This window comes from Papaver somniferum, chromosome 8 (genome assembly GCF_003573695.1).
Source record: "Papaver somniferum cultivar HN1 chromosome 8, ASM357369v1, whole genome shotgun sequence".
In the NCBI taxonomy this organism is placed as follows: Eukaryota; Viridiplantae; Streptophyta; class Magnoliopsida; order Ranunculales; family Papaveraceae; genus Papaver; species Papaver somniferum.
In genome coordinates this window covers 37,868,866-37,940,786 of record NC_039365.1, presented here as the reverse complement: position 1 = coordinate 37,940,786, position 71,921 = coordinate 37,868,866, and the positions used below count along the sequence as shown (strand labels likewise).

The following is a 71,921-nucleotide window of genomic DNA, read 5'->3' as shown; positions in this document are numbered from 1 at the left end:
AGATTGTGATGTTAAGACACCACAGTGAGCAGTGAAGGTAAAACAAGTGTAAGAAAACAAGAAAACAAAGCTAAACAGTTGAAGATGGAATTGTGGATGACAGGGAAGGTTGATGGCAAACTAGGGCATTGATTCCACCTCTTAACCTAGACTAAGTCGGATATTCCAATTGCAACCAAATTATCCTCCCAAGGTACTAGCTATCTGATTAGAGCATAACTAGTCTGAGGTTTGGACCATAATCAATTAACATGGGCTGCTGCACTTTCAATCACAGGGGTATCCTAACTACAATGTATGCCTGACATACAATGTGAGAGCAAAGTGATGAGAGGCCAAAATTGTAGTCTCCTACACAGTGGCATTAAGGTTTCATCTTCACCCTAGTGGTGAATTAGAACATGCTAACACCTAGAACTAAACAGGAACAATTACAAATGAACAGGAGCATTAAACTAACAACACATCAACAATTACACAACATCAAACACAACACAGTGAACAAGAAGAAAAATATGCAAATGATGAAAATTGACAATGAAATTAAAATCAAACCTAACCCAATTAGGGGGAAACTTGGCTAGTCCAAGAACAAGTTTTAACAGTGATACCCAACCCTCAATTTATACCCAGACAATAAAATTAGGGTTTCCCCCAAATTACAAATTAGGGTTTTCTTAAATTAAACAAAATTTAACTTACAAACTCCCAAAATCTGCTCGACCCATGCCTCCTCTAGTCCTTGATGCTCTTCCTCTGCTCCTATTGTCCCCTAATTTCGAGTTATTTTACTCACCCCAAAACCTAGGGTTTCAGAGGTTGTGAGATGAAGAAAATAACTAGGCTAGGGATATGGGGGTGTTGTCGGTGAAGAGATAGTAGTGGCAGTGATGGAACTGGTGGTGGTGACGGAAGTGACAGCGGCAGAGAGGGGAGGTGGTGGAGTTGCAGAGCTCTGCAACTGTCGGGTGAAGGAGATGAAGTTTTGGGGCGAGGGGTTGTTTGGGTGGATAATAGGATTCGGTGCTAGGGTGTGAAGCGGGAGCATCTGGTTCGATGTTTGGCGAGCTGAGCCGCTGGATATGGAGATGGTAGGTAGATCGGACGGCTAAGAGAGAAGCAGTTTGTAGCGACCGTTGGATGTGGAACACAACGAAGTCAACGGTGCTAGATTAGGTTAGGTGCTGTAGTGTTGGGCGGAATCATCGGGATTTGATGCACAGGCATAGGAGCGACCGTTGGATGACAAAATGGATCCAATCTGACGGCTCTCATGGAAATGGGTATGGATAAAGGAAATGGATTTGGGTAAGGGTTTTGGGCCTTGGGTATGCCAAGCCCATATCTTCTTTAAGAACAATTCTTCCTTCTTGAGCCCATTCCTAGCTTTTTGGTCTTGTGCGCAACATTCTTCGCGGCTTCCTTGCGTAATTCCTCCCGGCTTTTCACTACTTTTCTGCTCTTTTTGCTCCGCAATTCATCCAGACTTTATTTATTACCTAAAAATGCAAAAATAATTAATAAAAATATTTATTCTTGAAAACAATGAAAATACAGAATATGGGATAAAATGTAGAATTAATGCGCAAAAGATGAGTTAAATGCCAACAAAAAGGGATAAATATATACAATATTTGGCACTCATCAAATACCCCCAAACCTGAATTTTACTTGTCCTCAAGTAAAACAAAACTAAGGAAATCCTAACTATACCACTGTCGCTGGTCTCTCGAATGCATTTAGCGTATGCACTAAGCCTTTTAAACCACTAAGTGTCCCTAGTGGACGATTTAAGTCTCGTGAAGGTTTGCTTAGAACGTACCTACAAAGTTCTAGGTCAAAATATAAGCTCAGATTCCATCAAATGTGACATGTGCAAGTCAGTTTAAGCTCACAGCAAAATGGAGATGTCAATCTAGCTATCAAAGGCACAATCCTAGCACTGATAACAAAAAAAGACATGTGATAAGAGTGTAAAGTGTATCTACACATGTGTAAAGAAAGATCTGAAGTTATGACTACTAATCACCAAGAGATAGTTTCTCAGGCTAAGAACCAAGGTCGAAATCTAGCTAGCTGTCCGGACTTTACGAGAATTGTGAATGAGTTGGAGGTATTTCACAATTACTCGCGTTGTACATCAATGGCATACACCCTTCCTTGCTTATTACAATGAAACAACAAAATGACTATTTACATGACTCTTATTTACATTGACTACTCTCTTTTATTTTTGGAACAAGAGAGAATGGAATTGATAAATACTTGATTTTTTTTGTATTTTTCTGATATATATATTTTTTTATTTTTTATTTTTTTTTGAGAACTGAAATTGATTTTTACATATGGTAGCTCTTTTGATACATAACAAAAAGAAACAAAAAATTACATGACACTTTGCAAGAGGTAGCCCTTTTTGATGCACCCAGTTAAATTCGATGGTTGTCTTTCTTAATGTAACCTCCACCTTCTATCCCAACCAACCAAAGAACAAGCTAGTCAAGTTTCGTTCAGTATTCTAAAGTGATTGGCAATCGTAACTTCCTATCAAACACCTTGAAGATCGAGGCCATACATGTATTGGTAGATCGTGCGCGTGCAAATTTCTTATCACTATGTGAATTGTGCTAGAATCAGGGTGCCTAAATATCTAGACTAAGACTCCTAATAAAAATACATATTTGCACAAGAGTCAACATTTCAAGGTAAATGAGCTCCATTTTTATGATTTTTTAATTTTTAATTTTTTTGAATTTTGATTTTTTAATTAATTTTTTTTTTTTTTTTGGAATTTTTCAATTTTTTCAAAAAGAAGAAGGAGTTCGTTTTCAATTATGGCAAATTATCATGGTATCTACTCTATACCCCCAAACCTAAACTAAACATTGTCCTCAATGTTTCAAAACATGGAAAGAATTATAAAACAATATATGAAGAGGAACATGCTGAGTAGAGTAAAAGGAGAGAGAATACCCGATTTCGGCGAAAGCAGAATTAAAACTCCATTATTCAAGGCAAAAGTCCAACATATTTCAGCCGAGATCATATTGGATTAGCAAAATATATACAAAAGGAACAAAAGGGTTTTTAAGAAATTTTAGCTACTGGGTTATATACAAAAAATTCACCATACACCAAAAGTCTAAAGAGTTGAGGATCAACCCAAAAGAAAAAGTGTAGAGACAAAGAAAGTTTCAAAACACTAAAATTGGACTTAAATGGGAGTGAGAGTGAAAAACCGAATGAATCACCCCTAAACCTAAATTTTTCAACAGGTTCACTTTTAAGCACAAAATCTAACAATTTTAGGGGTTCAGGATTCAAAAGGTCTAACTGAAAATGGACTTTGTTCGGGATGGGCAAAGAAATGCATTCCAACTGTGGCTCTTTAAAAGTGTCATATTTTGAAGCAAAATAGTCCAAGAGGACTTGGGAAGCACACAGTTCCAATCCTAGATTGGGAATCTTCAGAAAAGTTGGTTTGACAATATGGGTACAAACCAAATCTAGGTTGGGTGGAAGGCCATCAGATTGTGACTTAGGTAGAATAATATGCATATTATTATCAATCAAATCAAAATCTTCTAACTCATCTACACATGTCACATCATGCTCACAATCATCAATCAAATTGGCAAGATTACAATCAGAATTATCAACATCATCAACAGATTGATTTTCATGCATCGGCAAATCAGGGGAAACATCACATGGAATACTAGAAGAAATATCATGCATTAAGGTCGGGGCAGAGAAGCCTAATGTATTTGAACCCAAAGGTTCCATAACATTTTCAGTATAGACATGTTCTTCTAACATAACATCATAATCATCATCATCATCATGATAGGAATTTTGCAATCTAGGATAATTTTCAATCCTAAGGTCGGAGTTATTACAAGAATAAAACTCTAATTCATGGGGGTGACTCATATCGTGTGGTGTTGTTCCTGTTTCCCTAACGGATTCCCATTGATGGGTTTTCTCTGCAATCTCGGCTAAAAAATTCCATGCATCATCCACAGATTTATCAATAAACTCACCATTACACATAGACTCAACCATGGTTCGAGATTTAAAGTCTAGTCCCTCATAGAGGATGACGACAAGTCTCCACTTCTCAATTCCATGGTGCGGACATTCACTCAACAAATCATTAAAACGTTCAAAATAGTGAAAAACAGTTTCCTCATCCAATTGGACAAAACAATTGATACTTTGACGAATAGCGATGGTCCTATGATGTGGAAAAAATCTTTGGAAAAATTGATTAGTGAGTTGTTCCCAAGTGGTGATTGATTGTGGTCTCAAACCGTAAAACCATGTTTTGGCCCTTTCCTTTAAAGAAAATGTAAACAAACGCAATTTCAGAGAGTCTTCGGACATATGATCAGGTTGCATAGTCCGACAAATTTGTTCAAACTCCCTCACATGAGTATAGGGGTTCTCAGAATCGAACCCTCGAAATATAGGAAGTATTTGTATCATGTTTGCATTTATTTTAAAAGGGTTATTGGTTTGAGGTAAGACAATACATGATAATGGAATTTGTATTGATGGATACATGTATTCATGGAGAGCACGAGGTTGGTCCATTTAGAAATGACACAAAGCCCACTATTTGGTTTTAATGGGTTTTTAAAAAAATTTGGTTTTTGATGGGTTTGGATTTTTGGGAAAAATTTGGTTTTGGTGGGATATAAAAGAAATTTGGTTTAAAATTGGGAACAAAAGAAAATTTTGGTTTTTTTGAATGGGAAAAAAAGATTTTTTTTTTTTTTTTTTTGTTTAAGAAAATAAAATTTGGTTTTTGAATGGGAGCAAGCCCACTGTGCAAGCCTCTAATGAAATGGAAGGAAGGCTGCGGCCCCCAATCGGTTACAAGCTCAGCTGGGTTTAAACCCAGAGTCCAAAATACAAGTCCAATGGAAAAATTTAAACAAGCCCACACAAAATAAATACAAGCCCACAAATTAAACAACAAGCCCAAAAATAAATTATTACAAACCCAAAATAGAAAAATAAAAAGCCCAAAAAATTGGGTTAATTATTACAAGCCCACAATAAAAAAATTGGAAGCCCACAGGTTGGGTTCTCTCAATTGAATGGGTTTAGGCTTACCTTTTTAGCACAGCCCAGCTGCTCTGATATTGTTGCAAAAACCCAGTTGGGTTTTGGTTCTTTTCCTTGGTGGCGTCCCAGCAGAGGAAAAACAGGTTCAGAATCAGCAGGTCCAACAGCAAATGAAATGAAGCAGATGCAGATGCAAATGCTATGAAATGAAATACATAATAGCTAAGAAAAAACACAGATAAAACACAGCACCAATCCCCGGCAGCGGCGCCAAAAACTTGGTGGGTCCGGAAAGTGTATAGAATTGAGCGTAATGAAAACCAAAAAGTGTATAGAATTGAGCGTAATTTAACAGGACAATTAACAGTGCAAGAACAATTGAAATTAAGCTAACCCAAATTGGGTGGAAACTTGGCTAGTCCAAGAACAAGTTTTACATCTCATACATCAGTTCTATTTATACCCAAATTAGCAAATTAGGGTTTACACCCATTTTCCCCAAAAACATTCAATACACAGTACAATTAGGGTTTAAATTATTACCCAAAATTTAGCTTCCAAACTCCAAAATTTGCTCGACCCATGCTTCTTGATGTCCCTCTGATGCTCTTCCTGCTCCTATTGTCCCCTAATTTCTAGCTATTTTACTCACCCCAAAACCTAGGGTTTCAGAGGTTGTGAGATGAAGAAAATAGCTAGGCTAGGGTGTAGGGGATGGTAGTGGCAGTGATGGAACTGGTGGTGGTGGCAGAACTGTGGAGGTGATGGTGGTGTAAGCGACAGCGGCATGGCAGAGAGGGGAGGTGGTGTTGCAGAGCTCTGCAATTTTTTTGGGAAGAAGGGGAAGAAGAGCTCGATGGGATTAGGATTAGGGGTTGTTTGGTTGGGAATAGGGTATGTGCTGCTATGGTGTGAGGCGGAGACCTCAAGTTTAGATGTTGGCGAATCTGAGATGTTGGATCATTGGTTCTGAGTGGAATCGAACGGATAGATGGAAGGATGTGTGAAGCGACCGTCGGATTCTGAGGTGCAACGAAGTTAACGGCACCAGATGGAGTTAGGTACTGTAGTGTAAGGCGGAATCATCGGGATTTGATGCACAGGCATAGGAGCGACCGTTGGATTCAACTACCATCTAATCTGAAGGCTTGGAATTTCAGCGCTGTGGTGCTCGGCGGAGACATCAGATTTTGATGCTTTATGAAGAAGCGACCGTCGGATGCTCCTGAGAACTGATCTGATGGCTGAGAACGGAGGCGCTTTTGTGTGTAGAAAATGAGGTTGTGCGCACCATTCTTCGCGGTTTCCTTGCGTAATTTCTCCCGGCTTTTCACTACTTTTCTGCTCTTTTCGCTCCACGACTCATCCGAACTTTATTTATTACCTAAAAATGCAAAATTAATTAATAAAAATATTTATTCTTGAAAACACTGAAAATACAGAATATGGGATAATATGTAGAATTAATGCACAAAAGATGAGTTAAAATGCCAACAAAAAGGGATAAATATATACAATATTTGGCACTCATCAAATACCCCCAAACCTGAATTTTACTTGTCCTCAAGTAAAACAAAACTAGGGAAATCCTAACTATACCACTGTCGCTGGTCTCTCGAATGCATTTAGCGTATGCACTAAGCCTTTTAAACCACTAAGTGTCCCTAGTGGACGAGTTGAAGTCTCGTGAAGGTTTACCAGAGGTGTGCCTACAAAACCTAAGGACAAAATATAAGCTCATATTCCATCAAACGTGACATGTGCAAAACAGTTAAGCTCACAGCAAAATGGAGATGTCAATCTAGCTATCAAAGGCACAATCCTAGCACTGATAACAAAAAAAGACATGTGATAAGAGTGTAAAGTGTATCTACACATGTGTAAAGAAAGATCTGAAGTTATGACTACTAATCACCAAGAGATAGTTTCTCAGGCTAAGAACCAAGGTCGAAATCTAGCTAGCTGTCCGGACTTTACGAGAATTGTGAATGAGTTGGAGGTATTTCACAATTACTCGCGTTGTACATCAATGGCATACACCCTCCTTGCTTATTACAATGAAACAACAAAAGACTATTTACATGACTCTTATTTACATTGACTATTCTCTTTTTATTTTTGGAACAAGAGATGATGGAATTGATAAATACTTGATTTTTTTGTATTTTTCTGATATATATATATATATATATTTTTTTTTTTTTTAAGGAGACACTTTTGATACATATACAAAAGGAAACAAAAGATTACATGACACTTTGCAAGAGGTAGCCCTTTTTGATGCACCCAGTTAAATTCGATGGTTGTCTTTCTTAATGTAACCTCCACCTTCTATCCCAACCAACCAAAGAACAAGCTAGTCAAGTTTCGTTCAGTATTCTAAAGTGATTGGCAATCGTAACTTCCTATCAAACACCTTGAAGATCGAGGCCATACATGTATTGGTAGATCGTGCGCGTGCAAATTTCTTATCACTATGTGAATTGTGCTAGAATCAGGGTGCCTAAATATCTAGACTAAGACTCCTAATAATTACATATTTGCACAAGAGTCAACATTTCAAGGTAAATGAGCTCCATTTTTATGTTTTTATCATTTTTCTAATTTTTTAATTTTTTTGAATTTTTTCGATTTTTTCAAAAGAAGAAGGAGTTCGTTTTCAATTATAGCATATTATCATGGTATCCATTCCATACCCCCAAACCTAAACTAAACATTGTCCTCAATGTTTCAAAAGATAACAAAATTATAATGCAACATATGAAGAGGAACATGCTAAGTAGAGTAAAAGGAGAGAATACCCGATTCGTCGAAAACACGAACCGAACTCCATTATTCACCGGCTAGAATCCAACATTTTCAACTTAGATTATATTGGATTAGCAAAAATATATACAAAAGAAACCAAAAAGTTTTAAAAATTATCTACTGGATTATATACAAAAATTCACTATATACATAAAGTCTAAAGAGTTGAGGATCAACCCAAAAGACAAAGTGTTGAAACATAGAAAGTTTCAAAACACTAAAATTGGACTGAAATGGGAGTGAGAGTGAAAAACCGAATGAATCACCCCTAAACCTAAATTGTTCAACAGGTTTACTTTTAAGCACAAAATCTTTTAATTTTAGGGGTTCAGGATTCAAAAGGTCTAACTCATAATGGACTGTTTTCGGGATGGGCAAAGAAATGCATTCCAACTGTGGCTCTTTAAAAGTGTTATATTTTGAAGCAAAATAGTCCAAGAGGACTTGGGAAGCACACAGTTCCAATCCTAGATTAGGAATTTTCAGAAAAATCGGTTTGACAATATGGGTACAAACCAAATCTAGGTTGGGTGAAAGGCCATCAGATTGTGACTTAGGTAGAAGAATAGGCATATCATTATCAATCAAATCAAAATCTTCTAACTCATCTACACATGTCACATCATGCTCACAATCATCAATCAAATTGGCAAGATCACAATCAGAATTATCAACATCATCAACAGATTGATTTTCATGCATCGGCAAATCAGGGGAAACATCACATGGAATACTAGAAGAAATATCATGCATTAAGGTCGGGGCAGAGAAGCCTAATGTATTTGAACCCAAAGGTTCCATAACATTTTCAGTATAGACATGTTCTTCTAACATAACATCATAATCATCATCATCATCATGATAGGGATTTTGCAATCTAGGATAATTTTCAATCCTAAGGTCGGAGCTATTACAAGAATAAAACTCTAATTCATGGGGGTGACTCATATCATGTGGTGTTGTTCCTGTTTCCCTAACGGATTCCCATTGATGGGTTTTCTCTGCAATCTCGGCTAAAAAATTCCATGCATCATCCACAGATTTATCAATAAATTCACCATTACACATAGATTCAACCATGGTTCGAGATTTAAAGTCTAGTCCCTCATAGAGGATGACGACAAGTCTCCACTTCTCAATTCCATGGTGCGTACATTCACTCAACAAATCATTAAAACGTTCAAAATAGTGAAAAACAGTTTCCTCATCCAATTGGACAAAACAATTGATACTTTGACGAATAGCGATGGTCCTATGATGTGGAAAAAATCTTTGGAAAAATTGATTAGTGAGTTGTTCCCAAGTGGTGATTGATTGTGGTCTCAAACCGTAAAACCATGTTTTGGCCCTTTCCTTTAAAGAAAATGTAAACAAACGCAATTTCAGAGAGTCTTCGGACAAATGATCAGGTTGCATAGTCCGACAAATTTGTTCAAACTCCCTCACATGAGTATAGGGGTTCTCAGAATCGAACCCTCGAAATATAGGAAGTATTTGTATCATGTTTGCATTTATTTTAAAAGGGTTATTGGTTTGAGGTAATACAATACATGATAATGGAATTTGTATTGATGGATACATGTATTCATGGAGAGCATGAGGTTGGTCCATTTTGAAATGACACAAAGCCCACTATTTGGTTTTTAATGGGTTTGGATTTTTGGGAAAAATTTGGTTTTGGTGGGAGACATTTGGTTTTGATGGGAAAAAGAAAAATTTTGGTTTTTAGGGAAAGATTTGGAAAACTTTTTGGTTTTTATGGGAGAATTTTGGTTTTGTCGGGATAAGGAGGAAGAAGAAAAATTTGTTAGTGTGGGAGCAAAATAAAATTTGGTTTTTGAATTTGGGAGCAAGTAATTTTTTTTTTTTTTTTATCCTATCATAAATTAGCACAACCCATAAAAGAAAATAAAAACAACAATAATAATTACAAACCCATAAAAGAAAGAAAAAGAAGAAAAAGAAAAATTATTACAAGCCCAAATAAAAAATATAAAGAAAAACAAAAATTATTACAAGCCCACAAATTAAAAATGGAAGCCCACAGGTTGGGTTCTCTTAATGGGTTTAGGCTTACTTGCTTAAGCACAGCCCAGCTGCTCAGTTAGGTTGCAAAAGCCCAGTTGGGCTTTGGATCATCCTAAGCTTTGGTTTTTCTGAGGCCCAGTTGGGCTTTGGATCATAGCAACAGCAGGACCAGCAGGGGGTAGCAGCAGCTTTGGCCTGGCACCAGCAGGAGCAGCACCATGCACAGCAACAGCAGCAGTTCAGTTCAGCAGCAGAGCAACAAGGAGAGTAACAGCCTCAGTTCCACCAGTTCACCAGCAACATCAGAGGCAGTGCAAATGGGCTAAGAAGTTCACAGGAGTGCACTAAAGCAACAGGCAAGAAGATGCTCTGATGTTGTGCAAGAACAACAAGCCAACAACTAGATGAAGATGTAAACAGCAAGAATGCCCTGTAAACAGCAAATGATGCAAGTGCAGCTGTAAGTTAAAAGCAGCAGCAAGCAAATGAGCAAGGAAAGAAAAACAACATATGCGCCGCAACCGAGTCCCCGGCAGCGACGCCAAAAACTTGGTAGGACTAGAAATGATCCTAAAAATTCTAACTGCAAGTGCACAGTGTCGGCAAGCAACACAGGGCAAGCACAGGTCAGTTCCACAGGGACAAGGGGGTGCAAGTGCTATTTTTCTTATTGTAACCAATTTCTAACTGATTACACTAACCAGGGCAGATTACTGATCATGAGGCTTTAAACAAGAACAACAAAAGTGACAGTTGAAGCAAGTTCAACACTGACAGTTGAAGCAACAGCAACTGACAGTGAGGCAAGATGAATAATGGACAGTGAGTGTGTGAACAAGTAAAGATTGTGATGTTAAGACACCACAGTGAGCAGTGAAGGTAAAACAAGTGTAAGAAAACAAGAAAACAAAGCTAAACAGTTGAAGATGGAATTGTGGATGACAGGGAAGGTTGATGGCAAACTAGGGCATTGATTCCACCTCTTAACCTAGACTAAGTCGGATATTCCAATTGCAACCAAATTATCCTCCCAAGGTACTAGCTATCTGATTAGAGCATAACTAGTCTGAGGTTTGGACCATAATCAATTAACATGGGCTGCTGCACTTTCAATCACAGGGGTATCCTAACTACAATGTATTCCTGACATATAATGTGAGAGCAAAGTGATGAGAGGCCAAAATTGTAGTCTCCTACACAGTGGCATTAAGGTTTCATCTTCACCCTAGTGGTGAATTAGAACATGCTAACACCTAGAACTAAACAGGAACAATTACAAATGAACAGGAGCATTAAACTAACAACACATCAACAATTACACAACATCAAACACAACACAGTGAACAAGAAGAAAAATATGCAAATGATGAAAATTGACAATGAAATTAAAATCAAACCTAACCCAATTAGGGGGAAACTTGGCTAGTCCAAGAACACCCTTTTACATCTCATACACATCCCCTTTTATAGTTTTACAAATCCCTAAAATTTCTACAAACCCTAATTTTGAAAACCCTAAATTGATTTTGGGGAAAATCAAATTTGACATACCAATTGGATGGTTTCGACCCAACCCATGCTTTGTACTGGCTTTACGCTGCTCGAAATCCCCTATTCTTCGTCTTCTTTGCACTGCAAACCCTATCTTGGAGCGAAACCCTAAGCCTGCCTCTCTTAATCTTAGCACCTATGTGAGAAGAAGCTATGAGGGAGAGAGATAGACTAGGGGGTTCGATAGGTGTCTTGGTCGGCTGGTTGTGGAGGTGGTGATGGAAGAGATGGTGGTGGCAGGACATGGTGTCTCTGCAAATGTCGGGGGAAGAAGAGAAATTTGGGGGAAATGAGTTTTGGGGAAGAAGAAGGTGGGTGTTTGTTTGGGTCGATGGGTTTGATGGCTAAGGTGTTGAGCGGGATCATCTGAAGTTGATGCGCAGCGAGGAGATCCGTCGGATGTGAAGATGGTAGGTGGATCTAACGGTGGTATGAGAGATGAATCACTTCGACCGTTGGATTGTGAAATACAACAAAGTTAACGGCGAAGATCGAGGTTAGGTGCTGTAGTGTTAAGCGGAAGTATCGAGATTTGATGCGCAGGAAAAGAAGCGACCGTAGGATCTAAATGTGATCTAATCTGAAGGCTTAGAATTTAGGTGCTATGGTATGTGATAGGAGCTTCAGATTTTGATGCGCGATGAAGGAGCGACCATCGGATGATGAGATGGATCCAATCCGACGGCTGAAGATGGAGGCGGTTTTGGTTACAGAAAATGGGTTTGGGTAAGGGTTTTGGGCCTTGGGTATGCCAAGCCCATATCTTCTTTAAGAACAATTCTTCCTTCTTGTGCCCATTTCTACCCTTTTGGTCTTGTGCACAACATTCTTCGCGGCTTCCTTGTGTAATTCCTCCCGGCTTTTCACTACTTTTCTGCTCTATTCCGCTCCGCAATTCATCCAGACTTTATTTATTACCTAAAAATGCGAAATTAAGTAAGAAAAAATATTTATTCTTGAAAACAATGAAAATACAGAATATGGGATTAAATGTAGAATTAATGCGCAAAAGATGAGTTAAATGCCAACAAAAAGGGATAAATATATACAATATTTGGCACTCATCAAATACCCCCAAACCTGAATTTTACTTGTCCTCAAGTAAAAACAAACTAAGGAAATCCTACCTATACCACTGTCGCTGGTCTCTCGAATGCATTTAGCATATGCACTAAGCCTTTTAAACCACTAAGTGTCCCTAGTGGACGAGTTGAAGTCTCGTGAAGGTTTACCAGAGGTGTGCCTACAAAACCTAAGGACAAAATATGAGCTCAGATTCCATCAAATGTGACATGTGCAAAACAGTTAAGCTCACAGCAAAATGGAGATGTCAATCTAGCTATCAAAGGCACAATCCTAGCACTGATAACAAAAAAAGACATGTGATAAGAGTGTAAAGTGTATCTACACATGTGTAAAGAAAGATCTGAAGTTATGACTACTAATCACCAAGAGATAGTTTCTCAGGCTAAGAACCAAGGTCGAAATCTAGCTAGCTGTCCGGACTTTACGAGAATTGTGAATGAGTTGGAGGTATTTCACAATTGCTCGCGTTGTACATCAATGGCATACACCCTCCTTGCTTATTACAATGAAACAACAAAAGATGACTATTTACATGACTCTTATTTACATTTACTACTCTCTTTTTATTTTTGGAACAAGAGAGGATGGAATTGATAAATACTTGATTTTTTTTTTTTTTTTTTTTTTTTTTTTTTTTTTTTTTTTTTTTTTTTTTTTTTTTTTTTTTTTTTTTTTTTTTTTTTTTTTTTTTTTTTTTTTTTTTTTTTTTTTTTTTTTTTTTTTTTTTTTTTTTGAACAAGGAAACACTTTTGATACATAACAAGAAGAAACAAAAAATTACATGACACTTTGCAAGAGGTAGCCCTTTTTGATGCACCCAGTTAAATTCGATGGTTGTCTTTCTTAATGTAACCTCCACCTTCTATCCCAACCAACCAAAGAACAAGCTAGTCAAGTTTCGTTCAGTATTCTAAATTGATTGGCAATCGTAACTTCCTATCAAACACCTTGAAGATCGAGGCCATACATGTATTGGTAGATCGTGCGCGTGCAAATTTCTTATCACTATGTGAATTGTGCTAGAATCAGGGTGCCTAAATATCTAGACTAAGACTCCTAAAAAAAATACATATTTGCACAAGAGTCAACATTTCAAGGTAAATGAGCTCCATTTTTATGTTTTTTTCAATTTTTTATTTTTTAATTTTTTTGAATTTTTTCGATTTTTTCAAAAGAAGAAGGAGTTCGTTTTCAATTATAGCATATTATCATGGTATCCATTCCATACCCCCAAACCTAAACTAAACATTGTCCTCAATGTTTCAAAAGATAACAAAATTATAATGCAACATATGAAGAGGAACATGCTAAGTAGAGTAAAAGGAGAGAGAATACCCGATTCGTCGAAAACACGAACCGAACTCCATTATTCACCGGCTAGAATCCAACATTTTCAACTTAGCTTATATTGGATTAGCAAAAATATATACAAAAGGAAATTTAACTAACACATTATCTACAAGAAAATTTGGTTTTAAAAATAGGGAGCAAAGTAGAAATTTGGTTTTTTTTTTTTTTTTTTTTTTTTTAAGAAAATAAAATTTGGTTTTTGAAATGGGAGCACGCCCACTGTGCAAGCCTCTAATGGAATGGAATGAAGGCTGCGGCCTACGAAAATCCAAGTTTTAATTTTGAAAGTTCAATTTGGCCCAGTTGGTTAAGGCCCGACGTTTGTTTTAAAACTTTGGTTTCGCGGTCCACTTTTCAAGTCCACAATCGGTTACAAGCTCAGCTGGGTTTAAACCCAGAGTCCAAAATACAAGTCCAATGAAAGAATTTAAACAAGCCCACACAAAATAAATACAAGCCCACAAATTAAACAAACAAGCCCACAAATAAATTATTACAAACCCAAAATAGAAAAATAAAAAGCCCAAAAAATTGGGTTAATTATTACAAGCCCACAATTAAAGAAATTTGGAAGCCCACAGGTTGGGTTCTCTCAATGAATGGGTTTAGGCTTACCTTTGTAGCACAGCCCAGCTGCTCTGATATTGTTGCAAAAACCCAGTTGGGTTTTGGTTCTTTTCCTTGGTGGCGTCCCAGCAGAGGAAAAACAGGTTCAGAATCAGCAGGTCCAACAGCAAATGAAATGAAGCAGATGCAGATGCAAATGCTATGAAATGAAATACAAAATAGCTAAAGAAAAACACAGATAAAACACAACACCAATCCCCGGCAACGGCGCCAAAAACTTGGCAGGTCCGGAAGAGTGTATAAAAATGATGCGATAAAAACGGGCCTACAGTAATACCGCAAGTGCACGGTCGTCGGTTGTAGCTCGTGCAAGTACGGGTCGATCCACAGAGATCGGGTGTGTTTTGGAGTGTTTAGCTAATTGGGTTCCTAGATTTGCTTTGGGCTTAGAAGCCTTTTGGCTTAAATTGGGCTTGAGTACTAATGGGTTTGAATGCCCTTTGAATGAATTGGGCTTAGTGGGTTTGTTAAAAATAAAATGAACTGAGCTTGGGCTCAGTTATCTTTGAAGTGCAAATGGGCTTTGGTTCTGGAAACTGGTTTGAGCGTTGGGCTTAACAATTCACTTGTGAGTTGGGCTTAGTAGTGAACTAGGCTTTGGCCTTAACTGGGCTTCAGAGGCTTTTGGGAGTGAACTGAGCTTTGGGCTCAGTTGGTTGGGCCTTTAGCCTTTGGTTTCACTGAATTGGACTTGGGCTCAGGAGTGAAGTGAGCCTTGGAGAGCAAAGCAAGCAGCAGGAGTGCAAGAGAGGCAGCAGCAGCTGAAGAAGCTACAGCAGCGACAGAAAATGCACAGCAGTGCAGTAGCAACAGAGCTGTAGCAGCAGTGCAGTAAATGCAAAGCAGAAATGCAACAGAGTTGCAGGTCAAACAAGTAGTAAAGAAAGTGCAAAACAGAAATGCAAGTAGTAATGCAGCAGTGCAGGTAAAGCAAATGAGAAGTGAAAGTAAAACAAATGAAAGAAAACAAGAAAGCAAAGTTAAACAGTAGAAGATGGAATTGTGGATGAGAATGAAGGTTGATGGCAAACTAGGGCATTGATTCCACCTCTTAACCTAGACTAAGTCGGATATTCCAATTGCAACCAAATTATCCTCCCAAGGTACTAGCTATCTGATTAGAGCATAACTAGTCTGAGGTTTGGACCATAATCAATTAACATGGGCTGCTGCACTTTCAATCACAGGGGTATCCTAACTACAATGTATGCCTGACATACAATGTGAGAGCAAAGTGATGAGAGGCCAGAATTGTAGTCTCCTACACAGTGGAATTAAGGTTTCATCTTCACCCTAGTGGTGAATTAGAACATGAACAGAAATTGAAATTGAACTTGAAATTGCTTTGAAATGGAAATTGAAATGAAATTAACCCAATTAGGGGGTATCTCGGATGACCCAAGAACCCCTTTTACATCTCATACACATCCCCTTTTATAGTTTTACAAATCCCTAAAATTTCTACAAACCCTAATTTTGAAAACCCTAAATTGATTTTGGGGAAAATCAAATTTGACATACCAATTGGATGATTTCGACCCAACCCATGCTTTGTACTGGCTTTACGCTGCTCGAAATCCCCTATTCTTCGTCTTCTTTGCACTGCAAACCCTATCTTGGAGCGAAACCCTAAGCCTGCCTCTCTTAATCTTAGCACCTATGTGAGAAGAAGTTATGAGGGAGAGAGATAGACTAGGGGGTTCGATAGGTCTCTTGGTCGGCTGGTTGTGGAGGTGGTGATGGAAGAGATGGTGGTGGCAGTGGAGTTGCAGGCGGTGGCAGGACATGGTGTCTCTGCAAATGTCGGGGGAAGAAGAGAAATTTGGGGGAAATGAGTTTTGGGGAAGAAGAAGGTGGGTGTTTGTTTGGGTCGATGGGTTTGATGGCTAAGGTGTTGAGCGGGATCATCTGAAGTTGATGCGCAGCGAGGAGATCCGTCGGATGTGAAGATGGTAGGTGGATCTAACGGTGGTATGAGAGATGAATCACTTCGACCGTTGGATTGTGAAATACAACAAAGTTAACGGCGAAGATCGAGGTTAGGTGCTGTAGTGTTAAGCGGAAGTATCGAGATTTGATGAGCAGGCAAAGAAGCGACCGTAGGATCTAAATGTGATCTAATCTGAAGGCTTAGAATTTAGGTGCTATGGTATGTGATAGGAGCTTCAGATTTTGATGCGCGATGAAGGAGCGACCATCGGATGATGAGATGGATCCAATCCGACGGCTGAAGATGGAGGCGGTTTTGGTTACAGAAAATGGGTTTGGGTAAGGGTTTTGGGCCTTGGGTATGCCAAGCCCATATCTTCTTTAAGAACAATTCTTCCTTCTTGTGCCCATTTCTACCCTTTTGGTCTTGTGCACAACATTCTTCGCGGCTTCCTTGTGTAATTCCTCCCGGCTTTTCACTACTTTTCTGCTCTATTCCGCTCCGCAATTCATCCAGACTTTATTTATTACCTAAAAATGCGAAATTAAGTAAGAAAAAATATTTATTCTTGAAAACAATGAAAATACAGAATATGGGATAAAATGTAGAATTAATGCGCAAAAGATGAGTTAAATGCCAACAAAAAGGGATAAATATATACAATATTTGGCACTCATCAATCATCGCACGCCTTCGTATTGGTAGCCGCATAGAGAAGGCCGGCATGGTATGACCCGGCAAGGTGGTTGGCATGCCATTGGCACATGTGGCACGGCATGCCTTCTCACGGTTTGGCGTGGCCAAAACTAGGGTTTTGGGCCAAAGGTTACCATGCGTTGTTTGGTGACCTTGGACGGATAACATTTGAGTCTAAGATGGAAGGGTGGTCGTTGATCATCGAACACCTTCGTTTTGGTAGCCGCATAGGGAAGGCTGGCATGGTATGGCACGGCAAGGTGGTTGGCATGTCATTGGCACATGTGGTGCGGCTGGCATGGCATGCCATTGGCGCAGTGGTGCGGCGGGCATGGTTGGCATGCCTTGGCGCGGTGGTGCGGCTGGAATTGCATGCCATTGGCGCGGTGGTGCGGCTAGCATGGTGGGCATGCCTTGGCGCGGAGATGTAGCTGGCATGGTATGCCATTCGCACAATGCTGCGGCTGGAATGGTTGGCATGCCTTGGCGCGAAGATGTGGATGGCATGGTATGCTATTGGCACATTGGTGCGGCTGGCATGGTTGGCATGCCTTGGCACGGTAGCATGAGAATTAGGGTTTGGCATAGATGATGTCAGTCAGTGTTAAGGGTTCTGCCGTCGAACATGACCCATGTAAAAAAAAGGGTACCCCGGTAATTCTTACGTAGGCATGCTGATTGATTCAATAAATGTGTTAATGGTCATAGTGACGTCATGTCAGATGTATAATTTTACGATTTTGTCCCTAAGCTAAAAACCACCATCAACATTAAGTCTCATGCTTAGCTTGGAACATGAGCATCGTTGCGAGGTAAGCATAAGATGGTGACAGGCGAGGACAAAAATCGAAACGACGGGTCATGAAAAGATGGTCAGGAAGGTCCGACTAACCTTTTTCGAGAGGTAAGGAGATTTCATGATCCTCGTGTTTGGCGGCCTTGCATAGATTCTATTTGTGGTGTAGACCGTGAAGTGGTGAGATGAAGATCGTCGGCTTAGTCGGTCATGCATCACCTTGGATGGGTTGGGAAACATCGAGACGCTGGCTTGGCGAGTTGTTGGTGTTGGTGTGGTTTGGAAGCGGCCGCAGGCATTGCGTTGGCTTGTGCTCGGTATGGCGCAAATGTGGGAATGGGCTTGGTTGATGACTTGGCGTGGCAAGCATGACGTGGATGGTGGTGCAAGGCGTGCGCAGACGGCTTGGCATGGTAGGGCCAAAGCATGGCACAGTTCTGGCAAAGCAAGCATGGTGCGGATGGCTTGGCACAGTGGTGGCTTGTATTTGTGGGCATGGTTGCCTCCTTTCCTTATTTGAATCACATAGGAAGTACTTTCCTTACTCAAAACCCCGCAAGTGTTATGCCCGTAGAAAGGGAGCGTTATTCCTTCTCTTCATGTCACCTTGTCGGTTTTGTTTTTTGAATTCTCGGTGCTGGCGACAGAGAAGTAACAACGTGGGCAAGCGTGTCTTAAACATTTACTTCCACGTTTTTCACCAAACCCTAATTCACCTCACGTCCAGGCATTTCCTCATGTTCGCTGGTAGAAAACGGTTTCATTAGAATCTGATGTCACGCCTCAATCCGCGGCTAGTAGGAGGCTTTCCTTTTTGGGACCTCATCGCTCTGCTGGATATAAGAGATGAGCTTGAATCCTTCATTCGCACAGGTTGTCCTGAAGTCGTGTCTATCCTCTATCCTTTCTCTGGTTTTGTAGCGCATAATGAGATCTTCCAGTGACAGACGTGCCTCAAACTCTTTGGGGATAAACTTTGGAATCGGCGAAAACCAGTCTTCTTCTCATGGGGAGGCGTTGAATAAAATTGAATCTCTGTTCCGTGAAGCTGGCGAAATTATTCGGGACATATCTTTGGAGGAAGAACGGTAAGGCAGCGAAGCATCCCAGTGTGTTGGGAGGCTTTGGTGCAACAAAAACCTCTTCACGACCCACTGTTAGGGCGAGGCAGTTTGCTTCTCAGTTGAAACGGCGAAAGAACGATTTTGTTAAATTTTTAGGGGAAAATCAACGTAGCTCCCCTGTCCAGGACGGTGTCATAACCCTTGGTTCTGATGTAAAATGAATCGGGAAATTCTTCTCGAAAGGTCGCTGATAAGACTTCCTAGGAAGATGATGATGCTACTGTCGATGAAACTGAAACAACTTTCGGAGTAGACAATGAAACTGTTATCTGTGACATTGGGGAAGTCGTGGTGGCATATGCTGGGTCGGTTTTCGAGGCGGATGTCGGTAAAGAGACGGATGTTGTTGCTGCTGAGACGACTTCCAGGTGGAATGTTGAGACTGCTATTATTGATGTGGCTTCCGGATGGAATCTTCGCTGCCCGAAAGACTGTTGGGGAAAGTGTTTGAAAGAACTCTGACCGAGGCATTAGTGATTCGCGCATTAACTTTCAATTACTAGCTTCTCCCTTTTTATTGTTTCTCTTCGTCGCTTAGTTGTCCTGATGTTTTGCAGACTTTTTTGTTTACCTTCCTTGTATTCGTGGAGAAGTTAGGGTTTCTTCAATTAGCATCCCGCTTGCGGTTCTATCTTTGAATAAAACTTCTCATTTTGAAAGACCCAAGTCTTCCATTAGAATGGGTTGATGTTTCTGGTTGTGATTGGATGGTTAATGGCTTCTCCATGATTTGGGATTTATTTGGTGTATTTTTTTTTTCTTCTGAGATTCGAAAAACTCATTCGGAAAGAAAGATATGCTTTTGAATAAAAAACGAAACCCTAATGAAGAAGACAAACGGTGCATTCATCTCAGGGAAATATAAATATCAAGTGAAAGGAGAAATTGCTGAAGAAAATACTAAAGGGAGAGTGCTGGAAGAGAGTAGTACATCGTTTTAGGGATTGAAGGGTTTGAGCCATCGTGAGTGAATTATCACACCTCCCAGCTTATTTGTGTTGATGAGCTTGCAGTAACCCCCCAGAAGGACGTCTGCCACCAGATATGGCCCGTCTTCTTTTTCCTTGGGTGAATCGGTCCGAACAGGTATCTTCACCGTCATCTTCCCGACTTGAAATGAGTTTGCTTTGACCACCATATCTCCGATTTGAAACGAGTTCGGGTGTTGTGTAACCGCTTGAATCCTGGCCTCGTTGGTTTCAATTGTAGATTCCAAATTCTTTGCAAAGCGTTTGAATGGCCCAGCACCCCACTCACATCTCTTGACAACGTCCGCGTCGGTAATCGCGCTGAGTCCCCATGACGGAATAGGAGAAGAAATGACTGGTTGTAGAGAAGATCGTTCGGCCAAACTTACTTGCGTTTGAAACCTATAAGTTAGCGCCAACGGGTCTTCTCTAGGTTATCGGGTTCCATCGGTAGCTCGTCGATGCGGCAGCAGGTGGGACGGTTTGTTGGAGATTCTTTCGGGCGTTGACATCAGTAGAGGGGATGTTCCCAATTTCGTCTTGTTGTCGAGTACCCACAAGTGCCCTAATATCATGTCGTAACCTAGTTCTTTGACAATGTGGAATTTGATATGTGTTATAGCGTCTCCCATCCTGATCTCGAGGTTAATGTAGCCGTATGCTTTCAAGGCTTCCCCTCCAGGGCTCTCAATCACGGATGGGGAATGGGTAGCCTCTTGTTTCATAAATACCGTAGCTTTCAGAGTCTTGAAGGTAACAATGTTGAAGTCAGAGGCCGCGTATATTAGCGTGTTGTCGAATTTAATACCTTTTAAATAGGACGTGGTCAGCAGTCCCCAGTTGTATTTTTCGATTCCGCTTCCTGAGAGAGATTGGGCTCTTGGCGTGGCTTCCGTAATGGGAAAAAAGTAGTTTGCCCGACACGACACGATTGAGAGTCGTGAAGATATCTTGTGTCTTTACCTTGGAAAGGTAGAGAATTTCGCATACGTGTTGCATCATGGATCGTACAGTCTCGTGCATGGAGTCCCCAGAGACTCCACAATTCTCAGCGGAAGTGGGTCTCGATGTACTCCCTCGTTTCCTAGTTGAAGTTCCCCTGCCTATCTTTTCTTTGAAAATATGTTTTAGTCTGTTGCAATCACTGGTTGGGTGATGAACAAATCTGTGGTAGTGGTAGTATTTGGGGTTTGCCATCTCGGTCTCAGTCGTTGGGCGTCTGGGAGATGGTAGTATGATAACATCATCTTGAATCCATGCTTATAAGAGATCGATCACCTCCTCAATGGGACACGGGAAATCCAGGGAATTTCCTTCAGCTTCGTGATGACGCATGGGAGCTTTAGCGGCGGCCTTCCGTGGTGGAGTTGCTCGTCGTGATGGTGCTTCGCGTTTAGGCTGCTGGTCTGCAACTGGGGCCTTCTTTTTCCCTCCCTCGTTTACTACACTCACATAGGAGGGACCAGTGTTGTACTGCTTGTTGATGAGACGTCTATTCCCGCGAGTTTCACACACGTCTTCGGCTCTGGTTGGTCTATCTCTTTCTAATAATGCTGGTGTTATCGTTGCTGATCGCCTGGCAGCTTCATGGAGCTCAAAGAATGTCTGGAAACGCAGGTTCTCTAGCAAGGCGCGGTAAATGGGAGCCATACCGTTGATGCATGAATTCACCAGCTTTTGTATGGTCACGTTTGGGTCATGACATTCTAGTGCTTGAACCCTGAATCTGTTGACAAAATCATTTGGATGTTCGTTGTCCCGTTGGTACATCCTTGCTAGGTCCGAGAAGGTAACTTGTTCAGACACAAAGAAGTACTTTTTGTAAAATGCGGTAACCATGCCACCCCAGTTGGGGATGTTGTTTGGCGCGATGATGTTGTACCATGTGTATGCTCTTCCGGTAAGCGATTTCGAAAACTCCCTCAGACGAAGAACGTGATTGTATTCATGTTCGCCTAGAGACTCCAAGAATCGAGAGACATACTCACGTGCATTTCTGGTTCCATCGTACAAGGTGAATTGAGGATAGGAGTATCCTCTTGGAAGAGTAATTCTTTGTATTTCAGGTGGGTAAGGAGATTGATGCTGATGCATGTCTATTTCATCATTCTTGATTCGATTCCGGAGAAGTTGCTCCACATCCTCTCGTGTGAAAAAATTGGACGGCTGATTTCTTTCCAATAGGGTTCTGGCACGAAGCTCCTCGTCCACGGATATGCATTCCGTCGAGGTGCTGGCGCCAGGGGTGTTGAAGGAGTCTCTTATTAGCTCTAGAGGGAGTGACTCCTGCGGAAGTCGTTCTGTCATGGCTTTGAGAAAAACAAGTACTTCTTGATGTGTCGAGACCATGTCCGTCTGGGCTCTAGAGAGAACTTCATGTCGTTCCATCAAATCAGTGATGGTGACATAGGGTCGGCTTCCTCTGGTTCCTCCAGTTTTTCGTCCCGTTGGTGGGGTAATTGGAGTCTTAGTGGCGGTTGGAGGCGTCATGCTTTAAGAAGTGTTAGGAGCGGTAGCGTAAGCTCTGGCCCTGGTGATTGGCGGCGTAACGCCTGAAGGAGCGCTTTCAAAACTGCCAGGATTAGCAAGTTGCGCAGGAACATTAGAGGCGGCAGCGGCTCTGGCCCTGGTGATTGGTGGTGTTACACCTGAAGAAGTGCTTTCGGTGCTGTTGGGGTCATTAGGCGGCGTAGTGATGCCGTTGGAAGTAGCGTTAACACTAGGGACAGATTATGCGTTGGTGTTCTCGGCGGCTGATCCGGATCTGGGTTCCATCATGTTGGAGTTGGAAGTGAAAGGTGATATCGGAAATTTGGAAGTTGATATTGAAACCGAGAGATTGATCTCCCACTGTGGTCGCCAATTGTTTGAGGGTGAAAACGATTTCTGCTGATTTTGGTAATTTCGGGTGTGTGGGTGAGAAACGAGTTTAAACCCTAAACAATGTACTGCAAGGGAGTACTTTGGATTCGAGAGATCAATCTGTACAAATCCGGCTTATACCAAGAAATGACCGTTCCAGAATTGCTTCGGTCACAAAGTGAAGGAGAAGGGTTGGTTTTGGGGAGGGAAGCGAAGAGAGTGTTTATACCAGAATAGTTGATTCTGGAAGAATAATTGTTTCACGACTTGTATCAGAAAGTGGGATGCTAACAGATGGAAATCTAGCAAATATTTTCTGAGTATTGTATCCTCCTGACCTGAACTTATTGTTCGGTGGAAATAGGTAATGCCCATTTATACTAGTCGGAGTGAAACATACTCTGGTCTCATTAAGAAATGGAAAACGGGTGAGTAAATGGGAGGAGGTAGTAACCGGTAACGCCTGGAATTGATGTTCCATAAAAGAAAGCGTATCACCATTACTCCCTGTATTTACTAACTGCCTCATCCTTATGACACTGTCTTATAACGGGCGTGGTGTACGCCGCACGTTGTAAACCGCCAAACTAATACGCAATGAGCATCCCCCAGTTTGTGACATGTGTTGATGTCTCGAGCGTTTTCGTGAAAAACATGTAGCATGTTGTTGTTGTCTGGAAAGTTGAGCTTGGGAGACTTGCCGACTCGATGGTGACCTTCGACGGTCGAGATTTTGCATCTTAAGAGGAAAGGTAGACGTTGATTATTGTAACCCTTCGTTTGGTAGCCAGTGGCATGAAAGCATGATCAGTATGGCTTCAATATGGCCTAGTTTAGGCGCATCCAAAAGTTAGGGTTTTGGCTTTGTTTAGGCGCGACCAAACTAGAGCCAAAGGTTGTCATGCATTAGCTGGTAACCTTGGACGGCTAAGATCTGCATCTTAGATGAAAAAGTGGTCGTTGATTGTTGCATGCCTTCGTTTTGATAGCCGCATAGGGAAGGCCAGCATGGTATGGCGCGACAAGGTGGTTGGCATGCCATTGGCTGCGATGCCTTGGCACGGTTTGGCGTGGCCAAAACTAGGGTTTTGGGCCAAAGGTTACCATGCATTGTTTGGCGACCTTGGGCGGCTAAGATTTGCATCTAAGATGGAAGGGTGGCCGTTTATCATCGCACGCCTTCGTATTGGTAGCCGCATAGGGAAGGCCGGCATGGTATGGCGCGACAAGGTGGTTTGCATGCCATTGGCACATATGGCATGTCATTCCTTGGCGCGGTTTGGCGTGGCCAAAACTATGGTTTTGGGCCAAAGGTTACCATGCGTTGTTTGGCGACCTTGGACGGCTAAGATTTGCACCTAAGATGAAAGGGTGGTCGTTGATCATCGCACGCCTTCGTTTTGGTAGCCTCATAGGGAAGGCCGGCATGGTATGGCGTGGCAAGGTTGTTGGCATGACATTGGCACATGTGGCATGGCATGCCTTGGCGCGGTTTGGCGTGGCCAAAACCAGGTTTTTGGGCCAAAGGTTACCATACGTTGTTTGGAGACCTTGGACGGCTAAGATTTGCATCTAAGATGGAAGGGTGGTCGTTGATCATCGCACGCCTTCGTTATGGTAGTCGCATAGGGAAGGCCGACATGGTATGGCGCGACAAGGTGGTTGGCATGCCATTGGCACATGTGGCATGGCATGCCTTCGCGCGGTTTGGCGTGGCCAAAACTAGGATTTTGGGCCAAAGGTTACCATGCGTTGTTTGGCGACCTTGGACGACTAAGATTTGCATCTAAGATGGAAGGGTCGTCGTTGATCATCGCACACCTTCGTTTTGGTAGCCGCATAGGAAAGGCCGGCATGGTATGGCGCGGCAAGGTGGTTGGCATGCCATTTGCACATGTGGTGCGGTTGGCATGGCATGCCATTGGCGCAGTGGTGCGGCTGGCATGGTTGGCATTCCTTGGCGCGGAGGTGCGACTGGCATGGTTGACATGCCTTGGCGCGGAGGTGCGGCTGGCATGGTTGACATGCCTTGGCGAGGAGGTGCGGCTGGCATGGCATGTCATTGGCGCGGTGGTGCAACTGGCATGGCTGGCATGCCTTGGCGCGGAGATGTGGCTGGCATGGTATGTCATTGGAACAGTGGTGCGGCTGGCATGGTTGGCATTCCTTGGCGCGGAGATGTGGCTGGCATGGTCTACCGTTGGCACAGTGGTGCGGCTGGCATGGTTGGCATGCCTTGGCGCGGTAGCATGAGAATTATGGTTTGGTATAGATGATGTCAGTCAGTGTTAAGGGTTCTGCCGTGGAACATGACCCATGTAAAAAAAAAGGGTACCCCGATAATTCTTACGTAGGCATGCTGATTGATTTAATAAATGTGCTAATGGTCATAGTGACGTCATGTCAGATGTACAATTTTACGATTTTGACCCTAAGCTAAAAACCACCATCAACACCAAGGTAACTTAGATTGCAAACCCTGATTTGAAAAACTATATAAAGGAGAACTCTAGTAACTGGGAAACCTAATCCCCACACCTCCTGTGTGATACGAGTTTCATAAGCTAGAGTCGATTCTCCTTTAATCAGTGTGAGATTGATTAGGGTTCAATTACAGTCCAGTCCGAAGTTCATTGGTAGTAGGCTAGTGACTGTAGGGGCTTAATATAGTGTGGTGTTCAAATCTGGACTAGGTCCCGGAGTTTTTCTGCATTTGAGGTTTCCTCGTTAAGGTTTCTTATCCACGAATCTGTTCATTTTGCGGGAAAAAGAATCATAATGTTCTACATTTTTTTGCTAGAAAGAAAGAAATTTTTGATATTCTAAATCTGCTTCGACATAGTAAATAATCTGACGACATCTATAATGAATAACATTCCTGCAGAGAACCAGAATTCTCATAAAAAGGGTTTCCAAGATTGTTCATCTAAAGATGCTCACCAGAGTAGTGTTCATCATAATGGTGCAACTCCTTACACCACTTATGTACACGTTCCCAGTGGTTATGAGAATAAGTCTGGTTGGTCTAAGTCTAGGATATGGGATTCTCGTAATATTTATTCTCTAAAGCGGATCTCAAGAGGTTTATAATATATATATGTTCGTGAACAAGAGAATAAGTCTAGGATATACGAATATATCTTAGATTTCCATCGGGACCTTGTCGGTTAACGAGTTGAAGACTTCATTGGGATTGTGAAGCTAGACCCAACTATTTTCTATGTAGTTGCGTGATCTGATCTTGCTGTTTCTATCGTACGAGTACAATTGTAAAATTGTCTTGAGATTAATTTCTCTAATAGGCAAGATAGAAAAGTAGTCACAAACACCTTCGTCTCATCGTTTGTGATTCCACAATATCTTGTTTCGCTAGTCGATTAAGATTATTGTGAGGTGATTGATATTTCTAGGCTCTTCTTCGGGAATATAAGTCTGGTATATCAATTGGTTCATGTTCACCTTGATTTATCAAAATATGGAACAAAACTTGTAGGTATTTTTGTGGGAGACAGATTTATCTATTACTGTATACTTTTTTGTGTGATACAGATTTGGTTATTAAAGTCTTCAACTTTGGGTCGTATAAACTCTTAGTTGTGGGTAAGATCAACTAAGGGAATCAAGTGCGTAGTATCTTGCTAGGATCAGAGACGTAAGGAGCGCAACTGTACCTTGGATCAGTGTGAGATTGATTGGGGTTCAACTACAGTCCAGACCGAAGTTAGTTTGTAGTAGGATAGTGTCTGTAGCGGCTTAATACATCGTGTGTTCAATCTGGACTAGGTCCCGGGGTTTTTCTGCATTTTCGGTTTCCTCGTTAACAAAACTTCTGGTGTGTCTGTTATTTCTTTTCCGCATTGTATTTTGTTATATAATTGAAATATCACAGGTTGTGCGTTGAATCGATCAATTGGTAAATCCAACTTTGGTTGTTGATTGAAATTGACTGATCCTTGAACATTGGTCTTTGGTACCGTTCAAGTTAATTTCTCTTGTATTCAATTAGACTCGCAAATTTCTATTTGCTTGAGTAAGTATTGAATCGAGAAATTGAGATACAACTCTTTGATATACTTTTTATTAAGATTGAGTCTGGCTGTCTAGTTGTTTCTCTTAAAAGTATATTGGAGTTAGTCCATACAGATTGTTAAGCGAAATATTGGGTGAGGTTGTTAGACCCCCACTTTTTCACCTATAAAAAAATATGGAGAACTCTTCAAGATCTCAGGAAGTGGTGAATCTTGATATGGAATAAGACATCAAAGGATGCATCTCCGTTCAAAAACTTGTTTTGAAAAAGATGATTGCAAGAAAAGAGTACAACTCCTGGATTGTTGAATCTGTCAAGGATTTAACTCATTTTCAGAATGAATCAAAGGTCGAATTTGCAAATCTTCAACTGCAAATAAATCAGCTAGCTGATGGTTAGTCCAAAATCCTTGAAAATCAAAAAGTCTTGATACGAAACAATAAGAAACTTATCTCTGATTGCATCAAGGCTAGGCAACTTGATCGCATTTTTGATTAAAAGGTGAATGTTCTAAATCATGAACACGGAATTTCTACAGTCAAAAGAATAAAGGATATCAACGATACCTTTTATTATGGAGTCATGGAGAGGTATGAAGCTACAAAGTAGTCTGAATCTTAATGTCTAGGAAACTTCTTATAAGAATTTATTCTTATGTTTAAGAAGGATAACTAGGGTTTGGAATAACATTATTTGTGATTACACATAGTTATTTCAACGATTTTGATCTTGCAGTGTTTTTAGATTTATTTATTTAAATTCTAAAGTTATTTAGAAGATGATTTTTGCAGTATTTAATCTTTTTGATTTCATATATTGCAATTGCTTATGAGATATATATGTGTTTACGTTCGTGAACCATGCTTATCTCATATATGTTCAAAATATAAGCCTATTGCGTCATTACACAAATATTGATGAAAGATAGAATGAACTTTTGAAAATTCCGCAGTATTGATCTTTCCCTGATCCGCTTTTATGTGAAAGTATTGTATGGTACCGTAAATTGTCTCATGTTGAGCGTTTCTGATTTAATTAATCAATAAGGTCTATTGTGGTTAATTTATTTGAGTTTATTGGATACAAATCCATGTGATTTGTTAACGTCCAAAGAAATCCTTATTTTCTCGTAAAAGTAAGGTCGCTCATGTTGTTCTCTTGGGAATGAAATCAAATAGGGGAGAGTTCTTAATTGAACTCGTGCTTAATTACCATATCTTTGTGGGGAATACGGCTATGGAATATTGTAGGAGTTATCTTGTATCTTTATAAACTCCTTGATGAATACACTAAGTTTCGACTATGTGAAATCACCGAAACAAAGTTGATATGTTCTCTTTTAGTCATGAAGTATCTTTCTGAAAATGTCATTATAATCCCGTATTTTTTGTACCTTTGCCAATTTATATTGACAAAAAGGGGGAGAATTATTTGGTAATTCACACTACATACATATGGTTTACGGATCACTATGTAAAGAGGAGCGGTTTTCATTGTAAGATGAAGTATTGACTAAGGGGGAGTGATACATATCACCATAGTATTATTTCAAAGTTGTGATACAATTGAACTTTGATTGTTATGGCTACGGATCTTCAACAACAATTATTGAGAACATCTGTTTGTTTTATTGTTATGGCTACGGATCTTCAACAACAATGATGCTGAGTTGAACACTTTCAGAATCACTGAAGTACTTGGAGTAGCGAAGAATTCAGGGAATGTTTAAGAGCCAAGGAAATCAAGCATGATGGATGACAAGCTACAAATTTTATTTATTTTGTAATCCATATGTATTGATAGTTTTGTTACTAAAATTGACAAAGGGGGAGATTGTTAGAGCACTGCTCGGTCGAACTCACAAGCGTTTCTATCTCAAGATTATTTGTCAAGCTTAGTTGATCAAAACTATATACTTGATTTCTAGTCTACTTATAGCTATGTTTCGGATTAGGAAAGAATGTGTAGTTTAGCTTTAGACTTCACGACGTTCACCAATTGAAGACGAAGATCTACTGAGGAGCTTGGAGGAACTTCATCAACAAAAGGTATGTGGAGACTAAAACTTATCTATCACTCAGAAGTCTATTCTATTTTATCTTCTAATGAGACTAAGTCGTATAGCTATATAGATTTTTACATTATACACATTTGATAGTTTGAGCCGAGTTTATCTCGCTTATCTTTTTCTCAAAATATGTGTTAGAAGCTTTTTTATTTAGCTGTGTTCATCATATTCTTGACGAGTTTAGTTGGAAACAATTTATTTGTTGGAAACTAAATATAAGTCAAAAGATGATCATGTGAAAATTACCTTGAACATCTTATATGATTTGTATGAGACAATAATTTGATGTTAGCTTGGGAAGTTTCGTGTTGATCATTTGATCGTTTGAAAATTATTTTAAGCTAATGGTTTTTGTGAGACAACCATTGTCGTCTTCCAAGTATGTTTCAATAATTGAAATGAGAGTTTGGAACGTTTACCCATGTCTGGATACAACATGGTAAGCATACCTAGTATGCGAACTATATTGTGATGATTCAGGTCCGGGACTCTTGTTTGCGTACCTAGTATGCAAACGGGTTTATCTGAGTTGGGTCCGCGACGGCTGTTTGTGAACCGGGTTTGCGAACGGCTTGACATACCAAGGTCCGGAGCTGCTGTTCGCGTACCCTGGTTGGCGAACAAAGTGGTAAAGTTCTAGAATGGGTCATGTATGATTCTCATACTCATGAAATAAAACAATATTTATGATCTAAGGAATGCAATCTTTGCAAACCTTGGTTTAATGTTCATGAATTGATACTTGTATAAGTACTTTGTACGATTACAAATCAAACCGATTTCGATTCAATTTGTTCATATATATTTCTATGAGATAGTGAACAATTGAACAGCTCTAAAAACAATTAGATTCATTTGATTATCTTTCATGATTGATTGATCTTCATATTTGATCTAGAAGTCTTAGATGAATACGGCTAAGACAAAAGTGTTCGTATGGATAACTTCGGTTAACTATTATTGAGCCAATTCAATATACACGTTTTGATATGGTTACCCATATCTAAATGAAGGTATATTTCATTTGATTGTAACAAGCTAAGACCATCTAGCGGTGGAGATTGATTGTTTTATTTTAATCAGACTTAGCTTGAATCTTAAATTAGGTTTTCATCTAACGGTGAATATTGAATGCTTTGTTACTAAGCTATCTTAGCTTTAATTGAAAGCAACCTGAAACCATTATAGGTTAAATTAGCTGCGTACTAGAGTTGATTCTGATTTAACCTAGGTTTTTCCTAAAACCATTATAGGTTAACGACTTGAAGACTTCATTGGGATCCGTGAACCCGGTTCCAACTATTTTCTATGTAGTTGTGTATTCTGATCTTACTTGGTCTATCATATTGAGTTCTATCTTCTCTAAGATTTACTCGAGATTTATCTCCATTAGGTAAGATATAAAAAGTAATCACAACAGTTCTTAGTCTCAACTCTTATGATTCCTCAATAACTTTTATTGTTAATCAGTTGGGTTATTGTGAGGTGATTGATATTTCTAGGATGCTCTTCGGGATTATAAGACCGAATTATTAATTGGTTACTGTTCACCTTGATTTTATCAAAAGACGAAACAAAAACCGAACAAATAATAAACATGTCTGTGGGAGACATATTTGTTTATAAGTCTTCGACTTTGGATCGTAACAACTCTTAGTTGTGGGTGGGACCAGCTAAAGAAATCAAGTGCGTAGAATCCGACGTGGTTCTAGAGGCGTAAGGAACGCGACTGTACCTTAACCGGTGTGAAACTTGTTTAGGGCTCAACTACATTCCAGTCCGAAGTTAACCTGTAGTAAGCTAGATTCTGTAGCGGCTTAATACAGTTTGGTGTTCAAATCTGGACTAGGTCCCAGGGTTTTTCTGCATCTGTGGTTTCCTCATTAACAAAACTTCTGGTTTCTGTGTTATTTATTTTTCGTATTATATTTTTATATTGAAATATCACAGGTAGTGCACAGTTCAATCAGTTGATAATTCCGACCTTGTTTATTGGATATAACTTGATTGACACTTGGGCGTTGGTTTTTGGTACCGTCCAAGTTATTTCTCATATCAATCAGGCTCGCAGATTTCTATCCGTTTGATTTGCTGATTGTATTGAAAAAAACAGATATAAACTCTTTGATTTAATTCTTGATTGAGAGTCTCGCTTTTAAGTTGGTACTCTCGGAATTAAGTAGGAGTTTAGTCTATACAGATTGTCGAACGAATTATTGGGTGCGGTTGTTATACCCACGCTTTTTCACTATTTATAATTGAATTCTCCAATATCAAGTCAGTGAATATAAGGATTGCTTGTAGGTGGAGCACTTCTCCCGTCTCTACAGGAATAGATAGAGATAAACTAGGTTGAGTTTATCTCGTTATTCCACCGCCTTTACTCTCTTCTACAGTGAGAAATAGGCAAGGTATTTCTCACACGTGTCGTAGACCGCCAGACCAAAACCCTAGTTGATATCCCCCATTTGTGTGAAGTTGAGTTAGCCTTTCCAATGATGTGTTGAGAGAGAGGAATATTCTCTTTAGCCCAGTTGGCCAAGATAGAGAGGTATTCTCTGATTGTGAGAATAACTAGGATGAGTCATGTGAAAAGACATAGAATGTCTCAGAAATCATGTGTAGAGTTTTAGAAAAGCTGAGGTTAAGCTCCCTCTTCCCATGGAAGGTCACATATGTCACATGGAGACTGTATTATTGCTTGTGGGTCCCTTTGTTGAGCATGCGAAGCTCAAGGGAGCTTATCCACGTTTTTGGATAGACATGTAAATTTCAATCCCAATTTACTAGCCGTGAGTGTGTTTGAGACGCTAAGAAATATGCTTGAGCCCTAGGTGAGGCTTGTTTTTGAGTCTTACAATTGTATAAGATTCTTCAGACGAGATGACTTAGTTTGGATGAGGCCATCTGAGGTTTGGATGGCGTGCATGAGGTTATCTGAGATTTGGCCCACATGGATAAGGCTGTCTGAGACTTGGCCGACGTGATTCAATATCTCTGAAGTTAGCCGGGACATGTTTGCGACAGAAAGGAAGGTTTGCACGCCTGATAATGTCTCTATGAGACTTTGGCTTACTTGTCTTTGACCAGCGTATCTTGGAAGGATTTTCTAGGAGTCTATCGAAAGGGCCCAGAGGCAGAATGACCAACGTATCTCGCGGGGATGTCCTAGGAATTATTCGGAAGCCTCAATAAGTCGAGTCAGAGCCTACAGTAGACATGACCAGTGTATCTCGTGATGACGTACTAGGAATCAATCATTGATCTCAAATAGGGTGAGCCTCGCTTATATGAGACATGTATGTCTCCGCTCTGGGTCATAAGTCCACCGGGAACATTTGCACGCATCTACAGAGCCTACATGACCAACACTATCTCGTCGAGGATGTATACTAGGAATCATGGCATCACAAACAGCTGCGCCTTGCGAAGACATGCTGGAATGTTGGCTGTTCTAGTTCATAAGTTTGTCGGGGATGTTTAGGCTCTACAGAACCTACGTGACCAGCAGTATCTCGTCGATGATGTGCATTAGGAATCACGACATCCAGACCGGCAGTGTCTCGCGGGGACATATACTAGAAATTGTGGTTATGGGTGCCTTGAGGGCCAAGGGCTTAATCTTTCGTGAGAGAGTTGAGTTTTGTCCTATGGTCTATGAAATAAAACTTTCTCCCCTTATCCAAATTTCACCATCTACAGGTATGCAATGCTCAACACCCAGGTGGACCCATTAACTTTTCCCCCAATCATCATCGTGCGTATGCATAATATGAACGTCTGTTAGATGGACATACTCTAAATTTTCGCCCCATATTAAACACAAGTAGAAATTGCATCTCACATAGGCGTATATTTTATCAACGTCCGAATCAAACTTTCGTTATACTTGCGCCCAATTGTCAGACGCAACTTAAATCAACGCTCAATTCCAGGGGTCCATTATACTTGTGCCTGGCCAAATTTTGGTCTTCTGTTGCGCTTGAACACTTAAAAGAACAATTTATTCAGGATTTACTCTCGGTATTTGGTCGTCTCATGACCGTGGACACCCCTAGTAGCTAGCCTTATTTTTCTACACGCAAATTAACTGGTGATGTTGCCCAAACATCTTGCCTTTTTTTTAAAAAAACATTAAGAAAGGAGAATTTTCATTAATGAATTAATGAGATATATCTAATTTTTCTGATGTGAGAGATGACAGCAATAAAGGTAGATCCTCATTCCAAAAAATTGAGTTTTCACTCGACTTTGCAGCATCTGCTGAAAGATGCGCAACTTCATTGATTTCTCTTGGGATATAACAACATTCCCACTTATTAAAACATTTAAACAAATCTAAACAGTCACGAATAATATTATATATTGTCCATTTCGCAGATCCAATCTTACCGTTAATCACATTCAGCACATTAAGATAATCCTCTTCTAGCTGCAGATTCTGAACTTGATGCTCCACTCCCTACGTAATCGCTTCCAATGCAGCAAGCATCTGACTTTTCAGCATATTGAGCTACTGCTTGTCCAAGTTTACTGCAGTCCAGATCAGCCCACTACATTATAACGGGCTGGATCATTGTACCTATATTTATAGACAAGGCCTACCCAATAACACCAGACTCTTATCTATATATTCTAGCCGAATGAAAACTGCAAAACTAGGGTTTCGTAAGAAGATAGCACACATCATTAGGGTTTTCATTACAAATCCAACAGTAGAGGTTTATCATATCTTGTACCCAAACCTCATCTGAACCGTTGAGTTATATTTATAATCTATCGGGAATTAACACTTCACATCACGACTCTTGGCTTTGAGAGAGGCTGCCATTGTTTTTCTTCGTCGCCGCAGATTAGTTGTTTCTCATTCCACTCACGAGGTAATATCAATCTATTGCCTAACTCTATTGTTTTGATTTGATTAGTCATATGAAACTGATTGTTTAGTATGAATCTCTGTTTTTTCTTATGTTTTCAAATTAGTCTCTGTAAAAATCGTTTTTGAAAGCATTTAGATGTAATCTATTTATCTGGTAGTGACTTAAATGTACTCCTGAAAACAATTTTATGAACGTAATCAAGGCTTGAATCTCAAAAGGGCTACTTTTCGCATAAACCATTATGTGAAAGATAAACAAATTAGCCTGAGAATTGGTACTCTTTTGTTCCATAGGCCTTTGGTACAGGAGCATTTGTAGTTACTTATTAGATTTGGATGTTACATCTATATGTTTTCTACGCTGTTTTTGATTCAATTGATTATAATTTTTTTTTCTATACGTATTCTAAGAAGAATTTATAAATAATGAAGGTTTCTTACTTAGTTAAGAATGTTGTTTAAACTCTATTTGATTTGAACCGTGTGTCAATATTTGTTGGGGAATTTGAAAACTATTTTGTAGTTTCTATTGGTATGAAAAGGAAAATGTGATTTATGATTGTTAGATAAACGGGGATACTGGATTTAATTTTGATTATCTGCTCTTGTAGCTTGCTTTAGCAATCAATGTGTTTTAGGTGGAATTGGTTGTGTTTTCTTTTTGTTTAGGATCTTTAGATCTTATTATTTCAAATATACATCGTAGACTTGATCTTAATTACTTAGTTTGGTATTGATTTAATTAGGTCTGTCTTAGTTTGTAACTTAAATTGAAGCTGGTTGTGAACAATGTTGGTTGAACAATATTTGATCTTAATTACTCAGTTTGGTTTTGAATAATGAGTTTTATCGAATTCATCCGGTTGGTTTATAACTTAAATTGAAGCCGGTTAGTGAAGAATGTTTTTTGAACATCTGGTTAGTTTACAACTTAAATTGAATGAATTTGAACTGTTTATCGATTCTTGTTGGACAATGTAAAACCATGTTGTAGTAAATAGGATCAATAGTAAAAATATGATCTATGATTGATGATACATCTGCCTTTGCATTATGTTTTGCAACTACTTGTATGTTATGATATTATTTTGTGGTCAAGTATATTTATATATGGTTTTAAGAAACAAGATCCCTATGTTAAAATAAACATGCTCTGCAGATGTCTCACCGAAAGTTTGAGCACCCAAGACATGGTTCGTTGGGATTTCTTCCTAGGAAAAGGGCTGCACGCCACAGAGGAAAAGGTTTTTGTTCTCCCTAATCTTTATTTTGTTCAGTGCGGTCTTGAAATTGAGTAGCTTGTCAACCTTGCAATTTGATTTAGTTTCCATGCTTGTTAATGCTTTGATGCATTTGTTCTTGCAATGTTCTTGCAATAATTCACACTTGATTCTGTCTTGTTGCCAAGAGAGTTTTAAAAAGAGCTTTAAGAAACAATACTGTTTGTAGTGGCAACCTTATGCTTATATGCTTATCTATGTTCATTACTTGCATTGTTGCTATTCCTCACAGTTCGATGATGTTTGTGCAGTTAAGTCCTTCCCCAAGGATGATCCATCAAAGCCATGTAGATTGACTGCATTTCTAGGATACAAGGCTGGGATGACTCACATTGTTCGAGAGGTTGAAAAACCTGGATCAAGTGAGTTTTTTTTCTTCCATTTTATAATAACTCTTATATTTCATTAGTGTTTCATATTTAAATCGAACCCAGTTGTATTTACCTAGTTGCTTCCTTTTTACAGAACTGCATAAGAAGGAGACATGTGAAGCAGTGACAATCATAGAAACACCACCTATGGTTGTAGTTGGAGTTGTTGGATATATTAAAACACCCCGAGGCTTGCGTTCACTAGGGACTGTGTGGGCTCAGCATCTTAATGAGGAAGTGAAGAGGCGATTTTACAAGAATTTTGCCAAGTCCAAGAAGAAGGCATTTGTCAAGTACTCCAAGAAATATGAAACCGAGGAAGGGAAGAAGGATATCCAGTCTCAGTTGGAAAAACTGAAGAAGTACTGTACTGTGATTCGTGTCTTGGCTCATACCCAGGTATTTTATTTCGTCTAAAGCTGTACATTCCAGTCATTTTGATTATCAACAATTGCACACATTACCAATTCGGGAAGGTTGACTGGTTCTTCTTGAGATAATGGCTTGGGTTGCTATACCTAATTGTGGCCATTCTGATTCATGGCTCTTCATACCATGTTATCCGGGAAACTCCACGCACATCATATGTTTTTTCTTTTTTGTTTTGATATAGGTGACCATTTATTCGGAATTCATTTGGCTTGTTGACTTCGTTAGATTTTTGCTGAGCCATTTGTCTGTTGTCTGTTTGTAGATTCGAAAGATGAAGGGGTTGAAGCAAAAGAAAGCCCATCTGATGGAGATCCAAGTAAATGGTGGAGATATTGCTCAAAAGGTTGACTTTGCATATGGCTTTTTCGAGAAACAGGTTCCCGTCGATGCCATATTTCAGAAGGACGAGATGATTGATATAATTGGTGTGACAAAGGGTAAGGGTTATGAAGGTGTGGTTACTCGATGGGGTGTTACTCGTCTTCCTCGTAAGACTCACAGAGGTTTGCGTAAGGTTGCTTGTATTGGTGCTTGGCATCCTGCTAGGGTTTCCTACACAGTTGCTAGGGCTGGTCAAAACGGATACCACCACAGGACTGAAATGAACAAAAAGATTTACAGGCTTGGAAAGGTTGGCCAGGAGTCTCACACAGCACTCACTGAGTTTGATAGGTAAAGTGACATCTATCTGATATAGTTTCTGTTTCCTAGTTTGGTTTATTTTTGGTGGTTGATTCACCCATCCTTACTTTGTTGCTGACCTTCCTACTGATTTTTTCTCACTAATCAGGACTGAGAAGGATATTACTCCCATGGGTGGTTTCCCTCATTATGGTATTGTGAATGAAGACTATCTGCTGATTAAAGGTTGCTGTGTTGGGCCCAAGAAGCGTGTTGTCACACTAAGACAATCACTTCTCAAGCAGACATCTAGGCTGGCAATGGAAGAGATTAAGCTCAAGTTCATCGACACTTCCTCAAAGTTCGGCCATGGACGGTTCCAGACTACAGAAGAAAAGAACAAGTACTTTGGACGAGTGAAAGCATAGATGTTGCGAGTCATTGGGATTTTTTCTCTGTTTTCTCTGATTTTAGTTTTGGATTAGCAGATTTTGAATATACTGAGTATTTTATATATTTTGATTTCTGTTCTGAATAAGAGGATTAATATTAAAATTAAGAGTGCTGAATCTCTGTCAAAAATAAAAATTGTACACTTCTTCTGCCCAATAGGAGGAACACTCATTGATAGAGATGAGCCTTCACAACCCCCCAAATTGTTTGTACTCCAAACTAAATTTTGAACGCCATCTGGACAAGAAAGTTGAAATCCAAATCATTTCGAGTCCAGACAAGAAAGTTGAGTTGAAACCCAAATCATTTTGAGCCTCTCTCTATTAGCGTCTGGGTTTGGTTTGGTTTCCCTGTTGAACCCGCTCCATGCTTAGTCTTTTAAGGGAGTTGCAATCTGTCCAAAAGCTTGTTCCTTTGCTTGTTAACAATTTAGCTGGTTGTTTTAACAGGGTGTCAAGTCAAACAAAGTAATGGATGATCAACTGTCAGTCCAGGACCCAGGTACCAATGGCTAACGCGGTGTCAATCGAATGTACCAATACCAAAGCTCATTGTTCCTCGACTACTTGGTTAATGTTTTTGGTATGGGTATATATAATATTCCCTCCATTTCAATTTGGAAAAGATTGTCCTCTATTCCATTTTTGAATGTTTCAAAATTGTGTCTAGTTTCTGTTTAAAGTCATATTTTTTCAAAAAATAATATTCTACTGTTAAATTATTGTGTTATATTATACTGTTTACATAATTACAACCCAAAAATACCCGATATATGATCACAGTATACAACAATTACAGCCCAAAGATATACCTACCAATGAGGATATTCGGCATTTTCAGAAAATATTGTCGATTTATTAACTTTTTTTGATATATTAACTAATATAAGCATAATATCTACACAAAATCACAAATTAACTTGCCGTTTCATATGCTTAGGAAAATAATTCGTTGCCGATTTTAAGGATTGATTTCTATACTTATGAACACATTTCATTTAAAAATAATATAATAAATACATTTATTGATAGAAAATTATATAACCGCCTTCCAATCCAAGAAATATACCTATATATATATGAATGAAAACGCTCAAAGTTTTTCACACCAGAAGAAAAGAAAAACCATTTTTCAAACTATTCAAAAAGATGAATCAATTCACGTCTTCAATTCTCGTCCTTTTAGTTGTTCTCAGCTTTCATGGAGTAACTGCTGATGTAGTAAATGATGTATGAAGAAAGGCATCAGGAAGTAATCCGAGTGTTACTTATGGATTTTGCTCCACATCTCTTGCAGCCAACCCTAAAAGTAGATCTTCCAATATTTATGGTATTGGTGAAATATCAATCGAGTTAGCTTTACGCAAAGCTGCTTCTGTGACTTCTCTCATCAATACTATTTTGAATGGTGGTGGAAAGGTGTCTCCAGATGTTAGAGGAGCCTTGGTATCTTGTCAGAATAATTATAAGACTGTTGTTCGTAGTGTTCAAGGTGCAATCAGTGCTTATAAAGGTAGGGATTTGGCAGGTGCTAATCAACAGATCTATAATGCTATGGACGCTGGACAGAGTTGCAAAGATGAGTTTCAAGCTGGAATGATTTCTCCTGCGGAAAAAGATGTTCAGGATTTCGTTCTATTGACTTATATTTCATATACCATTATCGGCATGAACGCTTGAACTAGCAGCTTTACATGTGCATGCATGAAGAAGGGACAATACTAGTAATTGTCTGTTTTACTTAGGTTTTAGCACTTCGGTTATTATGCTAATAACGTTTTTGCTATTTAATGGTTAATGCTATTCTTTCTTTTTCTTAACTCTTGTTACCTATTATATTATGATTTTTTTGTGAATGTATTGCCGTGTACACCTTAACAACTGGAAAAGAACCATAATATGGGCATACCAAAAACTTTATAGGCATACAAAGTCATTTTCCTAACCAGGGTGTATTGATAAGGGGTGTCTAATGGGTATGCAATGACCTATACACCCTTAAACACTTCGAAAATATTGATTTATAGGCTTTAGGTTCGGCTGACTCGTGTTGATGAGTTATCAGCCGAACTTCCCGCTGTAGACTGAATTCTTTCGATCTTGTTTTGATCATAACTTCTTCGTCCAATGTCGGAATGACCTCATTCTTTTTGCGTTATTTTCGTATTTTCATTCTCTTGAAGATGAAGATAAAATCTACTTGATTTTAGTGAGTTAAAATCTACGATTTTCATTATATAAGCTGAACCATTAACATTTTTTATTCCTGAACTCTCAGGAAAAGGTTCGGCTTACATCTATGAGCCGAACCAACCCATTGATGAACAGTTCGGCTTACATCTATGAGCCGAACCTCACATAATTTTTCTTCTAGATCACACGGGACTAGGTTTGGCTCATATGATATTTTTAAACAAGCCGAACTAGTTGGTTCGGCTCATAACAATAACACTTTCAGCTTGCCGAACTGTTCATTAGTTGTCAATATCCAGGTTTCAGATCAAGGTTCAGCGCATAATTTAGGTGAGTTGTGAGCCGAACCTAGGTTCGGCGCATAATATAGTTGATTGTGAGCCGAACCTAAGTTCGGCGCATAATGTTGTTGTTTTTTAAGCCGAACGGTTCTTCAAATTTTTAGCCTGAAAGTGTATATGAACAGTTCGGCTGATACGATTTTCATTATATAAGCCGAACCATTAACATTTTTTATTCCAGAACTCTCAGGAATAGGTTCGGCTTTCTAGGAAAATTTTATACAAGCCGAACTAGTGTCTAGCAAATGTTCGGCGCATACCTAAACAGTTTCAGCTAGCCGAACTGTTCATAAAGGGATCGGTTCGGCTCATAAATGTAAGTCGAACCTTTTCATCCTCCAATGGTTTGGGAATCATTGGTGTAGTTGATGTGCATTTTCCTAGGTTTTTTAGATGATATATGACCCTCCTCATCCTCCATTGAATCAAGAATTAGAATTTTCTCACTTTCTCCTTCTCTTTCTCTCCTTCTTAACCAAACCAAAACTTTGATTTTTTTTCCTCAAATTTTTCATCTAAACAACTCTTATAATTCTGAAAATTATTTTAATCACTAAACAAAATATTTAATCACTAATCAAGATTATCAACACTAATACGTAAAGGGCAGATTTGCCATTAAAAAAAATTTGGGTTAAGGGATTATCTGATTTTGCTATTTCACAACCTTTTTTGTCTTCATTCAGTATGCCTTGGAAGATTTTGGTATGCCCAATATTATGGTTCCTGGAAAAACTAGGAAACTTTAGCAATACGTAATAGAGTATTTCTCTTGGTTTTCATTTTTCCGGCCCAAAATTATCGAGTTCAGCCGTGACAAATTCATTTTGGTACCATGCCATACAGAAGTAATAGTGATATTAAATGAAATGAATTATCTTTCTTGTTAAAAAATAAATAAATCATCAATCATTTCATTCTTTTGCAAAAGAGACTGACCCCTTCGTGCGACATTATCAGAAACTGTCCGTACCAAAAATTAAAAAATGACAAAGCAAAAAAATGCTTTCATTGAGAGTTGAACTCAAGACCTCCCGCTTACTAAACGGGTGCTCTAACCAACTGAGCTATGAAAGCTACTGTTGTTCATTGACCTGCAGAAACTAATAGATACATTCCTTTCTGTTGGCCGTCATCCACCTCGCATATTTTCATCCTCCGAGTCTTTTTATGTCTCAAACGGTGGCAGCTTTCTCTCCTCCCATATATCTCTCAGTTCCTTTTTTTTTTTCAAGTAAATTGGGGAAACGTGGAGGTCTGGTTTTCTACTTACAAACTCCCACTCCGTGAATCAAAGGTTAGTCTCTCTCTCTATTGGATATTATTCCTCCTGTGTTCTGCTGAAATTTGACCTAAATTTGGAACATTTGAACATTTTTGCACAATGCTAGTCCAGTGTTCGATGAAATGCCTCATAGTAAAAATTATCCTGTGCTCAGTTGAAAGGGGTGTTGAACTTACATACAACCAGGGCCGCCCTTTGATTTTGCTGGAAAAATCTCAGTTGTCGTCTCCTTTAACCAGTAAAATTGGTCGTGATGTATGTTTTTAAAGTCTGTTTCAAAGAATTTACACTCAGCTGTATAGTCAAGTCTGCGTAATTTTATACTGGTAAATACCTTTTTATTGGAGTAGGCATGGTAGCTACCCGTAAGAATAACACTAAGTCACTAACGCCAGAGACAAACACCAATGGGTACTCTGTCGTTTCTTTTTGTCTCAACCATTTTTTAAAAATCCTCACCATATAACTTTCAACCCAAAAACGCATAGCTTGATCGCATGTCAATTATATAGCTTTTAAGTTGATCTTTCTAGTATCCTAAGCTCAACACCAGATAAATCTTAAAATTGAGTTAGTCAAATAAGATTTTATTTATATGAAGCAGAAAAGGATGGTGTTCACCTCTTTTGATTCTCTTGAAAAACCTTTTGATTGTATCTGTTTTGTATATATACTCTCAAATCTTCCTGATTAATTTTAGATTCGAAAAGACAAACACACAGTATGACTATTTGTGCAAACGATAAAACTAGGGAATCCTAGTAGTCTTTAAGACTTTACTTATTTTGCAGCAAAGAAAAATTAGTCTAGGAGGTAAATACGCGTTAGTTACTTAGTTGCTAGCTAAAAGATAGAGAAAAACGGTAGGGAAATCTAAATAGACTCGCCAGAATAACAAAAAATAGTTTTTCTTAGGAATGCTTAGGCCAAATATAAGGAGGAATATAAACAGGTATAGTTTTTTTTAGGAAAATTCCATATGGCTACGTGCCTAGGCGTGCCCACACTTGAATTCGCCACTGGTACTAATGCAGTGTTTTATTTTCACTTGGAGCTCAAACTTTGAAATTCATAGTAAAACCAAAAGAAAACAAATCCACTGTTATCAAAGTGAGAAAGAGAGAGTGAGCTGCTGAGAAATTTAAGACGGCTCAACCAGTTTGGAATGAACCCACTAAAGCTGTTCCTGGACAGATCTTAAACTTTCTAATTTACCGGCTTCAGGTTCCGACATTCTTGGAAAACCTCAAGAGTGGAAGAAATATTATAAAGGTTAGCATTGAAGAGTGCTACGAAGAAAAGGGAATGGAGGTTCTTGAAGGTATCAGGGAGTAGAGAGTTAAGGTAGTTCTGGCACAGTCCTAAATTTCTTAGTTTTCGACAGTAAGAGAGATTTTGTCCAATTAAGATTGATTAATCCACTGAGGAAATTACTATGGAGATTCATATAATATACTAATCCAGATGTCAACAATGAAGCTGGCAGATGACCAGACAAGTTGTTAGAATGAGCCGAAAATTACTCTAGTTTCGCTAGGCTTAAACTTGAATCAATTTGAAATATCCCTAATCTGTTGCCCTAACATGCTGTGCTGCCCCAAGACAAAGTCTTGCTAAACTTGCCTCAGGGCCGGCCCTGTAAACAACATGTGGTTATGATTCGAAACGTGACCCTTTGTGGCATTTGTTTGAATACTAATTTTGAAATCTTCTGATCCGTTGTGCAGCTCATGATCAGCCATGGATCTTTATGAAAATTTGAAAGCTATTCTTAAGATTCAGAAATTCAGAAGAGTTGTATCCTACACTGGATTCTATTGCTTCGTTTCCGTTTTGACTTATGCATACACAAGCAACACGTGAGTGATTCTGGTTTTTGATTACTTTGTTTTAGTGTGAAGAGAGAGTTCTTCATGAGTTTCTAGGTGTTTATCATCTGGAGTTTCTCTTTTGCAGGACAAGGGCAGGTGTCCCTAGAGTTGACCAGTTTTATGCATCTTATCCCGCGGGGACAGAACTACTAACTGACACCGCTAAGGTATGATTGGCAACTGCTTATTTATTTGTAATTTTTTTCTTTCTCTCTGATTCCTAAAAATTTATTTTGTTTGTTTTTCAGTTATATAAATCTGCTCTTGGCAATTGTTTTGAACTGGAAGAGTGGGGTCCCATAGAGTTTGCTATCATGGCTAAACACTTCGATCGCCAAGGAAAACCACCTTATGCATACCACGCTGTAAGTATAAATCTTTGTTTTTCTTTTCAGCAAATATAAGAGCAGCACCATCTCTTCTACATCTTAGACTTAAGAAATATGCATTAGCTAATTGATCTTGTAAAATGGCCATGTTAAGATAATCCGACAAATGTCCTATTAGAATAGTGGAACTTAGATTTGGATTCAGGATAGAATTGAAATTGGTGAGGATCTGAACTAATGCAAGGTAGGTCTGGACTGAAAAAATCAGTGATGAGCTCCTCTGGGATGCCTACTTGATTGGTTTCTTTTCTTTTTTCTGAAATGAGGTCAGTTTACATGTCCAACTTGTAGCAGGGAGAATCCATGCAAGTATAAATGATGCTTATGCTGTGCTACTTAGGCATGCAGGTAATGACTAGTGTATATATATGTTTGAGAACAGTAAGTTTTACATAATCAAGGATTCTGGGGATGAACTTGGTAGCCACATTTGAATTATTTGGACAAAGCATGATTTCATCAAGATGGCAAAGACCGTAAGACTAAATGAATAATCTTCTTTCAGAGCTCTGAATGGGGTCTTTGTTATTCAGAGCTCTGAATGGGGTCTTTGTTATTTAATAATTATGTGAGCACTTTTGTTTGACTGGAGTCATTTCGGTTAACACTATATTAGTGGAGTCGAAGTTTTAAGTAACATTACTGACAACATGAGGATTTGCTTGGTGCTTCCCTTTTGTTTTGGCTTTCATTTGCGGAATAATGTCTTACTGTGGTTTTTTACTTTTAAGTTACATAATATATACTGAAAATTGTGACGTTTGATGGTTCTGTTTATCAATGTTGGTTGCAGCAATATATGGCACACCTCCTCTCTCAGGGACAGCTCGATGGAAGTGGTGATTAGAGTTGTGAGTATTAAAACTCCACAGCAAAATGATCGGTTCGTAATTTAATCAATTTGGAACTTTTATCAGTTTATAGTATCTTAGAGCTGAATATTTAGGGTTTTGAAACTTAGTCGACAAATACTTAAACTTAAAGAGGTTTTATCTACTTCGTACTATAAGAAAATGATTAAGCACATAATTTTGGGTTTTGGCCTTTTGAGCTTTGAAATTTTCTACACTGATGAAGAAGCTTTTCTAACTTGACAGATCAGTTTGTGTACATTTTCTTTTCTTGACAAATCAGTTTGTGTACATTTTCATAAGAGAGTAGTCCTGTGTATTTCAGTAATTGTAGAATTTACCATGATTCTTTATCTACACGGTGTTTTACATGATATTATGTGCACTATTGTTTCACTGCTCGGTATTTTAGTTCTGAAGTTGGGATCTTTGTAAGTGTTACTATATTTTATGGGGATAAGTTTTTTGCGTGTGCACAAATTGTTCTTCCTCAGTTATATCCATCATTTTCTCAATACGAGCACATGTATTGCCTGTCACGTTTTGGTGAGATTAGTTTCAGAATAAGTATTACTGCCTGACGCGTATGATCCTCTAGTCTAGTTTTGGCACTCATCTTGTAAAATCTGTTTGAAAGAATTGATCTGTCTAGCTGTTGGCAGACCAGGGATTATTATGTCATACCTAACACTCCTATGAAACGTCGAATGTTTATTAGAGTGGCATTTGGTGTTTTAGGATGAATTACCTTGAGATTTGGTATATTCAAACTGATAATCCTAATCTTCTAATATCTAGCAAGTTCAAAGTTTCCTACAAATGCGATAGAAAAAATTTAACATCTAAATCAATTCCTCACCTCTGGAAGATCATCTTAGTCTCCAACATCCTTGAGAGCCTATTCTTCTCCTGAAGGTCTCCTACATGTCGTTCCCTGCTCAGCTCAATTTCTTGCTGCTGTTCACGCTCATGCGCAACTCTTTCTTCGACTAGACGTTGTTCAAATGCAGCTTCAATAAGAAGTGCTTCCTCCTCTCTTTTCGCACGCTCCATATAATCTATGGTTTTAGCAAGTTTCTGAAGTTTCTTCTCCAATTCTTGTCTTTCTTTAACTTCCTGTTCATAGTCATCTTCAGTTCCTCCTGCTCTCTCTCAATCCGCTGTTCCTCCTGCTCTCTTTTGATCCGCTGTTGTTCTCTAAGATAAGATTGGGTAGCAAGTCTCTTCAGTTCTGCCTCAACTTGCTGTTGGTTTAGCCTTTTCGCCTCTTCTCCGCGTTCAAATTCTGACATTTGACGTTCTTGGTCCTGTTTCCTCTTCTCAATTACTGATTTTCTGTCTCGAAGCCACTTGTGCTCCTTGTCCACCATATCTGCTAAGCCAGGCAGAGCCTCACCAAGGTTTGATGCCTTCTTCACTGGAGGGTAGATCAAGAATCTCGCCATGTCCAAAGACTCAGCAAGAAGGGCCAGGTGGCCCTGAAGTCCGTCAGTTCCCAGATCCAAACAATCAAAGACAACAGTCCCGTTATGATGATCAACCTTCATTGAGATGAAATTAGCTTTGACAGCATCAACTGAAAACTTTTCAACAACCAAAAATTCAAAAAAATCAAAAAACGGAATTGTGTACACATATATCTCACTATCAGACACGTGTATATAAAGAGGTACGTGGAAAGCATGCAGGCCAAAAACATCAAAACATGATGGGTCACGAAACACCAAATAAACCCCGAGGAGTTACTTTATCTCATCCCCAAAAGAGAAGCCAAGATCAACGGTGGAGAGAAAGTTAGCTGACACGGACTGACAGGGGCAGAAGACACTTGTCTGACACGAGCAGACCCCTCAACTACCCACATTAAACACTCCGAGCAGTGTACGTGTCGACCAACCTGTGGAACGAGCGATGATGCCTCTGCGGGATCAAGGGGGAAACGCAGACCTCCGCGCGATGGACGCAAGGACACAAGAAGATAAGGTTCCAACGGTCTTCAGAGATGGGTCCCACGTTCTAACCTTATAAATACCCAATCTCCACCAAGAGGAAAGGGGATCGAAAACATCAGGAAGGGAAGGAGAGAGAGAGAGAGAGAAATAGCAAAGGTAAGTTAATCCCTGAGAGGAGAGAAACATGTAAACCCCAAAAATCATTCAACTATTCGTGTAACCGTGAAGAACATAGTAGAACAACAAATCCCGTGGATGTAGGCCTTAGTGCTGAACCACGTAAACCATGGTCTTATTTACATTTCAGCACTTTACATTCATTTAGCTCCGCACGTGTTTGCTTATATGTTTTGTTTTCCTTAATACTTATATCCCATGCACAAACGCCACGCCTGGAGTGGTTGGAGGAGGCCATGATAAACCCGAAGGTTTTGAGCCAATGAATCAACACCAGGGTACCATCATCATAATCTCCCTAGATGTTAAAGATTGATTGTGAGCGTTCGGACACGCGCGTGGTTCTTGTGCTCACAATTTGGCGCTAGAAACAGGGACTTCGTCCCGGTAAAAGATTTATCTTGTCCTGTGATTTCATTTTAATTTGGCATATGATTGCTCTGATTTTATCAGCTCGGACCGTATAGATCATTCGTCAACTGTATTATGTTCAAAAACCCACCTTTGGTCTTCGATAAGAGTTATTGTTCTAAGCGGGTTATTGTTCTAATCCATCGGATTTACAATTTTCGTAGTTTTTATACTAAGGATCGCTTTTAATAAAACTCTAACCCGTAGTTTATAGCCTGCGGGTATTAATTCCCTCTTGAAAAATTGTATTTCGCCAACTAACCCGCTTCACGCGGATATTCCCGTTTCTGTTGTTTGAAATAACTTATGCAGAGAGAACGTGTTGCGAGTAAAGAAGGCAAGTTTACGCGAGATTTCAGTATCAACAAAAGGGCACGTGATGGAAAAGACGCAGGAAGCAGGAAAATCCAAAGCTTTGTCAAAAGAAACGCCCAGGACAACCCCGATCATCACCCGAAGCAAGCAGAAAGGAGATAAAGCTAAAGTGACCAATCGAAGGCAAGATACTGCAGAAATCACTTCACCCATGAACGCTAATTCAGTTGCAGCGGCGGCTCTCAGAGCAGCAACGATAAAGTACGGGGAGGCTGCGGTAGTTCCGAAGGCTGCGGAGGCTAGCAATACCTTCGCCATGAGTCAACTTAATCAACCAAGAGAAAGGGTGGATGAATCCAGAACATTCCAACCCGCGCACCCGCTAACCTTTGGAATGCCACCAACAAATAATCAGAATCAAACCATACCGGCGGCTCTGGCACCGCAGAGGGGCGCTCACTCCAATTTGGAAACACCAGCAACCGAAGCTGAACCCCTGCCACCTTTAGTACAGACCATGGAGGAGGGCGGCACCACGGCTGTAGCGGCACGCGCTGGGACTCCCAATCAGGGGTCCAACCAATCACACCGACTAATGGCTGAGCTAGAGGAACTGAGGAAGAACCAGCAGGTTTACGCAGAAGCTGTAGCTCTGTTGGCCAGAGAAAATCAAGATTTAAAGGAGCGGATTGCTCTAAGCATGAAGACCAGCCAACAACTTGATGAAGCAAGCTCCAAAGCACCAGAGCCAAACCAAGACTGTAGAGTCGTCCTAGCGGCCAATGAAGACGGGACAAGGAGACGTAGCGTATCCGACCCGGATTATGACGATGGAGAGTCAGACGGTGATGAGCTGAAGAATTTAGAGCACCAACGCGCAATGGAGGAACTACGAGATGAGATGATGGCAGAGATCAGGCAATTAAAAAATAAACAAGGTGGGGGAAGGTTAGAGGAGGTCATGAGAGAAGCTAACTCCACGCCTCTAACGCATCGCTTGGCTAACACCCCTATTCCACTGAAATGCCCTGTCCCGACGTTCGAATGCTATGATGGATCCAGCGACCCTGCTGCACATGTTCGGTACTACAACCGTGTCTTAGCTAGATGGGGTCAGAACGACGCCGTACTCTGTAGATACTTCCCGTCAAGCTTGAAGGGATCGGCGTTATCATGGTTTGATAATCTGCCACCAAACTCCATCCACTCATATGACCAACTCGCAGAGAAATTCTTAAGAACATACATGTACAACAAGACTGTAAACACCGGGATGGATAAGCTCTTTTCACTAACAATTGGCTACAAGGAAACCACGAGGGAGTACACAAACAGATGGCATAAGATCTGCCAAGCCATAGGGAGCGTGGACCCAGTGGTAAGCATCAACTGCTATAGATGGGGCTTAGACCGAATGAGTCCCCTATTTGTTGAAATTCACGGGAGCGTGCCCAAGACAGAAGGAGATCTCCGAATAATTATCGAGAAACACGCTCGACTTGAAGAAATTCAACGGGAAAACCCGAGGGCATATCCGCAGAGGTCTCACCGCACCAATTCAGCGGAACAAACCAATGGGGCCAAAAGGGGTTGCTCGGATGAGAGACCTCACGAAGATAGGAAGGAACGGAGGGTTGAACGAAGTACAGGCGACCGAAAATTCGAAGATCAAGTTTACACGAAACTCAACGCTAGCTATGCTCGTATCCTACGAGAAATCAAAGGGAGGGAAAACTTAGAGTGGCCATGGTCTAAGGGAAAGCAGCCCCCGAGATCCGAGAAGTCTAAAGATTACTGTGAGTATCACTGTTTCAACGGACACCAGACCGAAAAATGCAAGAACCTTAAAATAATGATCCAAAAATTAATTGATGCGGGAGAACTCAAACATTACATACGAAAGGAGGTTACCGAGGACAGATCCAAACGAACCAAACTAGTCCAACTTCCGGAAGAAAACCGAACAATCAACACCATCTCGTGTTCCGAAGCCACAGGACCCTCACTCACAGCGTAGATTGGAAAAAGGTTACTGAAGCAATTCGAAGACCGCTGCGAGTTATATAAGGTCGATGGGATAGCGGTGGACGAACACGAAGAATGGATGGAATCTCCTATCATCTTCGATGCCGAGGATATCGAAGAAGATATGAAAGACCATAACGATCCCTTGGTCCTAACATTACCAGTAGCTGGATGTAACCTCAAAAAGATCCTCATAGACGGGGGAAGCTCTGTAAATGTCCTATTCTATGATGCATTCAAACGGATGAAGCTCCAGGATGAACAGTTGATGACCTCTTATCACACCATCTACGGATTCAATGGAGCAGCCACGAAGCCCTTGGGAGACATCGTGTTACAGGTCAACGCAGGGCCCATGAAACTGGATACCCGATTCAGTGTGGTGGACACCCCTTCCCCCTACAACGCCATTATTGGACGACAATGGGTGCACAAGCTCAAAGGAGTTGCGGCAACATACCACCAATATCTCAGATTTCCAACACCTGAGGGAGTAATGGAAATCAAGGGAGATCGGATCACTACGCGAGAGTGCCAGGCCACTCAGGATCATATCAACAACGAGCAAGAAGAGCACCGAAAAATCCGAAGAGTAAAAAATCAAGAAACCGCGAAAGAGAAGGCCATAGACCTGTTCCTCAAGGAAACTACAAGGAAGGGCTTGACGAAAGATGATAATGTCCTAAGCACAGAAACAAGTACTTCAACAACCAGCGAAGAACAGAAACACGCTAAATAGCAATTAAAGAACGTCCCAGTCCTCGGAAACCCGAAGCCTGTGTTCACACCAGTGGAGCCCGTAAAGGAAATCAACATAGGAACGGAAGAAAACCCGAAGATGATCAAAATCGGGACCATAATGGACGAAGGAAGGGAACATTCCTTAACCAAATTACTTGAGGAATACGCGGATGTGTTCGCCTGGAAGCTAGGAGATATGCCGGGGATTGACCCAAAAGTAATCCAACATGAACTACGCATCAAACCGGGCACACCCCCGTTCAGGCAGAAAATACGAAAAGTGGCTCCAGAATATCATGAGGCGGTAGAAACAGAACTTCGGAAGCTACTAGATGCAGGATTTATCAAGGAAGTCAAATACCCTACCTGGATCTCCAACATGGTCATTGTTCCTAAGAAAAATGGAGGGGTTAGAATATGCATCGACTTTACTAATCTCAACAAGGCATGTCCAAAGGACAGCTATCCCCTGCCGAGCATAGATCAACTGGTTGAAGCAGTTGAAGGGTACGAAGAGCTGTCATTCATGGACGGATATTCTGGTTACAACCAAGTAGCCCTGGCAGAAGAAGATCAGCCACACACAGCGTTCTATACCCCACATGGCCTTTATTGCTATACCAGAATGCCTTTCGGGCTCCGAAACGCATGGGCAACATACCAAAGGATGGTCGATGCTATATTCAAGCCATGGATTGGAGGAACCCTAGAATTCTACGTGGACGACATGCTCGTCAAAAGCAAGCTGCGTAAAAATCACCACCAGGACCTGAGGAATATCTTCGAAGCAATGAGACAGCATCACATGAAAGTGAATCCGGAAAAATGTACTTTCGGTGTCACCTCGGGGAAGTTCCTCGGGTATCTGGTGACGAAAAGGGGCATCGAGGTAGACCCAGCTAAGATTCAAGCCATAGTAGAGATGTCGTCACCAAAGAATCTGAAGGAAGTGCAGAAGCTCAATGGGTCCATAGCAGCGTTGGGCAGATTTATTGCACGGTCCTCGGACAAATGCAAACATTTCTTCAATATTCTTAAAAAAGGGAGCAGGTTCGAATGGACCGCTGAATGCGAGGAAGCATTCCAAAAAATCAAAGAACATCTAGCTTCAATCCCAATCCTGCAGAAACCAGACCCTGATGAAGTTTTGGCACTGTACATAGCAGCAACAGAGGACGCAGTCAGCGCGGTATTAGTCAAGACCAATACAAAGGTAGAACAGCCTATCTATTACGTCAGCAAGACACTCAATTCCGCGGAAAGAAATTATACTAAGATTGAACAACTCATCCTCGCACTGGTATGCGCTACCCAAAAACTGAGAACCTACTTCCTAACTCACCTTGTCAGGGTACCATGCAAAGCACCATTGGAAGCAGTCCTCAAAAGCACGGGAAAAGTGGGCCGAATAGCCAAATGGAACACCCATCTGGACCAATTCAACATCATTCATGAAATTCAACATTCTCAGAAGTCCCAAGTGCTGGCAGATTTCTTAGCAGACCTCCCCCTAGACAACGACGAAGAGATTAAGGGAATACCAGAAGCCGAGGAAGAAATCAAGGATCCAATGGATATCCTCGAACCTGCGAGTCATAGACAATGGGAAGTCTTTGTCGACGGATCTAAAAATAAGGAAGGAGCAGGAATAGGTATTGTCATTATCACCCCAACTGGAGAAAGGATTATACAGGCACTTAGATTGGAATTCAAAGAGCATACCAATAACATTGTTGAATACGAAGCTGTCGTACATGCCCTACGTATAATAATAGAGATGGGGGTAACCGATGTAAGGCTGACAAGTGATTCGCAACTTGTCATACGGCAAATTGGGCTCGAGTATAATGTGTACGATGACACTCTTTCAGCTTACATGGCCTTGGTCCAAACATTAGCATCACAAATCCCGAACATTAAGTTCCGGCACTTATGCATAAGAGACCTCAGGCACGCGGATGCCCTAGCATATATATCATCCATGCTGAGGGATAAAAATGCCGAAGGTATTAAAATAGCGAGGGTATACGAGCCTTCGATTGCATCTCAATTCTCCTTCGCTACCAATCAAGATGTGATGGAAAAAAATATCGAAGACCAGGTAGGAGAAGACATCCATAATGACTTTGATGAAGAAGACATCCTGTCAAGAGCAAATCAAGACGAAGACTTCAGCAACGAAGATGACTGGAGGGTGACAATACAGGCCTTTCTCGAAAAAGGAAGCTTACCTGTGGATCGGAAACTAGCTAGGAAGATGCTCTCCAAAGTGGGAAGATATGATCTTCGGGAGGGGGTCCTGTATAGAAAATCCTTCCTTGGACCATTACTACGCTGCTTGTCCCGGAAAGAGGGGCATCGAATTCTAAATGATATCCACTATGGTGACGCGGGGAATCATAGCGGCATGAGATCACTGGCTGACAAGGCAAAAACGCAAGGATATTACTGGCCGACCATGATACAAGATGCTGCGAGGATGTCCCGACGATGTGAAGAATGTCAGCGCTTCGCGAAAAAAATCCACGCGCCGGAAACAAGGTTAAACTCTGTCGATAGCCCGTGGCCATTTGCAAAATGGGGCGTAGACATCGTCGGGCCTTTCATCGAAGGATCAGGGAAGAGACGATTTTTGATAGTAGCCACGGACTACTTCAGTAAATGGGTGGAGTCTAAGGCCTTGGCCATGATCAGAGACGCGGATGTGTTCACTTTCATATTCCAGAACATCATTTGCAGATTTGGTATACCTGCGGAAATTGTATCTGATAACGGTAAGCAATTACAGGGAAAAAATATAGACATGCTCTTCGACACCTTCAAAATAAGAAAGAACAAGTCCACCCCCTTGTACCCTCAAAGCAACGGACAAGCGGAAGCTACCAACAAGACCCTCGCCCTTATACTCAAAAAACAATTAGACGAGCATAAGGGAAGATGGTGCGAACAACTGCACAATGTCTTATGGGCATACAGGACAACACGAAGATCCGCTACCGGGGAATCCCCGTTTCTTCTAACTTATGGAGCTGAAGCAGTCATACCTACGGAAATCCTCATGCCAACCACGAAGACCGAAGCTTGGGAGAAAAACCTCACAACAGATATGATGTTAGAAAGGTTGGACGACTTGGAAGGAAGAAGGGAAGTAGCATTGCAAAAGATGGAAAATTATCAACGAAGACTAGCAAGGGAGTACAACAAAAAGGTAAAGCTACGGAATTTTGTAGAGGGACAGTATGTGTTGAGAACAATCCCACGGTATCAACAAGAAAAGAAATGGGGAAAGTTAGCACCTACATGGGGAGGACCTTTTATGATCCACGACATTGCGGGTAACGGTTCCTACTACCTTCGTAATCTAAAAGGCGAGGTCCTCCGGCATCCTTGGAATGCTAAATGGCTCAAACCATACTTCCCATAGAAGCAACGCAGATTTGAATCTGCTTGGAGTGTACCAGAAGAAGAAGGGAGCCTGACCGCTCCACATGTTTCTATCTCTGGAAGAGGAATTGCAGACCTCAACTTATCAATCAAACAAGCTTTCAAATTATCAAGTCAGTGGAATCTACCTACAATATTGGGGAAAGTAGTTAATCTACAATCTCTCAGGGCTCCCCCATCAGTGTCCATAAGTGTAGGACCAGGGGGAAGGCACCCAGCAGAAAGAGATACCCAACCAATCTTAAGGCAACGAGTCGACGGAATGGGTGCGTAAATATTTTAATCCCATATCCTAGAACGTTTCCCCGGCCCCCACCGTCTGGGAATCCTCTGGCCCAGGATTCGCCAGCGGGGTGACAGGTCTCAAGACGATCACGAAGGTACCTTCCTTCAGTATCGCACTCAAAAACACTTAAAAACTTTTGTTTTGATTTTTCACAAATACTTAAAATAAAAACAACATTGTAGGTATATCAGGAAGAGGATTCATTTCATAAAGCGTGATTACAAGAAGTGAAAGGCCAAAGTCAAGGATACACAATCAAAAAATATTCCTTTTACAGGATCATCAGCAAAAAATATCCTTGTTATATGATTACAAAAAGTATAATGATGCCGCGGATCCTACAAAACGCTGCAATCTCTACCTAAGTGGCGGCCCCATCGGCAGGATTATTCCGAAGACTTGATGGGACGCTCCCACCAGAAGAAGGGCCCGAGGAGCTGGGCAAGGCAGAAGGAACGGGACGACGAGGATAGTTCTTCACGAGACCATGTTCATTCCTTAGGCCAAGTTCTATCCTCTCCAGCATCTTGTTCGTCTCCTCAGCCAATTGACAACGAGCCTTGTGTTTAATAACTGTTGTCCGCTGTTGGGCTTGGGATAATAACGAAGATAGCCGATTCACTTCTCCAGAAGCAGCACCAACGGCCTCCTCGCGGGTTGCTGCTAAATTCTTGAAGTGGTTGGTCTGTTCTTCCTGCTGCGCTAAGGACGATTGAGCCTTTTCAAGTTTTTCATTTGTGACGCGAAGGCGTCCCTCGAGCTCTGAAAAAGACAACACCACGGAGTTAGCGTAGAAAAAAGACAAGGTCACACTCGATGAAATGGGATTATACCTTCGACACAAGCCGAAGCCTCTTCATACTCATTAACAACCGCATCTCGCGCTTCATCAAGATGATCATATTCCGCGGATAATTTCTTATAGTCTAGTTGAAGGTTGGTGAGAGTAAATTGACAGACATCTAATTCTACCTGCTTCATCGAGTCCATATGACGAAGGTGGTCGACCTCTTTATTTATCTCTGAGACCCCTTTGCTGAGTCTGTACATGCACACTTCGAGATTCCTCTCAGACTCAGCATGACGAGCTACGTCGGAACGAGACGCGGAAAGAGCATTGCTGAGAGCGTAGACTTCAGCACGAGCATCATCTCTTTCTCTGGCAAGACAGAGCATATTATCCTGGACCCCTGAAAGAGGAATGGATCGAGCCGTCTGTAATTCTTCTTCCAACCGCTGAATCCTAGATTCCAACAAGGAAGTACGCTCACGGGCTTCCCGCAGACTATCACGGGTCCACAGCAGTGTGCCATTAAATAAAGCACGATCATGGTTGTACAGATTTTGCATGTCGACCATCTGAACATGCCGCGTGCGCCATACCTCAGCCCGAGCATCCCATTTCTTAGCTCCACTCTTAATTTTCTCAACCAAATCTCTAATACGAGATTTTTGCCGAACTCTTTCGTTTCGAAGCCATATCAGCTCGGGGACGCCACCCACTGGAGATAGGGTGGGGAGACTCAGACAGAACAACTAAGAGATAAAAGAATGACGACATACGGCGAGGGAAAAGAACCAAACCTGTGAAAGTGGAAACTTGGCTACGAGTTTGCTCTAACTCCGCGCGCACTGCAACAAGTTCTGACCGAAGATCAGCCTCTGCTTCACCCAGCTTTTCTTTCTCCTTAAGGCTTTTCTTCAGCTCTTCAATTTCCACCTCAGCCGCAAATAATTGCTTTTCTCGATGACGAAGCTTAGCCTCGAGCTTCAAAGATTTCGCTTTGAAGAACTGATACAGCACGTGGTTACAATGCTCGCTCCTCATCATCTACACATCAAGATGACAAACATTATTTCACCGAAGCGTCTGATCGTCACGTAGAAGTGTGTACGAAAATTTACCTCAAGCACACGCTGCTGCGGAAAGCCATATTGATACCCGTCGGCGATAGCCATCATATCGGCAACGGAAGTAGGAGGCTCCGGCACGAGGGTAGCTTCGGGAACAGTCAACCTTTTTCCCCAGGCTTCAGACACCTGCGCCTTTGAAGACATCTCCATCATGCGACGAGTATACGCGGTGGATTCCTTTTCCCCAGCGACCACAGGAGCGGGATGAGAGACAAACAGAAGATTCTTTTCCTTAAACCAATCCATGATGGCGTCCTCACCCTCAGACGTCGGCGACTGGGGAAGACTATCGGCGGGCGCGTCAACGACAAATTTTCCTTTCTCTGACTCGACCCCCTCAGCATGCTCCTCCGCGCCTACATGCACAGCAGGCTCCTCCGCACCAACATCTTCTACAGTAGCATCCCCATTACCATCACCACCAAGAACATCCCAATCATCATTGGGGGAAAGTAAAGAGAAGTCCTCGGGAAAATCGAGGGCTTCGTCAAAGAACTCCCCCGTGGAATACATCCGATCAAAAGAAAATTCTTGAGAAGTGGGAAGGGTATCCGCGACATCACCAGCAGGGACGGAAACATCCCCGATGACAACGTCATCAGCCATCACAACTTTATTCCTTCCTTCATCACCAGCGTGACCAGCGAAGACCTCTTCTCCGACATTGATAGGGGAGGTACCAGTACGTTCCTCCCCATCTGTAATCTCGTCCTCAGCAAACTCTTCGTTCACTGGACTAGTAACCTCTTCTTGGGCCTCAACCTCGCCCATCACCGTAGTAGAAGACTGCTTCGGCCTAATCTTTTTCTTCTTCAATACCTGAAACCAACACCACGAAAAGAATTATTTTTCCCGTCTGATGGAAGTTCTAAAAAAGAAGCGCAGCTAGAATCTGCGTACCTGAGCAGCTGAGATATTCTTCGGCGGGAGTATAGCACCGGAACCATCCTCCTCGTCTCCCTCTATGACGTCCAGGGCATAAGGAAAATTCATGCCCGCGAAGTTCAGACGCCAGGGGCAGAAATCTCCATAGCGAACAGGAGGAGATTCACGCGGCTTACTATTCTCGGTAGGCCGCCAACCGCGGGGACCGGGAATCCAACCGTAAGCCCACGGACCAACTATCTCGATAACGGTGGCGTGCCACTCGTAATCATGATCGCGCTTGATCCTCTCTCGCGCGGGGAAGAGTTTCCGACGACTGGACGCCTCCGTGCCAGGAACATACTTCAGCTTGGCATCGCTGACCTCATTTAACAGACGAATCTCGCCTCGAGGAGCAGGGAGATTCCGAAGGCTGACACTCCACGGCTTGCGATTCCTACTATTGACGTAATCCCCAAAGGAGTTATTGAAATTCTCAGGAGTATACCATTCCTTCTCCATGGGATTGGGAACGTAACAAGTCATCGACGTTTCCCCCTTACTCCGCAGATAGCATTCCTTCAGGGCGCGGAGATAATTCCCCGATAGTTGGGAGACGGAACGGCTATGAGTATTGGTGGAAGAACCCTCACGACTAGCGAGCACGTCGTAGTAGAAGGAATCACCGGATTTGTACAACGGCAGCATCAGACCAGCCTCGAATGCCCCAACCGTCGTTAACAAATGAAACTCATCGAATTCGTACTTGGAGATAAGCTCATACGTAATATCATCCTCAGGGGCATAGAAACGAACCCCGAAGGCTTGAAGCTCATGCTTTTCCTTGAATATTTCAAGATCGATATGCTTGAAGGTTACTTTTTTCCTGCTAACAGAGACACTGCGTATCAAGGGAGCAGCCTCATCCTCCTCGGCGGGGCCGGATGAACTAACGAACGCTTCCGAAGCTTTTCTCTTCACGGGGGGATTCTTTGAAGATTCAACCCTAGGAGCTACACTCTTCGTATTCTTCCCTTTAAAAGTTGGAGAAGACCGTAGATGATGCTCGGGCACTAACGAACGTAGAGGAGGAATGTCAAAAGCAACAGCGCGGGGCAGAGCCTGCGTACTCCTAGTATCATCACGAGGTCGAGCCACTGAGCGATCAAAGACTCTTCGAGAACCAGACGGATTTATCGGGGGAATATCTTCCCTAGAGGACGAGGCTTTCGCTCCAGAAGAAACTCGACTCCGACGAACATCATCTTGAGAATCTCGACGCGGAGGAGATCTCGATAACCCAGAATCAGGAGTCTGATAAGTAGGCCGCGGACGGTCAGACATGGCTGCGGAAAGAATAAAATCAAGAACAAGTTATCACCAAAATCAAAAAACACATCCATAGCAATACAACCACGATAACGTAGCAACCCTAAAAGTAGTATACATGCTCAATATTTCACCCTCGAAGTAATGGCTTCCTTAATTTAAGACGAAGAACAGGGGCAAACTAGTATGCAAGCATCAGAAGAAGTTCTTCATCACAAACAAGGAACAACAGTAGCAGAAAATTCACAAGTCAACACATCATAAAACGGTGGAAATAAAGAAAAGGAAAACTTACCGGCAAAAACAGCAGTAGAAGAAACAAACAGGAGAAGCGGGCGTGGTTAATGCTAAGGTGGAGAGAATTTAAGATCACAGGTGCAATGAAGACTGACAAAAAATTCAAAATCACAAGTGCAATGAAGACTGACAGAGAATTTAAGGTCACAGGTTCAATGAAGACAGACAGAAAATTTAAAGGAAGAATGAAAACTGAGAGAGTGTTTAGGAAGAATGAAATTAAATTTTCTTTTTATCCTTAAAATACCCGAAAGAAAGAGAAGGAAATTAAGGGAGGAATGGGAAAACGTGCCCGTTACATAAGCAGTTAATGCACGAATAAAAGACGTTCCCAAGTATCTAGGAGAAGTTATTAGGAGTGAGAAGAATATGCGACGATAGTTTTTCTTCAAGGCACCCATTAGTCATTCAAGCCCGAAGAAAAGGGGCAAATTGTGTACACATATATCTCACTATCAGACACGTGTATATAAAGAGGTACGTGGAAAGCATGCAGGCCAAAAACATCAAAACATGATGGGTCACGAAACACCAAATAAACCCCTAGGAGTTACTTTATCTCATCCCCAAAAGAGAAGCCAAGATCAACGGTGGAGAGAAAGTTAGCTGACACGGACTGACAGGGGCAGAAGACACTTGTCTGACACGAGCAGACCCCTCAACTACCCACATTAAACACTCCGAGCAGTGTACGTGTCGACCAACCTGTGGAACGAGCGATGATGCCTCTGCGGGATCAAGGGGGAAACGCAGACCTCCGCGCGATGGACGCAAGGACACAAGAAGATAAGGTTCCAACGGTCTTCAGAGATGGGTCCCACGTTCTAACCTTATAAATACCCAATCTCCACCAAGAGGAAAGGGGATCGAAAACATCAGGAAGGGAAGGATAGAGAGAGAGAGAAATAGCAAAGGTAAGTTAATCCCTGAGAGGAGAGAAACATGTAAACCCCAAAAATCATTCAACTATTCGTGTAACCGTGAAGAACATAGTAGAACAACAAATCCCGTGGATGTAGGCCTTAGTGCTGAACCACGTAAACCATGGTCTTATTTACATTTCAGCACTTTACATTCATTTAGCTCCGCACGTGTTTGCTTATATGTTTTGTTTTCCTTAATACTTATATCCCATGCACAAACGCCACGCCTGGAGTGGTTGGAGGAGGCCATGATAAACCCGAAGGTTTTGAGCCAATGAATCAACACCAGGGTACCATCATCATAATCTCCCTAGATGTTAAAGATTGATTGTGAGCGTTCGGACACGCGCGTGGTTCTTGTGCTCACAGGAATCATATCGGAAAGAACCTCGATCTTCATTGTCTGATAAACTCGTGAAACCTGCTGAAGCAGTCTCAAGGTGGCAAGCTTTTCAAGGGCAGGAATATAATGCGAAAGTTGCACTTCTGAAACAGAAGACGCACACAATATCTTCCCGCCAACGCTGGATATCTTGGTTAGCAATGGCTGAACTCTTGTAGCAAGATCCAAGGGAAGAAATTCATGTTCCAAAAGATTGTAAAGTTCTCTTACTTCTGGAGATGCACAAGCCATTACACCTTTAGAGACCAATTCCGAGAGAAGCGCTGACCTTGTAAGGTTAGCCATTCTCAGGTTGCGCTCCAGATGTGATGCACCATAACCACAATCGTAGGGAGTCACCGAGAGAGCAGGCTAAAACCACAGAGGATGCAATTAACTGCAAATCCTTTTGGGTTAAGTTCTTATTGCAATTCTGCCATGCATGATCATGCAGTACTTGTAATGCTGCTTGCATCTGCCTGACATCAATTAATTCTTCGCCATGATTACGCAAAACCTAATTATTGCAACACCTAATTATAGGCTCAAGCTTTCCTAAAACGATGCGTACCAAGAATTGGTGAACGCTAGATGCATGGGAATTTTTTCTGAATTTACGTATTTACCCTTCATATTTATCAATATTACATAACAATACCCTTTACGGTGAATCACTTTATAGTTGGGTTTTACATTGGTTTTTAATGAAGTTTCATTTTTTTTCCGCCTTCTCCCCCAAATTTTCTTCTTTTTCTCTCTGAAACTCGTCTCCAGCTCCGCCGCTGTATCTGATATCTCTCGACCACTCCACGCATCTTTGCAGGTACCATTCTTCTCCCTCTCGCTGGTTCGCTTTGTTCTTTAGTTCATCGAGTAGAGACTGAAATTTGTTTTTAAAATTAGGGTTTTAGAAATTGAAAGAATCTGTTTATTTTTTATCGTCTTTGATAAAACTTTGAAACAAAGTGTAGATCTAGAGATAAATTTCGGGTTGCTCTTCCTGAAATTTCAGGGCTGATTTTTATTTATGATTGTTACAATCGATTTAGAATGTTAGCTCGACCGGAACTGCTTAATGTCTAATTTTTATACTTAAAAAAAGGTCTTAACTTTCATTAGTTCCAGTTTGTTCGTTATGTGGCACTAATACTCGTAAGTTGTCCTATTAGTTTCTTGTTTACGTATGCTCTATCTCTGATCAATCCGTTGCACAGAAAAGCATACTTTCTTGTTTTTGTGTGTTTTCATTGACCTGTTATGATGATCTATTGGTGTAATCTAGTTTAATTTGACCTAATTTTGAACCCATGTTTTTAATTTGTTGCATATGGCATTATAAAGAGTCTTAAATACTATGATTGTCACATTGAACAAGATTGGGTTGCAGACTTGAAAGTGAGGACCTCGGGGTTTTCACCCTCACCTTTTAGACCCATGTAGTATAAGCATCGTTGATCTACCTTGGCATTGATATTTTAATCTGCGTTATTTTAATGTGTCAGGGAACGTGTGGGTGGATCAGCGTACCTGTTCAAGTATCTGTTAATGCAAGACGCTGTTGCTTCTTGACCCACATAGTTTGGTTCTTGGCAAGGTGTCTGGTCCCAGGCAAAATGGGTTTCGATAATGAATGCATTTTAAACATTCAGTCTCTTGCTGGAGAATACTTTTGTCCTGTTTGTCGCCTTCTTGTCTATCCAAGTGAAGCGCTACAATCACAATGCACGCACTTGTACTGCAAACCCTGCTTAAGCTATGTTGTTGGAACTACAAAAGCTTGTCCCTATGATGGTTACTTGGTGACAGAAGCAGATTCTAAGGTTAGTTTTTCAAACTCTCATTTGTACTATGTATTTGAAATTAAGGTTTATATGTGTTGTAACTGTCAGTTAAACATATGCAGCCTCTGATAGAGTCAAATAAAGCACTAGCTGAAACCATAGAGAAGATAGCAGTTCATTGTCTCTACCACAGAAGTGGGTGTACATGGCAGGGCTCTTTGTCAGAATGCACAGCCCATTGTGCAGGGTGTACCTTTGGCAATTCCCCAGTTGTATGCAACAGATGTGGAACACAAATTGTGCATCGCCAAGTTCAGGAACATGCACAGAGCTGCCCAGTGAGTGCATGAATGAACCGTTGTTTGATTCACATTTTCTTTTTATTTCGCCGTCTTTCTGTTTTACATCTTTATATTGTTTGCACAGGGTGTGCAGCCTCAACCACAACAGCCAGACAGTACCCAGGACGCAACTGCAGCATCCACTGTGGTGGCTATCGCCCAGCAGAATCAAGCGGCTTCCCAGCAGAACCAAGCGGCTACCAAGGCAGGAATACCGGCTTCTCAAGCCCAGTCCACCCAGGTTGCTGCTACAGTAGCTCCAGCATCAGGACAAGATCAAAGTAAAGTTATGACGAGTGCTCAGCCTCAAGCAGCAGTTACTTCTGCTCCTACTCCTGAGCAGTGGTATCAGCAGCAGCAACAACACTATCAACAATATTACCAGAACTATCCTGGATATGATCCATATCAACAACAATATCAGCATTATGTTCCATATCAACAAGCTCATCCTGCAACTGTACAAGGTCTACAGCAGCCTCAACCCCAGCCTCAAGTCCGTCCCCAAGCCCAATCTCAGCAACCCCAACTACAGTCTCAATCCCAACCTCAGGTACATCCTCAAATGCAGCAGATGTCGAGTCGTCCACCTATCCAAGGCCAGCCACATTCACAGTTCTATCCCCAAGCTCGGCCTCAGCCACAGGCACATCCAGCGCAACTCCAACCCCAACCTTACATGCAACAACGTCCGCAGGTGCCACATTCCCAGTTGCCGCTTCCGCAATCACAGCCATTATCCCAACCCATTCCCCAATCTCAGCCCCATATGCATGCCCAATCGCAGATGCAGCCACAGGTGCCAATTCAACCCCCTCCGCATTCCCTGCCACAACCACATTCGCAACATCCCCATGTTCTGACACAGCATCCACCCGCTCAGGCTGTGACAGGCCACCAGTCTTATCCCCAAGCACAACCATACCAAAAAGTGCTTCCGGGTGCTTTACCACAACTGCCTCATCATATCCATCCTCAGCAGGGTATAACACAACAACCAACAGTGATGCGTCCACCACAGGCTCGTGCCCCGATGCAACACCCGCAAGCATCACCTTCGTTGCTGCCTCCTCAAGGACAACGCCCCAACATGCTTCCAGTACAGCAACACCCGGTGCGTCCGCAGATTCACCACCCCGGTCAGGGTATTCAACATCACCCTGGTATGCCTACTCTTCAGCAACAGCCAGCTCCTCAACAAAACCAGCAGCTTCAGGGTCATTTACCACACCCTCAGGCGTTTCCTGGGCAAACACCTGGTTTGGTCCAGAATCAGTCCCATCTGCCAGGTCCATTCCTGCAGCACCAGGCTATGCAGCCTCAGATACGTGCCCAGGGACCTCCTGCCTCTTTCCAGCAGAATAATCCTACTGCTTTTGGTATGCAACCCCATCAATCTCAAAACCATGCAGGGAGACCTATGGTGCCAAACTCTGGGGTATCCCATCAAAAGTTTCAGCAATCTACTGGTGGGACTGCCCAGCCTAAGCCAGTGCAGCCGAATGGAGTCCAGCCAGCTTCAAGTCAAAGCTACCCCCCTGGAGCAAACACCCAGGCCCAGTCACCTTCGGTACCAGTTTCTAAGAAGGTTGAACCAATACGTGAAACTGGGTCTCAAAATAACGATGCAAAGGAAGTAGCGCCAAGCAGAGAGTTGGCTGGTGGTACTAAGGATCCATCAGTTCCAAATGGCTTACAGGGTGATAAATTAATTGCTTTACCAGAAGAGAGATATACGAAAGTACCAGAAGATGGTTATAATCAGCTATCAGAGGAGCGCTTCAAGCCCTTCTCAGGGGAACCAAATAGACACATTGCTGATCAGAGAGAGTTTGATGAAGACCTCAAGCAGTTCCCCAGAGCAGGTCATTTGGATGCTGAACGTTTTCCTGGGTATGAAAGCTATCCTTCGTCGTCGAGGCCCCTTGATAGAGGTCCATACGGGAACCATGATGTTGGACCCAAATTGGATGGTCCTAGTGGTGCTGGTTCAAGGTTGCCTCCTTATCATTCCGCTAATCCATCTGCACGTACTATGATGCCGGTTGGTTTCCCTAATGAAAACATGGGGAGGAAAGGTGATCCTGCTGTTGCTCACCCCGATTTTCTGAGGCCTTATGAATCTGGTCGGCATATGCCTCCTCCTAGAAGTCCCGGTAGGGAATTTCCAAGGTTTATATCGGATGGAATTGATGGCCGGGATCCACACGTATTTGGTGAACGATATAAATCATACTTACCTTCTGATGGCAGTGAATTTCAAGAAAGTAGGTATCCGCAATTGCCTGGCCACTTGCGTAGAGGTGTCCATGATGGTACAGATATATTGCGTGGAGTTGAACCTGGTGGTCCTCGCCATTTTTCAAATCATATGCATATGGGTGAGCCAGCTGGTTTTGATCCCTTCCCCAACCATTTGCGAATGGGTGGTCCTGGAAACTTGCCACCCGATATGCTTGGTGAAGTTGGTCATGGACGTATTGGTAATATAGGATACAATGGCGGCTTTCCTTTCACTGAACATCAAATTGATAGTGGATATTACCATCCTGTAAGTACTGGTGATATACTTTTATTGTATTTATATACTTTGTCACTGTGTAGTTGGTTGGTACATTACTACCCTGGTGTATGCATGAGTATTATGTTTAGTGTTCTTTTATCAAATCTATGTGTTGGTAAACTTTCCATGTAAATCTGATTAATGGGGGTTATTGGATATTTCTGTTTGTACTCATTAGGAAGAAGAGTCCTTCGATCAATCAAGAAAGAGGAAGCAAGGGAGCATGGGATGGTGCAGAATATGTAAAGTAGATTGTCAAACAGTAGAAGGTCTAGAGGCGCATTCACAGACAAGAGATCACCAAAAAATGGCCATGGATATGGTCCTAAATATCAAAAAGAATAGTGCCAAGAAACAGAAACTGTAAGCTACTATGTTCATATTACTTCTGGTAAATGTATATAACTCCTCCTTTCTGACTATGAAGTCATTTACTTCTCTTGTGGTCCTTTTTAGATCATCTGATGATAATATATCACATGAGGATACAAACAAGTCCAGGAAGGGCAATTTCGATAATCGTGGAAATAAGCATTGAGTCGTGACTGGGTGTCTATGTCAATCATTTAGGATACTGAAGTTGCTGGTTGGTGTATGACACAAAGCTGTTTTTGGTTCTTCAGTGTTTTTCATCAGGGACATGTAGGTGATTCACCCTCCTATCCTGCCTTTCTTTTTGGGGTGGTTTATGCTAGTTCTGTTGTTTCAGGTTGCTGCTGTGTTTTATGGAGATGGTTCTTTGGAACTGAAGTTTCTGTTCAGAAGTTAAGTTCGTCTCATTTTATGAATTTGACTTCTTTAGCTTTCATGATGATAGTTTTGCGTCAGCATAGTTCATGTTTAGTTAAAATGCCAAAATGTTATTGAGCGTTGAGATTTTAGTGTGCATTTTAAATCATTGATGATGCAGCGTTCGTTTTAGATTTACGTGTACCTCTGTGGACATGGATGTTTAATCAGGATAAAATACTAGAGCTTGCATATACCTCTACATAGTACTTTGTCTTGTTATGCCATACCCTGTGATGCACACTAAGAAAGCGAATCCAGTCTTTGATATTCAGACCAAGAATCACTCGTCACTTTTATGCCTCTGTTAGCCTTCTTATGCTGCTGTAGCTTTTAGTTTATGCAACTGCTGGTTTATTCTTCCTTTGGTTTTTCTACATACCAGTGTTGTAATTTTACTTTTCCCTTTGCACTTTCGTTCTTTATTCTTTTGTTTAATTTTACTCAAATTTTCCCATCCTATTTTATTCTTTTATAATTCTTCAATATTTTATCAGTTGAGCATTTTCCCCTTTTCCTTATATGATGCTTGATTACATATTTTTTAGGCTCATTTATCCATCTGAACATATTTACTGGTGGTTGGAAAGGTGAAACTAATATCAACATCTAGAAAATAAGAATTGAACCAAGATATGCCATTGTTGTGCAACAGAAGACTAGAACTATCATTACCAAGTGTGTATATATATATATGTCAGGACGAAAGCAACTTAGGAAACTAGAGCGTCGAGGCCGAAGAGACCAAAGTACTTTTGTAGTCTTTTTTGTAGGTCATCTACTTGTGTTCGTTAGTTTGCCATCAGAACTTATAGGTAGCTGACATTGTGTATCTCGTGTATCTTTCTGAGTCACTTCTCATCTCCAAAAGTTGCTTCATCAACTTTTCATATTGGATAGCTTCTTCTTGCCTTAGATTTAGTTTTGTACATTTCAACACTTATAGAAATTAACTTTGGGAATGGGAAAACACACAATAATGCCACATGGGATGTTATACGCTGGCGAATATTTGGAGTCACATTTTGCAGAATAGTCAATTCGGCGTTTAATGATTGTTACACTAATTTAGTTGGACCTGGTAAATGATATACTTGTTAGTGACAACAGAAAGTTCTTGCTCACTGTTCGTTGACGAGTGGGTTTCAATTTAGTTATTCAGAAAATATCTCATAATAGTGTTTCTCTCACTGATTCTTCAGTAGGCCTCCCTGATATTTTGTTCTCAACTTCCTTGCTAGTCACTTAAGTATAGAACGTTTAACAGAATGTCCAACGAACTACTTAACGATAGTTTCATACTACTGCTTCTATAGATTGGAGGATATAGAATTTTTCTAGCAACTCGAGAGAAAGAAAACTTCAAATTTGGTCACTTGGTGGTGTAGATTATGCTCGCTAGTAATTATCCAAGTATCAATTTTTTTTGGAAACATTTGGTTTTCTCAAAAATTATCATGTAGGCTTGAAATTTTTAAGGATTAGAGTCAACAAAATTGGTTCCAGTAATAGCTTTAGTTTTTTATGAACAGGGATTCAGAACCTCAACCATGTGGATAGGTTGTTTGTATGACTGTTTATGGAGACGAGATGTATGTTTCCAGCTACTCATTCTTTTAGGACTCCTTGATATGGAATGGTGAATTTTCTGATTTTTCTCTACTATTACGCTTGCGTTAGATCTCTTCACATCATTCTATTCTTTAATTTCTCGAAGTGGTTCATTTTATTCTCTTATTTTCCGTTTCTGATTTTTGTTTTATCATTGTCTTTTCCAAGTAACTTTTATTCCATTTTTCTTGAACTACATCAGTGATTGATCCTTATTTTATTTTTCTCAGTTAGATTGCCAGCCAAGAAACATAGGGTAGTTCTGTCCTGACATCAATACTATAGAGAAAATTCATTGAGCGACCTTCTAGAAAAAAAATAATATGTTATGGTCATTCTTAAAACCAAACTTTCACACATCTATAATGAGCTATAGGAAAGATCTACCGAAATTGTAGAAGATGGACAAAGGAGGAAGTACATTTTTAGACTGTACAGACATAGTCTCGTATCACAAGCAATTTATGTAATTCTAGCCGAACTTAGGATTCTAGTCTAGTGAGACCTCAATAAAATTAGGTAAAATGATGAGCTTTGTGACAATAATGTGACAAAAAAAATGTAAGAGGCATAATACTTATCCCGAAAAATCTAATGGTCTAGTGAAATATTAAAGACAAAATAGTTAAAATGACATCAGATTTCGACATTGAATGTTAGATCGTACTTGATCGATTGCTTTTGCCTAGGCAGTTGCTGATGCTCGTCTAATTGGATATCTAACGCTTCTTGAAGTGCAGTTTTTTTGTGCAAGCTGTCAATTTGTTTGGTGGACTGTTTTAAATACTCTCGCCTAATGGAAGACAATGGTACCTTTCATTGGTTGGCTCTCTCTTTGCTTTGGTTACTTTTTTTTTTTTTTTTTGTTATTTTCAAGGTTTGTGGTGGTGGGCGATGGTGTTGAAGATGAAATCACCTTTGTAATTTTTCGTTATTGTAAATATTTGTACAAAGGCTAGTGCTTCAGCATTCAACGTATGGATACCTTGAATTTCATCGTATCGATATACAATCATTAATACCTTGAATACAAATCACTTCTCTTGATAATCTCTTTTTTTTCTTAAAAAGTAAAATACAAGTTATTTCTGTCTAACATCCTATAAATTTTTATTTGATTGCATCCAATATAAAAAAAGAAAGAAAATGATATAGGTTCGAGACCGTACAAATCACTCTTTAGATGAAGAGTTTAAATATGTGAAGAAAATATATCCGCTAGTGTGAAATAGAAGAAGACATAAAAGTAGAGGGGATGAAGAGACAGAATTCCATTCATTAGTGTATTGTAGACAAACATTAGAGCCTTTATTTATAGAGCTAGACACAAGGGCATCCCAGTAATAAACGAGATTTATCTTAGATATTCTTAATATAATTACACGTTTATAACACTCCTCCTGATGACATTGTGTCTCAGCTAATTGTCTCGTTAAAACCTTTACAGGAAATTCCGAAAGGACAAAACCTGATTGAAGGGAAAAGAGTACAATTAACAAAACTTAGAAAGATTTGGACACACAACTGTTGCCTCATTAAAACCTTGACAAGGAAAACCCAACAGGGAAAATCTCGATGAAGGAAAAAAAAAACGTGATAAGTCAAATAGAATGCACCTTATGTGATGGTGCTCCCCTTGATGAGTACTTCAGTAAAATCTTGGCTTGCAAATCGTTGAGTCGTGACTTCCCAATTTCGGTGAATGAATTTCATGAATGCTGGAGATATGCATGCTTTCGAGAGAAATTTTCGAGTTGATGAAGTCTTATTTTATGTTAGTCTTCTAATGATAGTGTTCTCGAGTCTTCATGCTTCTTCAAATACATTAAGTACTTGTTTCTTGGATTGCTAATTTCTTGGTGATGATTCCCATAAATATTTGATGTAGTTTCTTCAACAAAGTGCCAAAATATGAATACTTCATCATACGTAAACAAAAATCGTATTTGTGAGAAGGAAATCCAAATTCTTAGGAGTGATTAAGTTGATTTGGTTTAATCAAATGTGGGCATCTACTAAACAACCAAAATTGATACTACTCCCCCTTGGATGACCATCATGTTGAATTAAATTGCCTCACTAAAACCTTGCCAGTAAAACCCAATGAGAGAAAACTTGGACAAAGGAAAAAGAGCACAAGTATCAACATTTTGAAAAAATAAATAAAATAAATGTCAAGGAGATGTTGCCTCATTAAAACCTTGTCAGGAAAACCACATGGGACAAAACCTGAAACGAAGGAAAAAAAGAGTACAACTTTTGACGATTTATAGATGCTAACTCAACCATATGAGTATTACAGAAAATGAGCATCAAAATCATAAATCTAGTGTATCTCAAAGACGAGTTTAAGCTAGCATAATTCTAACTTCAGATTTAATAACGAAAGAAAGAAAATAGAATCTATGCTGCTAAAGCGTGGATTTTGGTGTTTTTAAAGGACTCCTCAAGAGACCTACAAAGTTTATATGAACAACTCATTAATACAGATTTTTGGTTTTGTACCAAATTTCCAAAAACACAAAGGATTGGTAAATATGACGTAAGTGAGTCAGTTGGCTGCCTGAATATAACTTTAATCCACCAAGGATTACAAATTCGATAATGTTCTCCAACCACATCTTGTGTGAATGAAATACGAGTCCTTCAAGACTACCACACAAATGCATTATATAAGAAGAACAAAATGTTAATGAACCAATCCTAGGGTTTAAACATATAACCCAAAATCGCTCTTAAAACGATATATTTCTCTTAATACGCCATATGACTAACACCAGCCTGTAATTTTCGGGCTTGAAAATTTTAAAGTGTCAAGTCTAGCTAGGATCCTTATATTGCATCAATTGAGAAATTATAATAATCCAATCTAGTCTGGATTACATTCCAACCAATCGCACAGTCAATGTTCCTCTGCAGAGGGGTTCAAGGCCACCATTTATTTGTAGTGGCTACTTTAAATGAATATTTAACACTTATTAGTTTATATAATCTCACACAATTTCCAATGTATGCATATTTTTAAAAAATCAAAATTACTGGTACCAGCGCCCGCGGGCATTATAATCTCCCCATCTTCCATTGAGGAGATATGAACTATAGGAATGTGGATCATGTTTTGATAGACTCAATTTGAGTACTATCTGTAGCCTCTTGTAAAACTCTACTTGTTGTTATATGTGATTGGATTTCCTCTTAAGAGACAAAACCTTATATGAAAGCAAAACAAGAAATTTCACGCCTTATAATGAGATGGTCGGTTCTGTTTGATAACATCTAGGTTCATCCAACGGTTATAATATCATTTCCTATAAATTCAATCAATTTCAACTCCAAAATTACACTTCTCTGCCTTATACATCCATAATCTCCGATGAATGGTTCAACCGTATACTAATCATACAGAGCTTACCATAGATGAAGATTTATTTTTATGCAAAATTTTTGTAGTATGTTATCTGGCTAAGGGTGCAAAACGACGACAAAATGGTTTATAGTGAGTACGAGTTACGAGAGCAAAATTTATGAAACCTCTGTATTGAGAATGCTAATCCGAATAACCGTAATGCAACTGGGTTGTTTTGTCGATATCAAACTATAAAAAACCAAGTCACATAATACATAATTTTAGTTACTGGGTTGTGAACTGATATCGACTTAGAGATGAAACTAATGCTGAAATTGTATTGCAGGCTCAAAAAGAATGATAAAGATGAAAAAAAACAAATTATGCATACAAAGTTTATTACATAATCTTTGAGAATTTTTTGATAAAGCTGTATGAGGTATTGAAAAGTACACATACTACTCGAATAAGACGTTGATGAAGTTGTTTTAAATTTTAATCAAATGTAAAATTACATTTGATTTTAATTTACTTTCTAAATAGATTAGTACTAAGGGCAACTCCTGTGGATGCAAAAAAACATCCATAAGTTTGTGAGAGTCTAAATGATGTAGACTACGGCTACTGTGGGAAGTTTTATTATCAACAAAATAAGTAATTCATTAGGTACTCTGCAAATTTGAGGATATGGCTATGGATAATCTATCCGGTCACTTAATGACAGGCCACAACTTTTTTTAATTGTTTTTTACTTTTTCGGTCGTTAAATGACCGGATTGTTTGTTTTTATTTTTTAGTTTTCTTTGAATGGAACCACATGTAGAAGGTGTTTAAATTGTAGAAGGAGTTCAAATTTTTATATAGTAAAATAATTCTAAATTAGACATGTTTGTCGATTTAAAATTCCATAGTGGAAAAAGTCTCCACAAATATCTAACTATCCACGTATATAGGTATTATCCCAAAGATATGGATGATTACACATCCATACCATAGAAGTTTCCCTAATTAAATGTAATTGTTTCCATAAATAGATTATGTCTAATTTTAATAAACGTTTTACATAAGCATAATTGTTAGAGTATTGCTCGGTTGAACCACAAGTTTTGTTATCTCAAGCTTGTTGTCAATGATAGATGATCAAAACTATATTTTGATTTCTAGTCAACTAAGCAAGTTTCAGACTAGGTTAGAATGTATAGTTGAGTATCATACATCACCCTTGAAGACTGAAGATCGACAAAGACATTTGGAGAACTTCTGTATTAGGTACGTGAAGATTGAACCATTCTATTTTACTCACTATCATTTTTTGAGACGGGGTCGTACGACTTACAGTAGATTTACAAAGAAGAAGTTTCGAGTCAAGCTTGTCTTGTTAAAAATATCGAAATATGATTCTAAGCAAAGAAGTTCAACGATCTTTAATCATATTAGTTCTAAACAATTTATTGTGTGAATTAATTTGTGGATCAATTGAAAATAGCCCACGCGAATGATCTCATCATGCAGAAATGTTTCAAACATCATAAGGGAGAAATATTGAACTATCTGATATTTCTGCTCAGGCTAAGTTGGCGAACAAGTTCGAAAACTATAGATATTTGAGTTTCAAAAATATAGGAGGGTTGGTGATAGGCGCCAAATATTGCATTATTTATCATCGTTTTATTGGCACTTATCCCATTTTGCATACCATAATTCCCCCTTTTGTAATGAATTTTGTATTTTACTCTCCTCAAGGATAATTACTTAATGTTGTTTAATTTTGTATTTTTAGGTACCAAATAAAGACTAGATGAGTTGCGGAGCCAAAAGAGCAAAGACACGGGAGAAAGCCGGTGGAATCTCTAGCGGAAAAGAAGTGAAGAATGTGTTATGGAAGACTCAAGGATAAAAATGGGCTTAAAAAGGAAGAAATTGTTCTTAAAGAAGAAGTGGGCTCAAGATTACCTAATCCCAAATCCAATTCCTAAGCCCAAATCCAATTCCTAAACCCAAATCCATATCCTAAACCCAAAATTCAATACCCAAACCCGTTTTCCTTCTTAACCGTAAGATTGGATCCATTCCATCATCCAACGGTCGCTGCGTCATCATGCATCAGATTTCGATGCACCTTACCAACACTACAGCACCTAACTCCATCTTGAGCCGTTAGTTTCGTTGTATTTTTGCATCCAACGGTCGCTCCTCGCTCCCTTCCATCTCGCCATTAGATCGATCTATCATTTCCGCATCATACGGCTCAGCTTCGCGAAACATCGAGATTTGATGAGCCCGCTCAACACCCAAACAACCAAATACCTATACCCGCAAAACAAACACGCCCTTCATCCCAAACCCATCGACTCCATCTTCTCCAGTCCTCTACAGCAACCATCACCACCACCATGTCCGCTCAACCACCTCCATCACTGTGCCCCATCAATCAGCCTCCCCCTCCATCACTAAAGGACACCACCATG

At 40.4% G+C, this 71,921-nt stretch overlaps 3 protein-coding genes, 2 non-coding genes and 1 pseudogene across 6 annotated transcripts; 4 read left to right on the top strand and 2 right to left on the bottom strand.

Moving 5' to 3' along the window:
- The first annotated feature begins 33,714 nt into the window (after window positions 1-33,714).
- On the top strand, window positions 33,715-37,155 carry LOC113306583 (60S ribosomal protein L3-2). Its single transcript, XM_026555515.1, has 6 exons — window positions 33,715-33,877; window positions 35,036-35,120; window positions 35,408-35,518; window positions 35,622-35,926; window positions 36,222-36,631; window positions 36,750-37,155. Exons 2-6 carry the CDS (start codon window positions 35,036-35,038, stop codon window positions 37,006-37,008), a joined length of 1,170 nt encoding a protein of 389 aa, XP_026411300.1. The 5' UTR covers window positions 33,715-33,877; the 3' UTR covers window positions 37,009-37,155.
- LOC113307343 lies at window positions 35,990-36,111 on the top strand. Its single transcript, XR_003339126.1, has one exon. It is a non-coding gene; the product is annotated as a small nucleolar RNA snoR80 (small nucleolar RNA).
- Window positions 37,156-40,569: 3,414 nt separating the features above from the next.
- TRNAT-AGU lies at window positions 40,570-40,643 on the bottom strand. Its single transcript has one exon. It is a non-coding gene; the product is annotated as a tRNA-Thr (tRNA).
- An 85-nt stretch (window positions 40,644-40,728) lies between these two features.
- LOC113304558 lies at window positions 40,729-44,442 on the top strand. 2 transcript variants are annotated; one of them, XM_026553699.1, is made up of 6 exons: window positions 40,729-40,863; window positions 42,579-42,710; window positions 42,808-42,889; window positions 42,971-43,087; window positions 43,403-43,459; window positions 43,905-44,442. In XM_026553699.1, exons 2-5 carry the CDS (start codon window positions 42,592-42,594, stop codon window positions 43,424-43,426), a joined length of 342 nt encoding a protein of 113 aa, XP_026409484.1. In that variant the 5' UTR covers window positions 40,729-40,863; window positions 42,579-42,591; the 3' UTR covers window positions 43,427-43,459; window positions 43,905-44,442. The 2 variants fall into 2 exon arrangements, with proteins under 2 accessions (XP_026409484.1, XP_026409483.1); XM_026553698.1 differs by lacking the exon at window positions 43,403-43,459 and having other exon boundaries at window positions 43,905-44,418.
- Window positions 44,443-44,670: 228 nt separating this feature from the next.
- Window positions 44,671-59,497, bottom strand: LOC113305427 (annotated as a pseudogene).
- Window positions 59,498-59,737: 240 nt separating this feature from the next.
- Window positions 59,738-64,860, top strand: LOC113306580 (atrophin-1-like). Its single transcript, XM_026555511.1, has 6 exons — window positions 59,738-59,845; window positions 60,525-60,842; window positions 60,926-61,141; window positions 61,230-63,695; window positions 63,886-64,070; window positions 64,164-64,860. Exons 2-6 carry the CDS (start codon window positions 60,636-60,638, stop codon window positions 64,243-64,245), a joined length of 3,156 nt encoding a protein of 1,051 aa, XP_026411296.1. The 5' UTR covers window positions 59,738-59,845; window positions 60,525-60,635; the 3' UTR covers window positions 64,246-64,860.
- The last annotated feature ends 7,061 nt before the right edge of the window (window positions 64,861-71,921 follow it).

Excerpts from the sequence above, each read along its gene's own strand:
- LOC113306580 (XM_026555511.1), top strand. The coding sequence starts at position 60,636 with ATGGGTTTCGATAATGAATGCATTTTAAACATTCAGTCTCTTGCTGGA. Across the intron at positions 63,696-63,885 it reads ATAGTGGATATTACCATCCT|GAAGAAGAGTCCTTCGATCA; the intron begins GTAAGTACTGGT and ends TGTACTCATTAG. Across the intron at positions 64,071-64,163 it reads AGTGCCAAGAAACAGAAACT|ATCATCTGATGATAATATAT; the intron begins GTAAGCTACTAT and ends GGTCCTTTTTAG.
- LOC113306583 (XM_026555515.1), top strand. The coding sequence starts at position 35,036 with ATGTCTCACCGAAAGTTTGAGCACCCAAGACATGGTTCGTTGGGATTT. Across the intron at positions 35,121-35,407 it reads TGCACGCCACAGAGGAAAAG|TTAAGTCCTTCCCCAAGGAT; the intron begins GTTTTTGTTCTC and ends ATGTTTGTGCAG. Across the intron at positions 36,632-36,749 it reads GCACTCACTGAGTTTGATAG|GACTGAGAAGGATATTACTC; the intron begins GTAAAGTGACAT and ends CTCACTAATCAG.
- LOC113304558 (XM_026553698.1), top strand. The coding sequence starts at position 42,592 with ATGGATCTTTATGAAAATTTGAAAGCTATTCTTAAGATTCAGAAATTC. Across the intron at positions 42,711-42,807 it reads TATGCATACACAAGCAACAC|GACAAGGGCAGGTGTCCCTA; the intron begins GTGAGTGATTCT and ends TCTCTTTTGCAG. Across the intron at positions 43,088-43,904 it reads CACCTTATGCATACCACGCT|CAATATATGGCACACCTCCT; the intron begins GTAAGTATAAAT and ends TGTTGGTTGCAG.